Source organism: Biomphalaria glabrata, chromosome 5 (genome assembly GCF_947242115.1).
Source record: "Biomphalaria glabrata chromosome 5, xgBioGlab47.1, whole genome shotgun sequence".
Taxonomy (NCBI): Eukaryota; Metazoa; Mollusca; class Gastropoda; family Planorbidae; genus Biomphalaria; species Biomphalaria glabrata.
In genome coordinates, this window is record NC_074715.1 from 30041463 (window position 1) to 30102410 (window position 60948).

The following is a 60948-nucleotide window of genomic DNA, read 5'->3' on the forward strand; positions in this document are numbered from 1 at the left end:
CACTTTCTCAGATGTATGAACACACTAAGTGTGCTAGCTATTCACCACTTTCTCAGATGTATGAACACACTAAATGTGCTAGTTATTCACCACTTTCTCAGATGTATGAACACACTAAGTGTGCTAGTTATTCACCACTTTCTTAGATGTATGAACACACTAAATGTGCTAGTTATTCACCACTTTCTCAGATGTATGAACACACTAAGTGTGCTAGTTATTCACCACTTTCTCAGATGTATGAACACACTAAGTGTGCTAGTTATTCACCAAACGTATTGTTTACTTGTTTCCTAATCAGACCTTGTGGTATACAAGGCAGATGATGTAAAGGTCGTCTGTTTCTGTGGCTTACGAGGGTTTCATGTCCACACCACAACGACCAACCGCCTTTACGTTTTCCTCAACTAATGTCAGGTACCCATTAGAGCTGGGTGGACTCAGAGGTACCCATTAGAGCTGGCTGGACTCAGAGGTACCCATTAGAGCTGGCTGGACTCAGAGGTACCCATTAGAGCTGGCTGGACTCAGAGGTACCGATTAGAGCTGGCTGGACTCAGAGGCGCCCAAGGATCCCGAAATTAAAAATCCCAGTCTTCACCCCCTGTTTGGAAAGCCAAGCGCCTTACCGCTCTGCCATTGCGCCTCCCATATCTGGATTAGTTGTTTTTTTTTTAATTGATAGTATTTTAGTTCATTTCATCTTCAGTAGCCCTTATGTTGCATATTCTGATGAATCCTCTAAAAATATAATCATTTGGAGTCATTATGAACTAGGTCATTTTCGTGCGATGACACTGTATGAAAAAAAAAGCGTATATATTAACTCACTTTGTCTTTACAAAGCCTATATCAACTGTGTGTCTATTTGTCTGTCTGTCTGGTCAAACGTTTGTACACGTTATTTCTCCCACAATTATCTCGGATCAAGTTGAAATAATTTTGCACAATCGTTTCTTTTCCACGCTAACCTAAGAATCTATAAAACGAAATAAACCAATAAGTTAGTTTAAAAAAAAAAGTAAAGTTCCCCTTTTAGACCTTGTAAAGATCATCTGTTTCTGTGGCCTACGGTTAACGAGGGTATCATGTGACCAGCACAACGACAAACCCCCTCTACTTTTCCTCAACTAATGTCAGGTACCCATTAGAGGTGGGTGGACTCAAATGCGCCCAAGGATCCCGAAATTAAAATTCCCAGTCTTCACCAGGATTCGAATCCGCAACCCCCTTGTCGGAAATTCAAGCTTTTTATTATTTTGTTTGGTATCTTGAACAAGGGAAAGAAATTTTATTTGACTGATAAGGTGATATAAGTTGAATTAGTTCCCTTTATTGTTTGTAGACAGAAAGCTTGTAACTAACTATAAAACATTTTTTCACAAGCAGCTTCCTGGCACAGTGGTTACCGTATTGGCTGGAGGAGTCTGTGTAACCTTTAGCTCTCGAGTTCGAATTCAGGTCGCTCACTTTTTAAATATATAATACATATTAAAAAAGCGATCACCTAGATACCCCTTTTCAACTTGTTCAGACAAGTGATAGGATCATAGAGTATTGAGAAAGCTAAAAGCGTGAAATGGCGTCCCCCCAAAAAAATGCTAAAAATATTTCTAATCGCACAGATTTATTATTATTTGTCTAGATCTATTACAAATTTAATGACATGACTGATCCAAACTAATTGATGCACTAAATATAAGCTTTGTTTTTTTTAAAGTTATTGTTGTATTTTGCTTGTTTCTCCCTACGGAGTGTTTTTTTGTCAAGAAGAGACACTAAAGAGGACAAACTATACAAGTTTCTTAAGAGTATAGCCAACCTCAAGGAACGGTTTATTAATGGTGATTTAAACGGAAGCAATCGATGTAATTGAGTCACTCAAATGTATTTAGACTAAATCAAACTTTCAATGATTCCATTTGGTAACTCAGAAGTCAATTGAAGAGAACCTGTTTAGAGACTAAAGGACACGTCCAAATAGTGATTGAAATCTAAAAGAACTGATTCTGTGTGGTGATAAAACGAAACAAATCCTTTTACTCACGATGATCTAAGGCGAATTCTTCTGTTGTTTTCGGTTTGACATGGAGGGGTGCGTGAGTGGTCATTGCTTTAGGTCTACCAAAAGTTTAGCTCTGATAGTCTCTTCTGTGTTGGTGGGTGGCTTCGTCTGAGAAAATCTCTGAACATTGTTGAACCTTTGATTCAAGACATCAGAAAAGTTTCAGAAATAAGTCCTGCGAATATCTATCCTAAATAACAAAAGTTTCAATTTGGTTGGACCAGTCATGTCATTAAATTTTTAATAGATCTAGACTAAGAATAATAAATCTATACAATTAGAAACATTTTACCAAATTTTTAGCGGTCCCCAAAAGGGGAAACGACGCTATTAGTTTTGTGTGGCCTGTCTGTCCGTCCGTCCGTCCCGTTTAGATTTCAGAAACTAGAAGAGAAAATGAAAATCGGACATCATGATATTTTAGATCATTCAAAGTTCTAATGCAACGGCTACTTTTTTCTTTTCTGAAAGAGAAAAATCTAATTTTTAAAATCATTTATGCAAGCAGTTTTTTCATAAAAATACACCATTTTTATAACTATTCACTATTATTAGTAACAAACACTGGAGGCGTTTTAATAAGGGAACAGCATTCGGCCATGTCATAACGCAAGTATGAAAATGGTTTTAGATTTTTCGTCAAAAAATATTTTGTTTACAATTGTATTGCTAAGTTATGTAAGTTCTGTCATACTTAACACTACATTTACACAAAAAATGTTAACTTTATTTTAAAGAGAAAAAAATATTTACTATTCAAATAAGTTGGACATAATTTAAAACAACAATTAATAAGTCGTTTTGTCATATTATCACTTGAGCTTGAATGAACATCAGATAGCGCAGAACACAAAACTAAAAGAATTTTTTTTTACGGAAATGTGTCTTTCTTGAGGCTTTGAATAAGAGATTGACTCTTTACGAAACAATTAGATCAGGTTCAATTCTAAGTTCACATTCATTTTCACCTATCCTTTGGTCTGCTGGACCTTTGGGGCACCACACAGGATCTGTCAATCTTCTTTCTTAATTTTTCTCTGTCATTTGTCTTTGATAGAATTTCATTATGATATTCTTTCTGAAAATATTGAAACCTGCCTTTTTTTCCTGCCTGAGTGGACCACTTCGGGGGTCGATTTTGAGTTTGTGTTTCCACACAAACTGTTTTTGTAACCTTGTTTGTTTAGTGCTAATTCACGGGGGGGGGGGGGGGGGGGGGATATATATTTTTTTTCCTTTTGGTCTAATCGTATCCTCTAACGACCGATTCCAACCGAGTGCCACGTTGAGGCTGAGTAGCCGGAGCGACATCATCCCAACCACAGCTAATTCCACAGCTAATTCCACAGCTAATTCCACAGCTAATTCCACAGTTAATACCACAGCTAGATTAATTCCCAGACATTGAACTGAACTGGATTAGAGACTAGACTAGACTAGATCCCATTTATGATTTAAGAAAACCTTTATAAAATTTACGCAAAGTGTCCCTTCTGTAAAAATCAGACCGCGATGTTAAGAAACCCTGATAAGAGTGTCCAACATATGTTTTCCCACGACATTACCTTGCAGCGTTTAAAATCTATGTAGATCTTTCAATTGATTTTATCCACATTTAGTTAAAACCTTTAATCTACCATCAAACTCAAGTTTGTGATTTGTTAGTTTCATGTGTGCACTACCATCATCTCAGAGTGCGCATTTTGAAATGGAAAAAGATGCGAATTGCTACGCACGCATTTTCTTTTTCTCTTAATTTAACTGGAGATGTTAAAAGTTTGATCACAGTGATCAGCTTTGGTTTCTTAAGATCCTGTTGTCTTTCTTTGTTTTTTTGTTTTGTCATTAAATAGAGTGAGAGAGAGACAGAAGAGAAAGCGATATAAAGAAATAGGATGGCGATATAAGAAATAAAACCTACAGAAAAACGCAAGGAAATGAAAAGATGTACCTTTCAAGAATTTTTTTAACTAATAAAAAAAAAATGTCAAGGACGCAATGGTAAAATATCGCTGTTACCAAAACAAAATACGAAAAAATAGTTTATGTTGCAGGCAAAAAAATATATTGTTGTAACTCTAGGTTAGGCACTCAACGAATAGGCATGCAACTCAACACAGTTTAACAGGAAATAATAGTTGTGTTTATTCACTAGGGTAAACACATAACATGATGATTCATCCTTCAGCTTCCTCAGAGTCTCACTACTAAGTATACCAGTCCTTTGCTACTTAAACCCGAATGTGGACCAACGACAGCCTTCCCCGCTTCGCTCCAGGTCCCTACTACAACCTTCAGGCAGCACCAAAAGCTGGCTTCTTCTTAGTTTCCCAAACATTCAGACTCTTCGCAATCCCTGATGCACTGTTATTCTCTCCGTTCTAGTCTCTTCCTGTTTACGTTCACTAGTGCGCACCTCAAGCACTGGTGCAAGGCAGGGTTACAACAATATATAATAAAATTTAATTTTACAGTACTGCAAAGTCTCTCTGTGGCATTTTACGTCTCGAGACATATTAGTAAGCACTTTAGACCAAAAGCGCGTTGTCATGTCACAGGTCAATAGCACGTGGCGACGTGCCATTGGTCTCCACTGCCCACAGATTGCGACGTCGCCGGCCAGTGTCCAGGCCTTCTCTAACGATTGGTCTCGGGTGCAGGCCGTGTTGGAGTTCTCGGAACTTGTTTTCTTGACTTTCAAACGAAAAGATCTACCCACAGCCTTTTCCAGTTTGACTATTTACATACAAGGTAATAAAGGTAATAAAAAAGGTAAAAAAAAAAAAGGTAATAAAAAACATATTTCCAGATACCTCCCTCCCTCAACAGTTTCAAATACAGATACTATAGCAACTGAGTGTGCCGAGTAGTGAGTGTGCCGAGTGTTCAGTGTGCCGAGTGGTTAGTGTGCCGAGTAGTAAGTGTGCCGAGTAGTGGGTGTGCCGAGTAGTGAGTGTGCCGAGTAGTGAGTATGCCGAGTAGTGACTGGGCCGAGTAGTGAGTGTGCCGAGTAGTGAGTGTGCTGAGTACTGAGTGTGCCGAGTAGTGGGTGTGCCGAGTGGTGAGTGTGCCGAGTATTGAGTGTGCTGAGTACTGAGTGTGCCGAGTAGTGGGTGTGCCGAGTGGTGAGTGGGCTGATTACTGAGTGTGCCGAGTAGTGAGTGTGCCGAGTATTGAGTGTGCTGAGTACTGAGTGTGCCGAGTATTAAGTGTGTCGAGTATTGAGTGTGCCGAGTACTGAGTGTGCTGAATACTGAGTGTGCTGAGTACTTAGTGTGCCGAGTATTAAGTGTGTCGAGTACCGAGTGTGCCGAGTACTCAGTGTGCTGAATACTGAGTGTGCCGAGTACTGAGTGTGCTCTAATATAACAGATACGTTTCATTAAAGCAATTAAAATGATCTAAATAAAATGCTTTTTAAAGATTAAGACTTAAACTTTTAAATGACTTTTAAAAGATGATTTTAAGTATGTAAACTAGTCAAGTACTTACTATTAGAAGGGCTTTTCTGTCTCTTCCCTAGAAACAATCATAAATATAAATGTATATAATCAATAATATTAAGTAGAATGTAAGATTCTCAAGAAGTCTTTAGCATTGCCCCAGCCACCTCCCTGAGAGACGGAAGCACATTATAGAGCGTCATGGGAGGCAGGGTATACATGTATTTATACATAAATACATACATTCATACATACATACATACAGACACAGACAGTCAAACAGGCCAGATAGATAGATAGATAGATAGATAGATAGATAGATAGATAGATAGATAGATAGATAGATAGATAGATCACATTAAGATATTATTGATTAATTTAAGTTGACTCACTGATGCAGACACAAAGAATGCCACCTATAAGAATGACTAAAGAAACAATCCCCGCCATGGTCAAGAAAACTGTATAGGTTGAAAGAAATACAGAGTAGGCTACTATCAGTCAACCATGTCAAAGGTATTTTGGACACAAACTTTGAGATCGACTTCGTGTAACTCATGTGTGTGTCTATGAACTTGTGTGTGCTGTGCGGCCTCTACAAAGCATGCATTATGATCAGAAAAGGTTAGTCTATACATTTTAGAAAACTAGATAGTGGACAGAAATGTACTATACCATAGTTGATATTAGAGTACAATACACAGCTTGAGAAATAATTCTTGACAAGTTCCATAAGGATTATTACTCGTTTCATGAAATTATATTTTCAAAAAATCACTCTGTGGTTAAACATGTAAAACGCATGTGCCTGTGTGGTTAATCGTGTAAAACTTACGTGTCTGTGTGGTTAATCATGTAAAACTTACGTGTCTGTGTGGTTAAACATGTAAATCTTACTTGTCTGTGTGTTTAAACATGTAAAAAATTATGTGGCTGTGTGGTTAAACATGTAAAACGTGTGTGTCTGTGTGGTTAAACATGTAAAACGTATGTGTCTGTGTGGTTGTACAGTTTAAACTTACGTGCCTGTGTGGTTTGTCTCGGTTATAGTTTTGCTAGGTGGACCTGTTGGAGAAATAAATAAAATGTACGTTTGATTGTGGCAATAAAACACGCGATGAAATGGACATTAAGATATGTTACAGGCCTATTAAGGAGCTAATATCAGGTGACCGAGCCTCGCTCGGATGAATAATTTGTGAAGGAAGGATATATACCCGAAGTAATTTTGGGAATATTGTTGTAATTACGAAAATGAACGATCGGGTAAAGACTCAATCAGAGGTGCTTTTTCGTTCTGTCAGTTCTCAATGTAATTGTACATGGCGATTTGAATAGAAAGTCCCCCCAACAGTAGGCCTATAGAAAACCACAGCTCACGTCTTTACGTTTTACATTGCTTCTTTCGCGTAAAACTATTGGGCTATTGTTGTAATTACGAAAATGAACGATCAGATAAAGACTACTAATCTGAAGAGTTGCTTTAGTGTTCTGTTAGTTCTAAATGTAATTGCACATGGCGATTAAATATAAAGTCTCTTAAGTCCTCCTATAGTCTAGACCAACCACATCTCACATCCGTCTTATAGTTTTACAATCCATCTTTTGCGTAAAACTATTGTAGGCCTACTATTATTGGCTTGGAAGAAAGTCTTTGCAGTGTTACTTCTCAGATGGTAACGTTCAGACATTTAATTATGGAATTAGTATATATTCATTATGGCTTTAGTACGAAACATCAAGTGACGCAAATCTCTACGTTATAGGGTAAAACAGGCACTTTGTGACAAAGTAAAATGGCAAATCCTATACTCTTAAGCGAGCAATTCTTGTATGTATGTATGTATATATATTTATATTTATATATATATATAAATTTTATTTCGAAAACGGCTCTAACGATTTTCTTTAAAAGTTCACGGTATGTGCATAATAGTGAGAAAAAAATTCTCAACTCATTGGCCACATCAGGAAAACTCGAGGTCGACCGTTATATCGGTTTGAAAATGGCTCATTATCGAAAAATTTATTTTGGCTAGAATGTTTTATGAATGAAATTTTCTATATGACGTCAATGGGAAAAAAAACTTGACACCGCTTACGTCACTAGGCTCACAGCAGTACACTAAGACATTTCTTCGCAAACAAGAAAAAGTTTTAATGATTCAATTGGCGTAATTAAACATTTGCGCACCATCTTAATTTACATTGATCCATTATGAAACTATGGAAGAAAAATAATGAAATATCTTTATGTATAATTAGTTATTGTGTTTTAAAGGCTTTATAAATTGTTTACACTTGAATTGCGTACACCCGTAGGTAGCTTTTACTTTGTTATTATTTTGCTGGTGAATTATTTCAATGTGTTTAAGCTTCGAAGTCTGCCGTCCAATACCAAAACGTAGGAAATGGTCATAACACAGCTTATCTATGCCTTACTTGCACAATCAGGGCCGGCCCTAACATTTGCGGGGCCCTATGTGAAAAAAATGAGGATTGCGCGTGGACCAGTAAGGGTATTGATAAGGATAATAAGTGAAAATAAAGATTTTGTATTAGAAAATAAATTCGTATTTGCATTACATTTTTATTAAATGAAAGCTGACGATGCCGTTTTTTTATATCACGCGTAGGACTGGCGTTTACCATATTGATTGACACCCCAAAATGACAATTTTGTCTTTTTAAGGACATTTTTATGTGTTTCAGGAGGAGATTTCCAGGAGCTCCTTGAAAACAAGGAGACCACGGGAACCCTATTATAAATTATAATGGTTTAATTTAATAATTTACACCTAGAATTAGCGCGGAGCTTTTGAACCTTCGGGGTCCACCACTGTGACAACATAGGCCTAGGGCTGGCCCTGATGATATCCAGCTCGCGGTCAACGAATTTTCATCACGCTGCTGCCCTTTTTTTTATATTTGTTAACCTATAAACCTCGGTAAAACAGAAGTCATGTTCCAAAAGTCACTCAATAAAACCTACTCAGCCCAAAGATCACTGCCATAGACATCCCTTAAAGTGGTAGATAACTTCACATTATCTGGGAAGCATTGTATCAATTGACGCATTGTTTTAAAGAGAGTTTGATATGTGATTATGGATAGTCGTGCTTTTGGACGCCTTCAAGCGAGAGTGTGGCGAAATAAATCGCTCGCCTGTCTACAAAAATCAGTTTCAACCAGTATTCTCTTAACCCATCTATGTGGATCTGAGACATGAGTACTTTATAGAAAGCAACTAAGACTTCTTGAACGACTTCACCAAAGACCACAATACAAACAGCGATATTCTTGCAAAATGGTATGAAATTCGAGTCCGAAGATAAGTGAGGAATGCACTATTTCCCTTTGCTGTGCAGCCCCAACTGTGATCTACATATTTTGCCACATCCAGAGCAAGCATAACCATTGTCCGCAGGTGGCCGATTTAGATTTTCTTTTCGCCGTCTGCGTTTGTTCTCGGCTGCAGATTTTCTTTTTGTCTCAAATGTGTATCCCGCGGCCTTCGTGAGAGACCTCCAGCTGTCTCGTTCGGAGGCCGCATGCAACCAGGTGCTCTCTTCTATGTTAGCCAAGGAAAGTTGACGACTAAGCTGGTCTTTGAAGAATTTCCGTGGAGCGCTTCTGTCACGTCGACCACCTTTTAGCTCACAAAAAAAGACTGCCTTGGCATTCGTTCGTCTCCCATACGGGATACGTGCCCTACCCAGTGCAACTGTTGGACCATAAGAAGTCCTTCTATACTGTCCATACCGGCGTTGGCAAGGACATCGCTGTTTGTAGTGCGGTCCTGCCACCGTATGTCCATGATGGAGCGCAAGCATCTTTGGTGAAAGCACTCAAGAAGTCTTAGTTTTTTCTGTAAAGTGTCCATGTCTCAGAGCCATAATGAATATATTAATTGCAATATTAAATGTCAGAAAGTAACAATTTTAGAAGTTACACTTCAAAGACTTTCTTACAAGCCTATAATAGCCCAATAGTTCTACATGAAAGAAGCAATGTAAAACGTTAAGACGTGAGCTGTGGTTTTCTATAGGCCTACTGTTGGGGTGACTTTCTATTCTAATCGCCATGTACACTTACATTGAGAACTGAAAGAACTAAAAAGCAACTCTTCGGATTGATAGTCTTTACCCGATAGTTCATTTTCGTAATTACAACAATATTCCCAAAATAACTTCGGGTAAATATCCTTCCTTAACAAATTATTCATCCGAGCGAGGCTCGGTCACCTGATATTTTTTTCTTAATAGACTTAAATCATTGCATTAGTTTTCTAAAGAAACGTTTCCGTGGGGCACCTCTGTTACGCCGAAAAATATGTTCGTCCCCCATACGGGATACGTACCCTGCCCAGCCTGACTGTCGGACTATAAGAAGTTCATACCGGCTTTTGTCATCCATCCATCCATCCCAGTGGTGCTACAGCCCGTGGAGAGATATGGCCTGCTTTTACAGATCTCTCCATTCAGATCTCTCCTGGGCCTTCCGTCAACACGCCCTAACTCCAAGCTTTTTACCGAGGTTTATAATTAAATCAAAAGAGGCTGCAGCGTACGCAAACTCGTTGACCGCTAGATGGATATCATGTTTAGTGTGAGCAAGTAAGGCGCAGAGAAGCTGTGTTATGACCATTTCCTTTGTTTTGGTACAGGACAGTAGACACCGAAGCATGAACACATGGTAATAACTCACCAGCAAAATAATAATAAGGGTTGTCTTCGAGTCCGAAAATCAATGAGGATTGCAGCTGTGACCTACATATTTTGCCACAGACAGGGCAAGCATAACCATTGTCCGCGGTGATCGATTAAGATTTTCTTTTAGCGTCTGCGTCTGTCATCGGCAGCAGATTTTAGTTTGGTCTCAAATGTGTATCCGCGTCCTTTGTATAGATGGAATTCTTTAAGTCCGACAGTTACGCAGGACAGAGCAGTATCCTGTATGGGAGACGAATCTCAGACGAACGTATGCCAAAGGCAGTCTTTTTTGGTGAGCTAAAAAGTGGTCGACGTAACACCGTAACGCTTAAAAGACCAGTTTAGGCGCCAACTTGCCTTAGCTGACATAGAAGATAGCACAGAACGAGACAGCTGGAGGTCACCAGCAAAATAAACAACAATGTAAAAGGTATCTACACCACTCTACGCAATTAAAGAGTAAACAATTTATTAAGCAGTTAAAACACAATAACTAATCATACATCGGCACATTTAATTTCATTACTTTTCTTTCATAGTTCTATAATAAATCAATCCACAATAAGATGGTGCGCAAATGTTATATTAGGTCTAATGGTTCTTTAAAACTCGTTCTTGTTTGCAAAGAAATATTTTAGTGTACTGCGATAAGCCTAGTGACGTAAGCAGCGTTTTTCCCGTTTACGTCATGGAAAATTTTCATTCATAAAACATTCTAGCCAAAATTAATTTTTCGATAATGAGGCATTTTCAAACCGATATAACGGTCGACCTCGAGTTTTCCCGATGTGGCCAATGAGTTGAGAATTTTTTTCTCACTAATATGCACATACCTTGAAATTTTAAAGAAAATCGTTAGAGCCGTTTTTGAAATAAAATTTATATATATATAAATATATATACATACATACATACATACAAGAATTGCTCGCTTAAGAGTATAGGAAGTACTTGTTACAAAGATGCTTGTTTAAATCCTATACTCTTAAGCGAGCAATTCTTGTATGTATGTATATATATTTATATATATATATATATATATATATATATATAAATTTTATTTCGAAAACGGCTCTAACGATTTTCTTTAAAATTTCACAGTATGTGCATAATAGTGAGAAAAAAATTCTCAACTCATTGGCCACATCGGGAAAACTCGAGGTCGACCGTTATATCGGTTTGAAAATGGCTCATTATCGAAAAATTAATTTTGGCTAGAATGTTTTATGAATGAAATTTTCTGTATGACGTCAAAGGGAAAAAAAACTTGACACCGCTTACGTCACTAGGCTCACAGCAGTACACTAAGACATTTCTTCGCAAACAAGAAAAAGTTTTAATGATTCAATTGGCGTAATTAAACATTTGCGCACCATCTTATTGTACATTGATCCATTAGGAATTTATGGAAGAAAAATAATGAAATTAAATATCTTAATGTAAGATTAGTTATTGTGTTTTAAAGGCTTTATAAATTGTTTACACTTTAATTGCTTACACCCGTAGGTAGCTTTTACTTTGTTATTATTTTGCTGGTGAATTATTGCAATGTGTTTAAGCTTCGAAGTCTGCTGTCCAATACATAGGAAATGGTCATAACACAGCATATCTATGCCTTACTTGCACAATCAGGGCCGGCCCTAACATTTGCGGGGCCCTATGTGAAATGTGAGGATTGCGCGCGGACCAGTAAGGGTAGAGATAAAGATAATAAGTGAAAATAAAGATTTTGTATTAGAAAATAAATTCGTATTTGCATTACATTTTTATTAAATGAAAGCTGACGATGCCGTTTTTTTATATCACGCGTAGGACTGGCGTTTACCATATTGATTGACACCCCAAAGTGACAATTTTGTCTTTTTAAGGACATTTTTATGAGTTTCAGGAGATTTCCAGGAGCTCCTTGAAAACAAAGAGACCACGGGAACCCTATTATAAATTATAATGGTTTAATTTAATAATTTACACCTAGAATTAGCGCGGGGCTTTTGAACCTTCGGAGTCCACCACTGTGACAGCATAGGCCTAGGGCTGGCCCTGATGATATCCAGCTGGCGGTCAACGAATTTTCATCACGCTGCTGCCTTTTTTTTTATTTGTTAACCTATAAACCTCGGTAAAACAGAAGTCATGTTCCAAAAGCCACCCAATAAAACCTACTCAGCCCAAAGATCACTGCGCATAGACATCCATTAAAGTGGTAGATAACTTCATATTATCTGGGAAGCATTTTATCAATTGACGCATTGCTTTAAAGAGAGGTTGATATGTGATCATGGATAGTCGTGCTTTTGGACGCCTCCAAGCGAGAGTGTGGCGAAATAAATCGCTCCGCCTGTCTACAAAAATCAGTGTCAACCAGTATTCTCTCAACCCCTCTATGTGGATCTGAGACATGAGTACTTTATAGAAAGCAACTAAGACTTCTTGAACGACTTCACCAAAGACCACAATACAAACAGCGATATTCTTGCAAAATGGTATGAAATTCGAGTCCGAAGATAAGTGAAGAATGCAGTATTTCCCTTTGCTGTGCAGCCCCAACTGTGACCTACATATTTTGCCACATCCAGGGCAAGCATAACCATTGTCAGCTGGTGGCCGATTTAGATTTTCTTTTCGCCATCTGCGTTTGTTCTCGGCAGGAGATTTTCTTTTGGTCTCAAATGTGTATCTCGCGGCCTTCGTGAGAGACCTCCAGCTGTCTCGTTCTGAGGCCGCATGCAACCAGGTGCTCTCTTCTATGTCAGCCAAGGAAAGTTGACGACTAGGCTGGTCTTTGAAGAATTTCCGTGGAGCGCCTCTGTTACGTCGACCACCTTTTAGCTCACAAAAAAAGACTGCCTTTGGCATTCGTTCGTCTCCCATACGGGATACGTGCCCTACCCAGTGCAACTGTCGGACCATAAGAAGTCCCACTATACTGTCCATACCGGCGTTGGCAAGGACATCGCTTTATGTAGTGCTGTCCTGCCACCGTATGTCTATGATGGAGTGCAAGCATCTTTGGTGAAAGCACTCAAGAAGTCTTAGTTTTTTCTGTAAAGTGTCCATGTCTCAGAGCCATAATAAATATACTAATTGCAGTATTAAATGTCATGAAGTAACCATTTTAGAAGTTAATATCAGGTGACCGAGCCTCGCTCGGATGAATAATTTGTTAAGGAAGGATATATACCCGAAGTCATTTTGGGAATATTCTTGTAATTACGAAAATGAACGATCGGATAAAGACTACTAATCTGAAGAGTTGTTTTAGTGTTCTGTTAGTTCTAATTGTAGGCCTAATTGAACATGTCGATTAAATTTAAAGTCTTTTAAGTCCTCCTACAGTCTAGAAAAACTATAGCTCAAGTCCGTCTAAAAGTTTTGCAATCCATCTTTTGCGTAAAACTATTGTAGGCTTACTATTATTGGCTTGGAAGAAAGTCTTTGCAGTGTAACTTCTCTACGTTATAGGGTAAAACATGCACTTAGTGACAAAGTAAAATGGCTCATTTTTTCTTATTAGTCTTAAATCATTGCATTAGTTTTTTAAAGAAACGTTTCCGTAGGGCACCTCTGTTACGCCGAATAATATGCTCGTTACCCATACGGGATACGTGCCCTGCACAGCCTGACTGTCGGACTATAAGAAGTTCATACCGGCTTTTGCCATCCATCCATCCCAGTGGTGCTATGACCTGCTTTTACACATCCCTCCATTTAGATCTCTCCTGGGCTTTCCGTCAACACGCCCTAACTCCAAGCTTTTTACCGAGGTTTATAATTAAATCAAAAGAGGCTGCAGCGTAAGTAAACTCGTTGACCGCTCGCTAGATATCATGTTCAGTGTGAGCTAGTAAGGCGTAGAGAAGCTGTGTTATGACCATTTCCTTTGTTTTGGTACAGGACAGTAGACACCGAAGCATGAACACATGGTAATAATTCACCAGCAAAATAATAATAATAATAAGGCTTGTCTTAGAGTCCGAAAATTAATGAGGATTGCAGCTGTGACCTACATATCTTGCCATATCCAAGGCAAGCATAACCATTGTCCGCGGTGCTCTGCGTCTGTCCACGGCAGCAAATTTTCTTTTGGTCTCAAATGTGTATCCGCGGCCTTTGTATAGAGGGAATTCTTTAAGTCCGAAAGTTAGGCTGGACAGAGCAGTATCCTGTATGGGAGACGAATCTCAGACGAACGCATGCCAAAGGCAGTCTTTTTTGGTGAGCTAAAAAGTGGGCGACGTAACACCGAAACGCTTAAAACACCAGCTTATGGCGCAAACTTGACTTAGCTGACATAGAAGAGAGCACATGGTTGCATGCAACCTCAGAACGAGACAGCTGAAGGTCAGCAGCAAAATAAACAACAAAGTAAAAGATATCTACACCGCTCTACACAATGAAAGTGTAAACAACTTATTAAGCACTTAAAACACAATAACTAATCATATATCGGCACATTTAATTTCATTACTTTTCTTTCATAGTTCTATAATAAATCAATCTACAGTAAGATGGTGTGCAAATGTTTAATTAGGTCTATTGATTCTTTAAAACTTGTTCTTGTTTGCAAAGAAATATTTTAGTGTACTGCGTTAAGCCTAGTGACGTAAGCAGCGTTTTTCCCGTTTACGTCATGGAAAATTTTCATTCATAAAACATTCTAGCCAAACTTAATTTTTCGATAATGAGGCATTTTTAAACCGATATAACGGTCGATCTCGAGTTTTCCCAATGTGGCCAATGAGTTGAGAATTTTTTTCTCACTATTATGCACATACCGTGAAATTTTAAAGAAAATCGTTAGAGCCGTTTTCGAAATAAAATTTATATATATATATATATATATATATATATAAACATATAATATCAGGTGACCGAGCCTCGCTCGGATGAATAATTTGTTAAGGAAGGATATTTACCCGAAGTTATTTTGGGAATATTGTTGTAATTACGAAAATGAACTATCGGGTAAAGACTATCAATCCGAAGAGTTGCTTTTTAGTTCTTTCAGTTCTCAATGTAAGTGTACATGGCGATTAGAATAGAAAGTCACCCCAACAGTAGGCCTATAGAAAACCACAGCTCACGTCTTAACGTTTTACATTGCTTCTTTCATGTAGAACTATTGGGCTATTATAGGCTTGTAAGAAAGTCTTTGAAGTGTAACTTCTAAAATTGTTACTTTCTGACATTTAATATTGCAATTAATATATTCATTATGGCTCTGAGACATGGACACTTTACAGAAAAAACTAAGACTTCTTGAGTGCTTTCACCAAAGATGCTTGCGCTCCATCATGGACATACGGTGGCAGGACCGCACTACAAACAGCGATGTCCTTGCCAACGCCGGTATGGACAGTATAGAAGGACTTCTTATGGTCCAACAGTTGCACTGGGTAGGGCACGTATCCCGTATGGGAGACGAACGAATGCCAAGGCAGTCTTTTTTTGTGAGCTAAAAGGTGGTCGACGTGACAGAAGCGCTCCACGGAAATTCTTCAAAGACCAGCTTAGTCGTCAACTTTCCTTGGCTAACATAGAAGAGAGCACCTGGTTGCATGCGGCCTCCGAACGAGACAGCTGGAGGTCTCTCACGAAGGCCGCGGGATACACATTTGAGACAAAAAGAAAATCTGCAGCCGAGAACAAACGCAGACGGCGAAAAGAAAATCTAAATCGGCCACCTGCGGACAATGGTTATGCTTGCTCTGGATGTGGCAAAATATGTAGATCACAGTTGGGGCTGCACAGCAAAGGGAAATAGTGCATTCCTCACTTATCTTCGGACTCGAATTTCATACCATTTTGCAAGAATATCGCTGTTTGTATTGTGGTCTTTGGTGAAGTCGTTCAAGAAGTCTTAGTTGCTTTCTATAAAGTACTCATGTCTCAGATCCACATAGATGGGTTAAGAGAATACTGGTTGAAACTGATTTTTGTAGACAGGCGAGCGATTTATTTCGCCACACTCTCGCTTGAAGGCGTCCAAAAGCACGACTATCCATAATCACATATCAAACTCTCTTTAAAACAATGCGTCAATTGATACAATGCTTCCCAGATAATGTGAAGTTATCTACCACTTTAAGGGATGTCTATGGCAGTGATCTTTGGGCTGAGTAGGTTTTATTGAGTGACTTTTGGAACATGACTTCTGTTTTACCGAGGTTTATAGGTTAACAAATATAAAAAAAAGGGCAGCAGCGTGATGAAAATTCGTTGACCGCGAGCTGGATATCATCAGGGCCAGCCCTAGGCCTATGTTGTCACAGTGGTGGACCCCGAAGGTTCAAAAGCTCCGCGCTAATTCTAGGTGTAAATTATTAAATTAAACCATTATAATTTATAATAGGGTTCCCGTGGTCTCCTTGTTTTCAAGGAGCTCCTGGAAATCTCCTCCTGAAACACATAAAAATGTCCTTAAAAAGACAAAATTGTCATTTTGGGGTGTCAATCAATATGGTAAACGCCAGTCCTACGCGTGATATAAAAAAACGGCATCGTCAGCTTTCATTTAATAAAAATGTAATGCAAATACGAATTTATTTTCTAATACAAAATCTTTATTTTCACTTATTATCCTTATCAATACCCTTACTGGTCCACGCGCAATCCTCATTTTTTTCACATAGGGCCCCGCAAATGTTAGGGCCGGCCCTGATTGTGCAAGTAAGGCATAGATAAGCTGTGTTATGACCATTTCCTACGTTTTGGTATTGGACGGCAGACTTCGAAGCTTAAACACATTGAAATAATTCACCAGCAAAATAATAACAAAGTAAAAGCTACCTACGGGTGTACGCAATTCAAGTGTAAACAATTTATAAAGCCTTTAAAACACAATAACTAATTATACATAAAGATATTTCATTATTTTTCTTCCATAGTTTCATAATGGATCAATGTAAATTAAGATGGTGCGCAAATGTTTAATTACGCCAATTGAATCATTAAAACTTTTTCTTGTTTGCGAAGAAATGTCTTAGTGTACTGCTGTGAGCCTAGTGACGTAAGCGGTGTCAAGTTTTTTTTCCCATTGACGTCATATAGAAAATTTCATTCATAAAACATTCTAGCCAAAATAAATTTTTCGATAATGAGCCATTTTCAAACCGATATAACGGTCGACCTCGAGTTTTCCTGATGTGGCCAATGAGTTGAGAATTTTTTTCTCACTATTATGCACATACCGTGAACTTTTAAAGAAAATCGTTAGAGCCGTTTTCGAAATAAAATTTATATATATATATAAATATAAATATATATACATACATACATACAAGAATTGCTCGCTTAAGAGTATAGGATACATACATACAAGAATTGCTCGCTTAAGAGTATAGGATACTGCAAAGACTTTCTTACAAGCCTATAATAGCCCAATAGTTCTACATGAAAGAAGCAATGTAAAACGTTAAGACGTGAGCTGTGGTTTTCTATAGGCCTACTATTGGAGGGACTTTCTATTCTAATCGCCATGTACAATTACATTGAGAACTGAAAGAACTAAAAAGCAACTCTTCGGATTGATAGTCTTTACCCGATAGTTCATTTTCGTAATTACAACAATATTCCCAAAATAACTTCGGGTAAATATCCTTCCTTAACAAATTATTCATCCGAGCGAGGCTCGGTCACCTGATATTTACTAAAAAAAACAGCTAATTCATTCTCGACATACTACAAATTTGAAGTTTGTTTACAGTGTGTTGTTTTTATTCATTTTTCTTGGCTTACAATAAGAATGGAAAAACATTGATATTATGTGCTTATGATTGATTTAATAGAGAACAAGGTTAAAAAGATAGTTCGTGTGAAGTGGTCCACTCACGTAGGTAAAATGGCGGGTTTCAATAATTTCCGCTTAAATAAGTCTTAAATGAAAATATGGTTAAGTGCCTGGCCTAATGGAGTTTTTGAATGATTATCTAATTAATGATTTTATCAAAGGTCAATCTCTCATTCAAGGATTCAAGGGACAGGTCTTTCTCGTTGGTCAAATGTCTGAAGTGACTTTATTTTTGAAAATCTTATATTAACTATTAATTGGTCAAAGGTTTTTACACGTTATTTCTCCCACACCCAATTTCGGATCAAGCTGAAATTGTGCACAATTATTTCTTTTACCTGACAAAACAAGAATCAATTTAAAATTAAACGATTAATTGATTAACAGTAAGGTTTCCCTTTCAGATCTTGCGATCTATAGGGCAGATAATGTAAAGATCATCTGTTTCTGTGGCCAACGGTTAACGAGGGTGTCATGTGACCAGCACAACGACCAACCACCTTGACTTTTCCCCAACTATCGTCACGTACCCAATTTTTAGCAACTTCTATGACAGAAAATATTTATTTTAGTCTCCAAATGAATTTTTGAACATTATTTTATAAAAAAACACATTACTATAAATAGTGGTTTGTTGTAAAATGGTTATTTCAATGGATAAATGTAATGCTTTCATTTTTAATTAATTTTTTACATTTTATTTCAGAAGACAAGATGGCAGCCGTTGCACCAAACTTTGCAAGATGTAAGATTTTATTATATCGAATTTTCAACATCTTTTGTAGTTTTTGAGATCTTAACGGACAAACAGACTGTCATACAGGCTACAAAAAAAGGAGGCTTTCTCCCACAAAAAAAAACATGATAGAAACAGAAAGGGAGATGATTTAAATATCCATCTTTTTTATTTCTTCCATTTAAGTATACAGGTTTTATACATGCTTTCAAGGCCATGTCCAATATGATTTTGGCTACCTAGAGCTTTAATTGACATACAATTAATAACTATATAGATAGTGAAAAAAAGACTTACATATTGAGGGCACATGGATTTTTTTTTTGGGGGGGGGGGGGTAAATAATTATGGAGACCCTAAGCTATACCTTTTGTATCGTATACATAAATCATGCACCATCAAAGCCAAGGTCTGTACCTTAGACCAATAATGCTTAATCTTATTCTACTGGCGTGCTATTTTAATTTTCGACACTCGCGCTGCGGGCTACATCAACAAAAAGGTAAATATAACAAGGTTACAAAGACAGTTTCAAACTCCAAATCGGCCCCCGAAGTGGTTCACCCAGGCAGGTAAAAAGACAGGTTTCAATATTTTCAGAAAGAATATCAGAATGAAATTCTATCAAAGACAAATGACAGAGAAGAATGGAGAAAGAAGGTTGACAGATCTCGTGTGGTGCCCCAGCGTTCCAGCAGACGAAAGGATAGATGAAAGTGAATGTGAAGTTAGATGTGAACCTGGCCTAACTGATGTCTTATAATAAGTATCTGATCTAATTGTTTTGTCAAGGGTCAATCTCCTATTCAAAGCCTCAAGAAAATAACATTTCCGTAAAAAAAAAAAACCTTTAGTTTAGTTTTGTGTACAATGTATTGTGCAGCATGCTGCAGTTTACGCGATAATTTGAAAAACTACTTATTAATTGTTGTTTTAAATTATGTCCAACTTATTTGCATAGTAAATAGATTTTTTCTCTTTAAAAAAAAGTTAACATTTTTTTTGTAACTAAGTAACGTCTTAATTATATAAGATAAGATAAGACAGAACTTACATAACTTAACAATAAAATTGTAAAAAAATAATATTTTTTGATAAAAAATTTAAAACTATTTGATGGTATATAGATATTGCTCTTACTAAAAAGCCTGCAGTGCTTGTTACTAATAATAGTGAATAGTTGTAAAAATGGTGTATTTTTATAAAAAAAAAACTGCTTGCATAATTGAATGTGAAGTTAGATGTGAAACTGGCCTAACTGATGTCTTAAAATGAATATCTAATTGATATAATTGTTTTGCATGGACGTAGCTAGGGATTTGGGAGCCCGGGGGGATTGACCTCTTTGGGGGCCCCTTGCATTTTGACATTCGACATATGACATGCGATAATGTACGCAAAAATATATAAGCCCAAAATCAGTATATCAATAAGCTTAACAAAAAATAATAATTAAGACTCTTTCAATGAATACTACCGTTGTTTATTAGCTAAATAATGCACAAGCTATAGATAAATAAAAGATAAATCAAGCTAGAGAGGTTATGACAGAGCAGTTCAAAGAAAGTACAAGAGGTGCAGAGATAGAAGGAGTAAGAGGGAGAGGGAAAGAGAGTTAGAGAGTGGTAAAGAGAGGGATAGAGAGTGTGTTTGAAAAAGAGTGTGATAAAGAGGGACAGAAGGAGAAAAAAAGAGTGGGAGAGAGATTGAAAGAAAGTTGATGAGAGAGAGAGAGAAATAGAAAAAAAAAAGTTGGAGATAAAATGGAAAGAAACAGAGAGGGGGATTTTGAGAAAAAGTGTGGAGAAAGAAACTGGGGGAGAGAGAGACGGAGAGAGGAAGATGTACTGGGGGATAGAGAGACGGAGAGAGGGATATTGGGGAAAGAGGGAGAATTGGAGGAAGAGAAATGGGAATAATAGATTATGAGACAGGTGAGAGAGATAGAGACAGAGATATAGTAGTGAAAGAGAGAGAGAAAGAGTGATGAGGTTTGAAATGAATTTATTTATGCATACTTTATTTGTTATTCCCATTTGACTTTAAAGTTGACCTAAATCTGAGAACGTCCGTGGAGTACATGGTAGGCCTGCTCATCTCTTGTGTATACAGAGAAACATGCAAAGCGTCCGTGGAGTACATGGTAGGCCTGCTCATCTCTTGTGTATACAGAGAAACATGCAAAGCGTCCGTGGAGTACATGGTAGGCCTGCTCATCTCTTGTGTATACAGAGAAACATGCAAAGCGTCCGTGGAGTACATGGTAGGCCTGCTCATCTCTTGTGTATACAGAGAAACATGCAAAGCGTCCGTGGAGTACATGGTAGGCCTGCTCATCTCTTGTGTATACAGAGAAACATGCAAAGCGTCCGTGGAGTACATGGTAGGCCTGCTCATCTCTTGTGTATACAGAGAAACATGCAAAGCGTCCGTGGAGTACATGGTGTATACAGAGAAACATGCAAAGCGTCCGTGGAGTACATGGTAGGCCTGCTCATCTCTTGTGTATACAGAGAAACATGCAAAGCGTCCGTGGAGTACATGGTGTATACAGAGAAACATGCAAAGCGTCCGTGGAGTACATGGTAGGCCTGCTCATCTCTTGTGTATACAGAGAAACATGCAAAGCGTCCGTGGAGTACATGGAAGGCCTGCTCATCTCTTGTGTATACAGAGAAACATGCAAAGCGTCCGTGGAGTACATGGTAGGCCTGCTCATCTCTTGTGTATACAGAGAAACATGCAAAGCGTCCGTGGAGTACATGGTAGGCCTGCTCATCTCTTGTGTATACAGAGAAACATGCAAAGCGTCCGTGGAGTACATGGTAGGCCTGCTCATCTCTTGTGTATACAGAGAAACATGCAAAGCGTCCGTGGAGTACATGGTAGGCCTGCTCATCTCTTGTGTATACAGAGAAACATGCAAAGCGTTGTTCAATTCGTGGCATTGGATTTGTTGTTTTTCTAGTTCTACAATTAGCTCACACTTTGGAAGTGAAAAACTGAATCATTTATTTCATGCTACCATTTCACAAACTGATTATATCATTTGTTTTAGTTCTTATCCATTTATTGGCAACATTTTTCAGGCTCAGATACAACAGCAATACATAGTACAAAATGTTTTAGTTTACTAGTTATGACTTGATTGTACATTTATACCCGGGCTGGGAAATCTTTTTGCTATTGATGGCTGCATTATAAATAAAAAATGTGGGAATAGGCTCCATAAGTTGTTACACTTGCCATCTTGTTCTAAGTCAGCCCGCAGGTCATGATTTGCCTACCCCTAATCTATACGTAACAAGTGTTGTAGTTGATGAGGAACTTAAAAATCAGTCCTTAAACAAATCTTTTAGTTTGCGCCTATTCGAAGCATATCCAATATCCAACTCTGCGAAAACACTTTTAAAAATATTTCTTCTTTCACATTTTATGGGTAATCAATTTATCATTAAACAAGATTACAAAGAGAGTTTGTGTTACACAAACTTAGAGGCGGCCCCCGTCGAAGTCGGATCCCTGTCGGATCTGCATATTCGCAAAAAATATTCAAGAGGTGATTTAATTTGATGGTCAAAAGTAATAATGTTTCAAAGATTCATTTGCCGTAAATTTAAATTAAATAAAAAATAGTAGATTAGTTTTAGTATATTATAACATTGCAATATTGATCAAAACGTTTGGAAATGAAAATCTACACTTTTTTTTTACATTTTAAGTTTAGAAATTGAAATTCTACATCTTAATCTAGTCTATTTTAGTCTAAACTAGATCTAGGAATTCTAGATCTAGACTGTAAAATAATTTTAATTAGAATATAAATCCAGATCTAGATATACTGTAATAAAAATCTAGATCTAGTTTAAAAAATCTAGATTATATCTAAATCAAGATATCATTCCTTTTTTTAACGCGAGTCACATAACGAGGCTTAATAAACATTACTATACCGAGTTCTTTTAGCATTTCATTTGAAGAATTAATTCCATATAACGTCAGAGGGAAAAAAAAACACTACGTCACACGGCCTAGCTAGACTAAAAATAGACTTCATCATTACGAGCCATTTATCGAGTGTTCATAGACATTGGTGCACCGAGTGCGTTCTTTTAGCATTTCATTTAAAGAATTCATTCCATATGACGTCAAAGGAAAAAAAAAACACTACGTCACATGGCTTAGTTAGACTAAAATATGTTTTCATCAATAAGAGCAATTTTTCGAGGGTTAATAGACATTGGTGCACAGAGTGCGTTCTTTTAGCATTACATTTAAAGAGTCCATTCATATGACCGGTACCATAAAAAAATGTCTTTATTTACACGAGATATTTAACGAGGGTTCATAGACATTGGTGCACTGAGTTCTAATAGAATTTATTTAAAGAGGATCAAAGCCGCATTGTTTTTGCGTTTTGTCTGTCAGTTGGTCTGTCCGTCATCTTGATATAAAAAAAAACAACAACTAAAAGTTATTAAAAATTGATTAACCTTTATTTTACGTTTGAAAACATCGCAATAATTTTTGGTATGAACACAATTGAAAAGTTTATATAATAGATTGTTCCGGATGTTTGTATAAATAGTAAAAGAAAAAGAGAATTTCAGATAAATGTAATACCGTAAATTAATTTTTTTGGATGGTCTCGTATAAAAATTAGATGTACTACAGCCATGTGGAGAGATTTTCATACCTTACTTTGGTGTTTGGATTCTGTTTTCCTTAAAAATCGGAACATAATATTAACGATAATTAGATTTTTTAAATGTTTTAGGTAGAAAGTTAAATGTACTGTAAGAGAGTAGTGAGTTAAAATATTTTTCATAAAAATCCGTAAAAACATTATTTCGTAAATGAGAAGATTATTTGTTTATTAATAAGAAGAGGAAGTTCAAACAATTATTTGGCGTTAGTAGATTTTTAAATAAATTCGGAAATTTCTGGCGACGATTTGTAAGAAACAAAATCCGGAACATTCTTTATCGATTACAAAACTTCTATGTTATGTTTCAGCAAGAAAATTAAATGTCTAAAAAGTAATTTTCAGTAATCAATTCTAGTAAATTACTTTTTTTTAAAGCCTTGAACAACCTATTGTCGATATTTTTAAAATTTGTTTAAAGATGAAAATACAGAACAATTTGATATTGATAACCAAATTAAAGTGACGCAATGTCAAATAATATAAGTGTAATATTAGTAAATTATGCGATTTCAAACAATCATTAGGCATAATTCATGTTTTATAAAACAATATCCGGAACATTTTAACACTTAATGAAATATAAGTCAGTATAGAGATTTTGATTTAGCATTAATATGCTATTTACATAACAAACGGAACAACATATTATTGATAATGTGTTTTTGCAACGTTTAAGCATGGAAATTGAATGTAATATAAGTTAGAAGAGCAAACAAACATTTGTTGGCGTTGATTAGTTTTGCACAAAAAAATCCGGAACAATCAATTTTAGATACTTAAAACTATTGAGATGTTACGGGAGGAACATTAAAGGGTAAATCAGATTTTCAATAGCTTTTAGAGTTCTAGTTTTTTAAATCTAATCGTGACGGACAGACCGACCAACAGACAAAACGCACAAAAATAATCTTCTTTTATTCGGATGGGGGCACTAAACAAAAAATAAATAAAATCAGATTTTTAAAAAAAGTTTAAGGAATTGGTTTAGCACCTGATCATGTTGCGAGGTTACGCTACTGCACGAAAATCGCTGCATAAAAAGTCCATTTAAAAAAAAATGTGCGTGATATTTACATACAAAATGCATTATTAGCCTTTATAAACAAATAGAAATGTTTTCTTTTAATTTTAGCAGCTAGTTGACCAGAAAAAACATCTTTAACTATTATTTATATTTGTTGTAAACATTTCCTGTACATTTCTAAAATATATTTGAAAATACACACGGATCGTTCTTCTTGTTAGCATATTGTAACATTACCTCCCTTACATTTACGTAATTGTTTTAGAATTGGTGTATTTTTATGAAAAAATCGCTTGCATAATTAATTTTATAAATTAAACGGTTTGCTTTTAGAAAACCAAAAGTAGCCGTTGCACCTAAACTTTTCAAGCCGCATTTAATGGTGAAATAATATTTTTCATATCTCTTCTAGTTTTCGAGTGTGACAGACGGACAGACAGACGGACAGACGGACGGACGGACATTTTGCACAAACCTAATAGCGGCTTGTTCCCCTGACGGGGGCCGCTAAAAACTGATAAGATTGAACAATTTATCATAAAATAAAACTGACAATACTGAACAATTTATCATAAAATAAAACTGACAATACTGAACAATTTATCGTTTAAAAAAAACTGACAAGATTGATAGTTTTCTGTCATTAAAAAAAAAGAAGATCTATGTGCGAAATAAGGCCAAGGGATGAGAGCTGGTGTTTGTTTGTTTTTTAAATCACGAAATATCTGTGTATTTGTATTTGTGGTGCATTAATAGTGTTAAAAAATCTTGTTATTGATGTCCTAAGTAGAGCATCTCATTCTGACTGCGTCTAGAATAAGGTCGGCTCAAAAGTATTTTGCGACATTTCATTACGTCTTTGATAATGTGATTATTCATCATCATTCTGTGGAAGCCTTTGTTTGACCTGCGCTGTTTTTATATGAGAAATAGAGCGTTGTAGACGTTAGAAGAATGAATTTCTGAAACTCAGAATATAGGAAAGCGCTTGGCACACAGGACTCAAGCCAGAATCCCATTGAGAACGCTTTCAACTCTTCCCAAGGCAAGTCTGTCTATGGCTGAGCCGCGAATATAAATGTGGTGTGAAATGGTGTGTATCATTAGTAAACAGTATGAAACACCGCATGTAAGCTTAGCGGTCAACACAAAAGTTGTGCTAGCATTACTTGGTAGTTTGAACATAAAGTCTTAATAACAGCAAGAGGCCATTTCTGTCTAACATCCTCAGTTAAGGTTCGATAGTCCAAATGCCAATTGTTGAAAATAATAATTTAAAACATCATCGATTTTAAATGTGTGAAAATGAATTCACAAGATGACTTAGACATAAACTGATATATTGAGCCTGGGAGACTTAAACTGATATATTGAGCCTGGGTGACTTAAACTGATATATTGAGCCTGGGTGACTTAAACTGATATATTGAGCCTGAGTGACGTAAACTGATATATTGAGCCTGGGTGACTTAAACTGATATATTGAGCCTGGGTGACTTAAACTGATATATTAAGCCTGGGTGACTGAAACTGATATATTGAGCCTGGGTGACTTAAACTGATATATTGAGCCTGGCAGACTTAAACTGATATATTGAGCCTGGCAGACTTAAACTGATATATTAAGCCTGGGTGACTTAAACTGATATATTGAGCCTGGGTGACTTAAACTGATATATTAAGCCTGGGTGACTTAAACTGATATATTAAGCCTGGGTGACTTAAACTGATATATTGAGCCTGGGTGACTTAAACTGATATATTAAGCCTGGGTGACTTAAACTGATATATTGAGCCTGGGTGACTTAAACTGATATATTGAGCCTGGCAGACTTAAACTGATATATTGAGCCTGGGTGACTTAAACTGATATATTAAGCCTGGGTGACTTAAACTGATATATTGAGCCTGGGTGACTTAAACTGATATATTGAGCCTGGCAGACTTAAACTGATATATTGAGCCTGGCAGACGTAAACTGATATATTAAGCCTGGGTGACTTAAACTGATATATTAAGCCTGGGTGATTTAAACTGATATATTGAGCCTGGGTGATTTAAACTGATATATTGAGCCTGGGTGCAAATGTGTTAGCATTACATGTACTCTTCTTTTTTTTCATTAAAAACAACAAATCCATTCTCCAAATCAGAACAGACACAATACACAGAGGAGTGTGAGAACATACAGAAGTCTTGGTCTTTTTAAAGTCCTTAGTCAACAAACAAACAAACAAAAAAAAACAAAAAAACATGACAAAAGTGTGACATCTATTTATTGTTTTAATAATTGACTAATTAATGAATATGTCACCTTCTCCAAGTCAACAAGACATTGCGCTACTTTGTGTGCGGCACAACACAGCCACGAATAGAAACGTCTGTGGCAAGGATTCTATTAAACTTGTGTACTACTCCGCGACACAGCTTGGTTAATGGTCGAATGCTTTGGTGAGTGAGACATGAGACTCTTTATTGAAAACCTGGCGGTAAGTTTTCTTAGAGACGAGGAGGATTGCCTGGGGACTGGGTCTGTAGGGGAGGACACTCTCCTGGTGGTGGAAGAAAATGACTTTCTCTCATCTGATGATAAATTTCAAGAATAAAAAAAAACTGAATTAATTGAAAATATAACTGACAAATTACTCAGTTGTTAATTAAGTTGGTATTTAATTATCTAAATTAAATTACTCAGTTGTTAATTAAGTTGGTATTTAATTATCTAAAAGAATCGCTCCAGCTCTAACAGTAATAAGATTGCCTGTGTCAGTCAGTTCACATATCTGACCGATGGGGTCGACTATCAATGGAGATAAGAAATGAGCATACTCTTGTGGAAAAAATTCGGGACATTGGAACCAGACGGCTGGACAAAAATGTATCAATGGAACAGCTAACAAAAGCGGAGGGGTGGGCGGAGTGTCTCATGTTTGAACAAGGTGAGCTCGTTTCTGCACGTACGGATGGATGGTGACTGATATGTAAATAAGTTTGTCCTCGATCTGTAGACGGGTTTATTTAAAGATCACTTCTTTGATGTACACTAGTGCCTGGGAGCTCACCCAATAAACAAGCTACGTAGTGAAGTATTCAATACATTAGAGTCATGCTTAGTTGTAGGATACGTCTCTAAAGTGTTACTGGAGTCAGGTTTTTAATGGCATGCAAGCGATTACAATGTAAATGTTAGGACACTTTGATGTTATTATCAGTAAACAAATGTTACAATAAGCCGTTGATCTTCCGTTGATCTTCAGGGTCTTTCTATGACAAGTCAAGGTATGTTTGACAGGCTTGTGAAAGCAGGTCTGACAGTCTCTAATATGTTCAAGTGCCGAGTTCATAAAGTTGGGATAAACTTTTGTGTTACTAATAAATCTTGTCATTTGTTTCTCGTTTCAATACCGCTTTGGGGGGGGGGGGGGAGAGGACCTTGGGAGTGTGTTCGTCGATCAGAACAAAGCTTTGCTTATTTTTAGAACAAATATTCTTGACCTCTAATATGTTACGACCGTAGGTTAATATCAATTATGGCCTATCGTTGTTACGGGATACATACTATTATTCTTTTTAAACGAATTCCCTTTTGAGTTGTTCCTTTTCTCACTCGGGACAAAGATTGATCTGAGACAACTTAAAGGTAACCACGACACAAGAAGTCCATGATTTTAGTGGCTTTTCTGGGAAGTCATTATCATCCTGAGTCTACTGATGTACACAGTTGTGAAAAGGGAGGAGAGTTCTTGCTAAGTAGTGAATGAGTTGATGACTACGGTAGTAGATCACTATGTCTATCAGAGTCTCTAGAATAACTAGATGATCTTAGATGAATAGTTAATTCGGTCTATCTTGTTGTCTTAAAACCTCACTGTAGGAAGAGAGACACAGCACACACAAGCGGACGCTGCTCATGAATTCAAATTTAATCAATTCCCCTTCTAAGAGGCAATGCCGATTCCGTCATGAAAGCATCGTTTATGAAATTCTGGAATTTGACTCATGCAAGATTTATATATGTTAAGTTCTGATTAGATATGTTTAAACCAAAAAACAACAACATTTGTTCACCAATACATACCAACCGAAGCACGCGTAAAACTTTCTGTTGAGAGAAATAAAACATGTAACAATCAGACAGGTTGGCAAGTAGGCAGTCAAACTTTCGTGTATGCTAATTGTTTTTAAATTAAAGTATTTAAAACAACAACAACGTTACTTACTGCTAAATGTTAGACCTACTGAAACCAAGGCCATTATAAGCAATGCTATTAGAGAGATTGTCTTCCATGGAGAACTTGCTGTCAGAAATATATAAAATAAAATATATTGGAAAATAATAAATTAAACTTCAAATAGGCAACATATGCATTTTAGGTGAACAGGATTATCTCTCTTGCTTTTATAGTTTGACAAAGCTTCTATCAACTTTGTTGGTATGGAACACTATTTTGTACACGTTATTCCTCCCACACCCAATCTCGGATCAAGTTAATATGTTTCCACAATTATTTCTTGTATCAATGGAATCATTTTAAAAAATTAACCAATTAATTCATTAGTTATTGTCCATACATTATTTTGTTTGGTAGGGAGCAGGGGAAAGAATTTGTACTTGACAGATGTGGAGGTATAAGTTGAATTAGTTCCCTTTATACTTTGTGTAGAGAATTATGTCGTCGCTTAGAAATTTGAAACTAACAATAGATAACTGTGAAACCTATTTTCATAAGCACTTCGCTGGCACAGTGGTTAGTGAGGAGGCTTGAGCCCTCGAGCTCGAATTAAAGTCATAGAACGTTTTTTTTTAATTGATAAAATTCATTTAAAAAGCTATGATTGTAACTTTCACAAATAGCCCCTTCTATGTCCATTTTTTTTTACAAATAAACACCTACCTTGATCATTTACGAAAATTGCCGGTCGTAATGCAATATGTTTTAATGTTCTAAAACTTACAACAAACATTTATGTTGAAGACAGATCTGATTGTATACTAAACATTAAACGCAGTATTTATGTAGTGGAAGACTGTTGTTAAGTTCCCCTTTCAGACCTTGTGGTCTATATGGCAGATGATGTAAAGGTCATCTGTTTCTGTCGCCTACGGTTAACGAGGTTATCATGTGGTCAGCACAACAACCAACCGTCTCCTCCTTTACTTTTCCCCAACTAATGCCATTTGACATTAGAGCCGGGTGGACTCAGATAAACCAAAAATAAAAATCCCAGTCTTCACAAGGATTTGAACCGGGGACCCAGGTTCGGAAGCCAAGCGCCTGCTAGTGGAAGACAGACTTTAAAACCAATATTTATGTAGAAAACATACCTGGTTTTATTCTAAACATTAAAACCAAGACTTATGTATTAAAGACAGATTCGGTTTTATTATAACATTTTAGACGATATCCAATAGAAGACAGACTTGGTTTTATTCTAAGCATTAGACTAAACACTAAAATCTATATTCATGTATAAAAAAACTGACAGTTTAATTCTAAAAAAACTAAGGCGATATTTATAAGACGGATTTTTGGTTTTACTTACAACCATAACTCTCCATGTCATCATCACTTGACCTTGGTGTACGCTTACTTTTTGTACTGGTGATGTAATCTGAAGTAAGATTCATTCAATGAGTCCCAAGTTAAACATTAGACTTAATTATTTTTGATGGCTGTTTTAAAGTTAGCAGAAACTAGGTTTAAAGATAGAAGAATGTCTTTACCATTTTTCGCGATATCAGTAGTTTCTCCTGTGTTTCCACTTGGCCCGTCTGAATTCAAAAGAATAAATAAAATTAGCGTTAGGTGGCCATTAAACGTCCAATAGCTAAAAAAAAAAGAGAAACGGAAACAATTGTCCGCCGACTTTGGCAAACTGAAATAACGCACTATGTACAAAATGACACAAATCTACTTTAACAAAATCAAACTAAATAACAGGGAAAAAATAGATCAGATCAAAATAATTTGTCTACTAATAGATACAAATATTTAATAGTTTGGTAGACGTAAATCCAATTTCTATTAAAATAACTATGTCGGATTGAATACATAAAGATGACTCATGCCTGAATAGACGTATTAGGATTTGTAGAGTTCACAATAGCTTCCCTTTTGAACTGGGCAGCTTAATTTATCAGATACACTTTAGAACCTAGCATCTATAATTATCAAATATACTTAAGACCCTGGCATCTAGAACTCTCAAAAACACTTTAGACCCTGGCATCTAGAACTCTCAAAAACACTTTAGAACCTGGCATCTAGAACTCTCGAAAACACTATAGACCAGGCATGTCAAACTGGGTGTTCGAGGGCCGCATGCGGCCCGCGACTACCTCGCATGCGGTCCCCTTGGCCACCTAAAAAATTATAAAAATAATGTTAAACTATTACGCTGGAAAACAAGAGATGACAAGCTACTTGAATTGAACTAGTGACACTGGCAGATAGAATAAATGACATGTCAGTCAGGTTGCGTGAACTATTAAAGAACAAAATAGTTGATTTTGAATTATTTTCATTGTCTCTCTATGAGTCGATGTAAAGGGTGTAGCACAGTTGGTTATATTCATAAGGACCTGTGACAGGAATTTTGACATACACGAGGAACTATTTGAGATCTGTTCTATGCATAACACCACAACAAGTGAGGATGTTTTTGAGAAATGACAGGAGGTGATAATGCAGTACAATTTATCTTTGATAAAGCTATCTAGTCTAACAAGGTATGGCGCACCAACCAAGAAATGAAATGATTTTGGTGCAAAGCTGCTTGCAAAAATAAGAGAGACTGATGATAATTTTAAATTTTCTCATATTCAGTGCATCATTCACCAAGAAACATTCTGTGCACAGTAATTACAGTTTCAACATGTCATAAGACCGGTTTCAGTCGCTTCTCAATTTTGTTCGTGCCCGTGGTTTTAATGCTCGCCAATTTTTAATGTTTCTGGATGACACTGGACATAAATTTGATTGTGTTCCCTACTACACAAAAGTCCGCTGGCTCTCATGACATATAATATTGAAGAGATTGTTTGCACTGCATGAGGATATCGCATTGTTTGTGAACATGAAAGTTGAACCTGTTAAACATTTCCAAACTGACGAATGTGTTCAGGATTTGGCATTAGCAGTTGATCCCACTGGTCACCTGCAAGACTTGAATTTGAAACTTCAAAGTAAAGACAAAATTGTCACAACTGCGTGTAATCATGTGAAATGCTTTCAAGCAAAATTTGGTCTGTGGATAAACCAAATATGAAGAGTCAATCTTGTTCACTTTTCAACGTGTCAGCAACTAAAAAGATTAAATACGGCTGCGACATTTGGTAAATAAGTCCTACACCTGGAATCGTTAGTAGATGCTTTCAATGACCGTTTTTGTGACTTCGTTACATAAGAGCAAGAGTTTTCGTGTTTTGTATCTCCGTTCTCATTTGATTCTGAAAAGGCTGCTGGAAATGTGCAACTAGAGCTGATAGAATAGCAGTCAGATTCTTAGTTGAAATCGAAGTATATTGAAATGGCTGTGCCAAAATTGTACAGTTATTTACCCTGGACGGTATGTTGAATTGCGCAAATTTGCAGCCAGAATTCCAGCTATGTTTGCATGCACTGGTCTCTGTGAGCAGTTCGCAGTTCTTTTCCCTAAGCTACAAAACACCTCACCGTTCGAGATTATCTGATCAAAATTTTGTCATCTGTGATGAAAGCGTCAGTGGCAAACAAATTTCAACTTGACATTAATAAAATGGTATCCCAGAAAAGATGTCAAGCATCAGGACAAAGAAAATAATGCGTAATCAAAGTATTTTTTTATTAGCCAATAGTACTACAAATGTAGCTAAGGGACAGGTATGCCATTAATTATTGTATTGCATTATTTCTAATTTATAAAAAAAACTAGTAGGCTGTTTTGCAAATGATTTTTTTTTCTGCGGCCCCTCAGGTCATAGTAAGTGGCCCATACACCTTAATGAGTTTGACATGCCTGCTATAGACCATGGCATTTAGAACTCTCAAAAACACTTTAGACCCTGGCATCTAGAACTATCACATGTAAATTAGAACCTGGCATCTAGAACACTTAAGTTACACTATATAACTTGTAATCTGAAGTATCTGGCGCACTATAAAATAATGAAAAAATAATGATTAATACATATTAAGATAACCATGTTCATCCTTAATTGAAAAATTCATAGTTGAAGATTAAGCATATTACTTCTGTGACACTACTAGATCTAGAGTCTAGTCCAGTCTAGACTCAATCATCCAATGTATGTATAGACAATGCCTTAGGGGCCAAAGATTAAAGATGTACCACTACTAGATCTATATAGGCAATACCATCGAGTCCGAAGAGTTAAGTTGCAATATGATTACGTCCTACGCGTCATGCATCTAGTCATGCATATTAACCAATGACTTAAATTCTGCCAAGTCACTGGTTTTCCTGGCTAGCTCAGGCAACCCTTTACATGCCCTAATAGCGCTAGGGAAGAAGGAGTATTTGTAAGAATTAGTCCTAGCAGTAGCATATGGAACGAAGAATGTGCCTTTATCTTTGTGTCTTTCTGAGTATTTTATTGGATTTTGTTTTTTGTATTTGGAGATTATGGCTCGGTGTTTTTTTATGTATAATTGCTACTTTACTTTTGAGTCTTCTCTCTTAAAGGCTTTCTAAATTCCAACTCCTACTAGATGACACATTACCTACCAATTAGTTCTGTGTTCACACATTACCTACCAATTAGTTCTGTGTTCACACATTACCTACCAGTTAGTTCTGTGTTCCCTAAGAATGAAGTTAAATTTAAAGAAACTAGGAATACATAAAAAGTGGCATCCATTATTTAGTATAGTTCCATGCGCAGCTGAAATGAATTGTTTGTTCACAAGTTTTCTGTTTTTTCTGAGAGTGTGCACAATTTGAGGGAAAGATGGTGTGCAACATCAAATTTAATGTGCACATTGTCTCTGAAACTGTATGATCCACAAACGTTTTAGCGGCTCTCTAAGAGAAAAGCGTTGTGTTTGTGGTGTCTGTCTCTCCGTCTAGCCAGAGTTCAAAAACTAAAAATGCTGTTGAAAACCTTAATTTGCCATCGCCTGCAATTTGCTAGGTTCAACGCAGGGCTGGCCCTAACTATTGCGGGGCCCAATACGAAACCAATTGCGCCGGGCCCAGTCTGGGTAGGGATAAGGATAATAAGTGAAAATTAAGATTTTGTACTAGAAAATACATTCTTCGTTATATTTTATTCCTTCCTTACTAAGTAGAAAATCACGATCAAATTAACTTATCCAGCCTTGTGTGTAGCGAAGTCATACAGTAAGTATATTAACGAAATTCTGTTTCCTACATAGATCACGCTCAATAGCAAGAACTACAAAATTGTTTCATCTATTTTCGAGATTTTTTAACATCAAGTAATTCTTGTTTTGGCTTCTTTCGCCAAATGCCAGTGTTACGGGTATTTAATAATGTCGTGTCGTAGGATTGTCGTTTTCCAAAAACGAAAATTCTGTATATATTTCAGGTGATATTTGAGTTTTCGGGATATTTTAATTATTTCAGGAGATTTCCAGAATTTGTTCCTATATATTGTAATTTTAAATGATTTCCAGGATCTCCTGGTAAACCAGGAGGCCTCAAGAACACTGTAATATAAATTATTATGTTTTAAATAATTTACACCTAGAATTAGCGCGGTGCCTATGAAAGTGTGGGTTCACTACGGTCGCATAATTTGTAGTGATCTAAGACGGCCCTGGTGAAACGGGTAAATCTTTTGAAAGAAAGCTATTGCCATTTTCTTGTTTAATTAAATATGCAGTTTTTTTTAAATCATTTTTAAAACTAAATTTTCAAAAAGTCTTATATAGTATGTACTTTTGTAAAGAAAACAGCCCAGGGCTGGCAATCAATGTTGTTGTTTGTTTGTGACAATATACAAAATGTTCAACAATGGACGTGCAGGTGCCACTCTTAAAGGTGGTCTTCTCAAAGTGTGGTCTTCTCAAAGTGTGGTCTTCTCAAAGTGTTGTCTTCTCAAACTCAAAGTGTAGTCTTCTCAAAGTGTGGTCTTCTCAAAGTGTAGTCTTCTCAAAGTGTGGTCTTCTCAAAGTGTGGTCTTCTCAAAGTGTAGTCTTCTCAAAGTGTGGTCTTCTCAAAGTGTGGTCTTCTAAAAGTGTGGTCTTCTCAAAATGTGGTCTTCTCAAAGTGTGGTCTTCTCAAAGTGTGGTCTTCTCAAAGTGTTGTCTTCTCAAAGTGTGGTCTTCTCAAAGTGTGGTCTTCTCAAAGTGTTGTCTTCTCAAAGTGTGGTCTTCTCAAAGTGTGGTCTTCTAAAAGTGTGGTCTTCTCAAAGTGTGGTCTTCTAAAAGTGTGGTCTTCTCAAAATGTGGTCTTCTCAAAGTGTGGTCTTCTCAAATAATGTTTTCTTGTAAATAAAAACGCATAATGCATGAGAAAACCTTAAAAAAAAAACCTATTTAAAGTCAACTTGTGTTAATCCTCAACTAGGTCTGTGATAAAGAAACTAGTCTGTCTATTACTTATCGTGTGGGTGCGACGGACTTGCAGGGGCGGCTTTCGAGCCTTTGTGTAATACAAACTCCTTTTTGTTTTACCTAGTTGTTTACATTTTGTAAGGACACATTTGATTGGCTCTAAGTTTAGAGCTACGAAATAAATTCTAGCATTTCAGGTCTCCCCGCGACGGTCTCCATTGGATAAAAATAAAGGAAATGCTTAAAATGAATTTGCTGTGCTATGAATTACTACAGATCCTCATACCTTGACAATCCATGACACAGACTGTGTGCTATGAATTACTACGGATCCTCATACCTTGACAATCCATGACACAGACTGTGTGCTATGAATTACTACAGATCCTCATACTTTGACAATCCATGACACAGTGTGCTATGAATTACTACAGATCCTCATACTTTGACAATCTATGACTACAGACTGTGTGCTATGAATTACTACAGATCCTCATACCTTGACAATCCATGACACAGACTGTGTGCTATGAATTACTACAGATCCTCATACTTTGACAATCCATGACACAGACTGTGTGCTATTAATTACTACAGATCCTCATACTTTGACAATCCATGACACAGACTGTGTGCTATGAATTACTACAGATCCTCATACTTTGACAATCCATGACACAGACTGTGTGCTATGAATTACTACAGATCCTCATACTTTGACAATCCATGACACAGACTGTGTGCTATGAATTACTACAGATCCTCATACTTTGACAATACATGACTCAGACTGTGTGCTATGAATTACTACAGATCCTCATACCTTGACAATCCATGACACAGACTGTGTGCTATGAATTACTACAGATCCTCATACTTTGACAATCTATGGCTACAGATTATGAAAATTACGAAAAAAAAAAAAAATTACAAATCAGTTCCCCCCCCCCTTCCACTCTGCTAGTGAGGTAATTATGACTAGAGAAGATTGTATTATTATATATTGTTGTTTTTTATGTTCAATTTGAGCTGCGACCTATAAAGAGACTAATTCAGTTTATACAACCATCAGTCGAGATACCAAACAAAATAATAAATAGGAAATAGCCAACTGATTGGTTAATTCTCTGTATCTATTCTTGTTTCATCAGGGCACAGAAATTATTGTGCACAATTTCAGCCAAAGAAATAAAACGCCAACAAACGTTTTTACCAGACTGACAAACGGAGTGAGTTCGTAAGTTGATGAAAGCTTTGTTTTACAAAAGGTAACCAGTGTGAAGTAAATCCACTTTTACAAGCATATATGTCACTATTGTATTATTTATTTCTCTTTTTCGGTATCCAACAAAATGAATACTATTCTCACTATTTGGTTCAATGTGTCCATGTGTTGCCTTCAACAAATGATTGAGCCACGTTTCAACTTCTGATAATACGAAGTTGAAGAAATATAGTGTTCAAAATTTGAATCAGTTAGACAGACAGATAGACAGACTTGATATAAACTTTGTTAAAACATAGAAACATTTTGTTGATGCCTTTGTTTTTATTTACCGTAAGGGAAGTAACTTTGTCGATGTCAACAATAATGAAACAACGAAATTTGACAATTATTCAAAAGCACCTTTTTTTTGGTGCGACACAACACAACCATGAAAAGTCTGTGCTAAGGATTCCTTAGATTACAATTCAGTACTATCTCGTCTAGACCTTTGAATAGCGGCTGAATACGTCGAGGTGTGCGACAGGGAGCTTTAAGCTTTAATTTCGCAGCAACTCTTTTTAACAATGAGTTTTATTGAATTGCTATGGGGTCTACAGGTGAGACCATAAGACACTGTCAAATGTTTATTAGGCCAATTGATTCATTCAAGTTCTTCATGTTTGCAAAGAAATGTTTTAGTGTACTGCTGTAAGCCAATGACGTAAGCGGTGTCAAGTTTTTTTTTCCTTTTGACGTCTTGTTAAAAAGACGTCCTGTTAAAAATTTTCATTCACAAAATAATTCTAGCCAAAACAAATTTTTCGATAATGAAAAATTTTCAAACCGATTTAATGGTCAACTTCGATTGTTTCCCTTGTAGAAGTCGAGAAGTTTTAGCTCATATATATGCATAGACCTTGACATTTTAAAGAAAATCGTTAGAGCCATTTTCGAACTAAAATACCAGGTAGATATGTATATAGGCTACAAGAATTGCTCTTTTAAGAGTATATGATAGTGGAAAATAAATTAATTTTGCTTTTATATACAAAAAGGTAGATAGCTATTGCAGTATTGAGAGTTATCGAGAGATGTGTCAAAGCTTGTGCGTTTTATTCCCTTATATAAGCTTCGTTTTTCAAAAGTATTTTTGAAATATAATTTGTTTTGTTTTAAACTGTTGATAACAGTCCCATATATTTTAATAATTTGATCTACACAGGACACATTTGTTTCTCTTCTAGAAGTTTATTGTGTCTAGTTTTGTCTTCAACATACAAAGTATTAGATCCGAGTTCTGCTGTTACATTAGAGTAAGACGCTCTACAGGACGATTGGATTCATCTTGTCTCGCGTCGAGGTACTTTCTGTGGTGATATACGACGTGCTCAATTCATCTGACAAAAAAAAAAGAGAATTTGTCCTATAGAGTCAGCTTGGTTGAGCATGTGTCATGTCCTATAGAGTCAGCTTGGTTGAGCATGTGTCATGTCCTATAGAGTCAGCTGGGTTGAGAATGTGTCATGTCCTATAGAGTCAGCTTGGTTGAGCATGTGTCATGTCCTATAGAGTCAGCTTGGTTGAGCATGTGTCATGTCCTATAGAGTCAGCTGGGTTGAGAATGTGTCATGTCCTATAGAGTCAGCTTGGTTGAGCATGTGTCATGTCCTATAGAGTCAGCTGGGTTGAGCATGTGTCATGTCCTATAGAGTCAGCTTGGTTGAGCATGTGTCATGTCCTATAGAGTCAGCTTGGTTGAGCATGTGTCATGTCCTATAGAGTCAGCTGGGTTGAGAATGTGTCATGTCCTATAGAGTCAGCTTGGTTGAGCATGTGTCATGTCCTATAGAGTCAGCTTGGTTGAGCATGTGTCATGTCCTATAGAGTCAGCTGGGTTGAGAATGTGTCATGTCCTATAGATTCAGCTTGGTTGAGCACGTGTCATGTCCTATAGAGTCAGCTGGGTTGAGCATGTGTCATGTCCTATAGAGTCAGCTTGGTTGAGCATGTGTCATGTCCTATAGAGTCAGCTTGGTTGAGCATGTGTCATGTCCTATAGAGTCAGCTGGGTTGAGAATGTGTCATGTCCTATAGAGTCAGCTTGGTTGAGCATGTGTTTTATTTCAATGCTGAAATGGAACAATGTTCTACTTTAAAAACAAACAGTTTCTATTTCAAAGCGAAATGCGCCACCAGTCCAATCCTAATCATTGAAATGTTTCTGAATGTTTAATCAATCCGTAGTATAGAATACACTTCTGAAAAACACTAGCGAGATCCTTTAAAAAAACAAAACAAAGCTTATCTAAGGAAAAGAACTCCCACACTTACAACTATACTCTCTCAATAATGTAGAAGTTATTTTCCTTATTCAACACCAAACAAAATAATTAATATCAATAAATAATTGACTGATTCGTTTATTTTTTTTTACTTTTGTTTGGTAAAATAAATAATTGTTGAAATTTCAACTTGATCTCGAGAGTGGGTGTGGGAGAACTAACGTGTGCGTAACCGTGCACATTTAGCCGTATCTGTGTATACTGAAGGATTAATTTCTCTTGTTGGTATCAAACAAAATAATTAATTGCCAGTAATTAATTGACTAATAATCAATTTTTTTTTGATTGGCTATGTGTTCTGTCTATACCAATGAATAATCGTGCGAAGTTTGAACTTGATACAAGAATGGACGTGGGAGACAATTCACGTGTACAAAGTTTTTGACCTGACAGACAGAGAAAGTGGATAGAAGCTTTTGTTATTTTAAAAAAATCCAAATATTTCCTCTGATTTTTTAGGCCTGGCAAGTATTTTGAGATTTTTTAACGGAACTTTACAAATGAAGTGTCTGATATTTCGTCGCGAAAATGCGCCACCTGCACAATTCCAATAATTTAAATGTTTCGGAATGTTTAAATTTAGATAGAACTGACCGCGATACTTGAAACTGACCGCTATATTTAGAACTGACCACAGTGTGTAGAACTGACCGCAGGGTATAGAACTGACCGCAGGGTTTAGAACTGACCGCAGTGTGTAGAACTGACTTGGATATTTAGAACTGACCGTAATGTAAAGAACTGACTTCGATATTTAGAACTGATCGTAATGTAAAGAACTGACTTCGATATTTAGAACTGAGCGCAATGTATAGAACTGACAGGGTGTTTAAAACTAGCCACTAAATGTGACTTAATAAATGTATATGTATATATGTATATATCTTACAATTGTAAGTCTTTATTGATTTATTCTAGTACTTATTCTAGTATTCATTCTAGTATCGAAATGCAAAGCAATTCATTATGGTTGTAATATAGATGTCAATTACAATTATCTATCTCATATCCAGATCGTTTGTACTCTATCGTGAATTAAACTCGATATTAATTTGGTGAGGATCAGCACTAACATTTATAATTTGACGAGACGTTCTTATTACTTAGTACTTCTAAAGTGTGAAAGTAACAACAAAAATAAATTAATTCTAAAAAGAATACATTGAACTTTTTTTTTAACAATATGCATTTTAAGTATAAGAAAATGCCTACAGACGAAAGTATTGCCGACAGATCAAAGTCTTACCTACAGATCAAAGTCTTACCTTCAGATCAAAGTATTGCTTACCTTTAAAAATGTACATTTTGTTACTATCTGTGAAAAAATTTACAATTGAATGTGATATTTCAATAATGAGAAAAGTGGATTAGTCCTGGTACTTTCAGGAGATAAATATGGTGAGCCAGTATTCAATTGTATTCTGGGGATCCTGTTTTGGGGAAATGCGGAATTCTTTTTCACGAAAATAAAATGAAATCTTTAAAAAAGAATTAAAAAACAAAACACGATTATCGTGCAAAGTGACCTACTTTTAATAATAGAATCACAAAAGAAGTCTTAACATAAAGCTTGAAACCTATTGATTGTCCCTGTTTATTGTCTTCACGTAAAGACACATATATTGATATCCTCTCTAAAAGAGCTTCTCCACTCAAAGAAAAGTACCAGAATCTTCGACTGATAAGGTCCATGCTTATTTTTTAACTCTCTTGGCAATATTCGGTTATTAGAAGCTCACTGTTAGTTTCTCGAAACGTTAACGCATTGATATTCTAAATTAAAATAAGCCTGAAATCTCATCTTTTTCTTATAGACTGCAGAAATTACTTCAGAAAAATAGGCCAATTACGTCCTATGCTTTTCATGGGTCAATCTAGTCATGCATGTAGTGAATCTTATTTTAAATAGGTCTAAGATTATATACATACAATATAAGATTATTTATATACACTATAAAATTATATACATTCAATATAAGATTATAGACATACAATATAAGATTATAGACATACAATATATAGCATTAGATTTTTACCAAATAAACGAGTTTGTTCAACAGTAACCATTCATAAATAAGTTGATACATGTGTGTGCCTTAAGTTGATATATATATACATGTGTGCCTTAAGTTGATATATGTGTGCCTTAAGTTGATATATGTGTGTGCCTTAAGTTGATATCTATCTATCTTTCTATCTATCTATCTATCTATCTATCTATCTATCTATCTATCTATATATATATATATATATATATATATATATATATATATATATATATATATATATATATATATATATATATATATATATATATATGCCTTAAGTTGATATATGTGTGTGCCTTAAGTTGATATATGTGTGCCTTAAGTTGATATATATGTGTGTGCCTTAAGTTGATATATGTGTGTGCCTTAAGTTGATATATGTGTGTGCCTTAAGTTGATATATGTGTGTGCCTTAAGTTGATATATGTGTGTGCCTTAAGATGATATATATATATATATATATATATATATATATATATATATATATATATATATATATATATATATATATGTGCCTTAAGTTGATATATGTGTGCCTTAAGTTGATACGTGTGTGTCTTAAGTTGATATATGTGTGCCTTAAGTTGATATATATGTGTGTGTGTGTGTTTGTGTGCCTTAAGATGATATATGTGTGTATCTTAAGTTGATATATGTGTGCCTTAAGTTGATATATGTGTGTGCCTTAAACTGATATATGTGTGCCTTAAGTTGATATATGTGTGCCTTAAGTTGATATATGTGTGTGCCTTAAGTTGATATATGTGTGCCTTAAGTTGATATATATATGTGCCTTAAGTTGATATATGTGTGTGCCTTAAGTTGATATATGTGTGCCTTAAGTTGATACATGTGTGCCTTTAGTTGATATATGTGTGTCTTTAAAGTTGATATACATGTGTGCCTTAAGTTGATATATGTGTTCCTTACGTCAAAATCTTCATAATATATCAATATACATTTTTAAACAAATATCTAATTCCCCTTTTAGACCTTGCGATCTGAGGAGCAGATAATGTAAAGGCCATCTGTTTCTGTAGCCCACGGTATACAAGGGTGTCATGTGGAAAGCACAGCCCATCGCCTTTACTTTTCCCCAACTAATGGCAGGTACTCATTAGAGCTGGGTGGACCCTAAAGATCCTGAAAGTAAAAATCCTCGTCTTCACCAGGATTCGAACCCGGACCCCGGTTAGGAAGCCAATCGCTTAACCACTCAGCCACCGCGCCTCCGATATCAATATCATTTTGAAGAATTCCCTCCCCTATTATGGACACTATACTTACATGTAAAATATATCACTTTGTTTTAAAGACTGTATTTTGTTATGAAGAACGGCTCACAGTGTTTAGTTCTAGAAAACAAAACTGTTCTCTTGCAGAACACAAAGAAACAAATTGGCTTGGAACACCCAAGTTTTTATAAGCAGCTCAATACCATTACAGAGAGTTTTCAATATCTTTTTCTAGTTTTTTTGGTGATCTAATCTTCATGGATGGGTGGATAGGCATACCACACACAACTTTATTTTTAATAAAACTTCCACACAGATAAAAACTTACAACAGTAAAGGAAGCCGAATATAATAGCCAAGAGAATTAGCAAGGAAACTATGATTGGTATTAGCATTGGCACTGCAGCTTTGGGGATCTCATCAGGAGGAGCTGGCTCTGAATCTAAATAAATTCATAATATTCAGACTTATTAGATTAAAAAAAACAACAATTCTGTGTTTTAATAGTTTTAATACAACTAATAATAATTATCATTATTGTATGTCAAAATATCTCTAAATAAAATTCTCTTCATGGCTTCAGTTTGGACACCAAGAAGTAAAGGACTAGAGTTACCCCACGTAACTTTAGCAGCGAAAAAAAAGGAGGGAGAACAAGTAGTATTCACCCGTGACTAAATAGCAGAGCCGGACTTAACCATTGTGACCAAGAAGTCATGGAAAGATCACTCTTTATCACCCGTCCGTAAATAGCAGGTCAGGACTTAACCATGATGGGGCCCTATGCGAAACGGATTTAGCGGGGCCAAGTTATGGTAGGGATAAGGATAATAGGTGAAAATTAAGAGTTTGTATTAGAAAATAAATTCGTCTTTGCAATTTATTCATTTTTTTTTTACTACGTACAGAATTACTTTACGAGCCTTGCGTGTAGCGAAGTCATACTGTACCATAGACCACGCTCAATAGCAAGAATTACCAAATGTTTCAGTCTACCTACGAGAATTGTTGACCTCAAGTAATTCTTCGTTAGTTTAAGGCGCGAAAAGCTTCTTTCACTAGATTCCACAATTACGGGTATTGCATAATGCCGTTTTTTTTTATCGCGCGTTGGATTGGCGTTTCCTATATTGAATGACACCTCAAAATGACAATTTTGGTTTATATATTTCAGGAGATTTGTATGTTTTCAAAAGATTTCCAGGACTTTTTCGTATATTTTGCAATTTCTGGAGGCCGCGGGAAATCTGTTATAAGTTATAAAATGGTTTAATTTAATAATTTATACCTAGAATTAGAGCGGGTCCTATGAAAGTGCGGAGCCAACTGCGTTCGCATAGGTTGCAGTGGTCTAAAGGCGGCCCTGCAAAATAGCGGCGTATGCTACGTCGTGGGTCGACTAGTAATATTATAATAAAAGTAACTACATTACTACAATGTTTTGACGAGATCGAACGAAATGTTTTGCAATAGTGCGTTAGACATAACAAAAATTTACACCCAAAAAAAATGCAAAGTGTCGCAAATAAACATTCGACTCGGACTTGATTCAAATATCAACACTCTAAATAGAAAAGAGTTTGTGACTATTTTTAGCGGCCCCCGAAAGGGGAAAAGACGCTATTAGTTTTGTGCGAAATGTTTGTCCGTCTGTCTGTCTGTCCGTCCGTCCCGTTTAGATCTCGTAAACTAGAAAAGATATTGAAAATCCGACATCACAATATTTTAGACCATTCAAAGTTCTGATGCAACGGCTACTTTTTTTTTCCTGAAAGCGAAAAATCTAATTTTTAAAATCAGTTATGCAAGCAGTTTTTTTTAAAGAGAAGAAGCTAATTAGTATGCATTATAAGTAAGACATAATTTAAAACGAATAGTAATCTGATAAACTTCATTTTCTTGAATATTTTTTTTTGATATAGGCCACTTTTAAAAATTCAAATAAAAGATTTAGCTTATTCAAAACAATTACATTTTGTAAAGACCAGGAGAGGCTCGGTAAAGCGCTTAGCTTCCGAACCGAGGGTCCCGGGTTCAAATCCTGGTGAAGACTGGGAGATCTTGTAAACTAGAAAGGAAATTGAAAATTCGACATCACAATATTTTAGACCATTCAAAGTTCTGATGCAACGGCTACTTTTTCTTCCTGAAAGCGAAAAATCTAATTTTGAAAATCAGTTATGCAAGCAGTTTTTTTAAAGAGAAAAAGCTAATTAGTATGCATTATAAATTAGACCTAATTTAAAACGAATAGTAATCTTATAAACTTCATTTTCTTGAACATTTTTTTTTTTATTAATTGTATAGTTTCTGAGAATTCAAAACAATGACTTTTTGTAAAGACAAGGAGAGGCTCGGTAAAGCTTAGCTTCCGAACCGAGGGTCCCGGGTTCGAATCCTGGTGAAGATTGGGATTTTCAACTTCGGAATCCTTGGGCGCCTCTGAGTCTACCCAGCTCTAATGGGTACCCGACATTAGTTGGGGAAAAGTAAAGGCGGTTGGTCGTTGTGCTGGCTACATGACACCCTCTTTAACCGTAGGCCACAAAAAAACAGATGAACTTTACCTCATCTGCCCTATAGACCACAAGGTCTGAAAGGGGAACCAATTAGGCCAGGTTCACATCTACCTTTGCATTCACTTGCACCTATCCTTTGATCTGCAGCACCATTTATCTGTCAATCTTCTTTCTCCATTCTTATCTCTCATTTGTCTTTGATATAATTTCATTTGGATGTTCTTTCTGAAAATATTGAAGCCTGCCTGTGTGGACCACTTCGGGGGCCGATTTTAAGTTTGTGTTTCCACACAAACTGTCTTTGTAACCCTGTTTTTATTTGTGATCATCTTTGGTAAAATGTTAAAATCGTGACTCAAGGTTTTGTTTTCATACTTAATTTTTATTGTTAATTTTCATAGGAATGCTTTTCTCTACTAGGTAGTCACAACGGACGTTGCTTCAGCGGCAGTGTATTAGAACTACTGCATTTACTATTTATTTCCTTTATTTTTGTTCAGGTTGAAGAGCCCTGCAGAGATGGCAGTCTCAAGACTTTAGTTAATACTCAAATAATGATTGTCAATCTATAAGAAATGATCCTAGCTCTGTGCCAGCTTTTTTTTCAATTTGGAGAAACTGATAGGCAGGGCGGCACTTCATTGCACACATAGAAAACATGATTAGAAAAAGACCTAACGAATAGTATTATATTTATTACAGTTATTAGACTTATTAGCTTTTTTTCGGTATTCTATACATATGAACACCGTTTTTCCCAGGCTGCAGTATTTTAAGTTTCCCAATCTGGGTCTTTTTCTCTAGACATTACAAATAGATGTCTTTATTTTCTATTACGTTTAAATAATGCCCAAACTACCTGGGCCCCTGGGGTGGATATTTTGTCATGGATAGACAGTTTTCTTTGATAAGCCTCATTTTTAAACAAAATGTTGTGCACATCTGTAAAGGTATAAAGAGTTTTTCAAAAGTAGTCAGATGTGTATGTAATTCTGTGAATTTCTTGACTTAAATTGACCAGAAACAAACATGAACAAAAAAACAACTTTTGCTTCCTTCGAATATTCTCTAACACTTTGTGTGTGTGTGTGTGTGTGTCTGTTTGTTTACACACAGAACAATAAAAAAAAAACTGTCATGCCTAATTCATGGAAAGATAAAAAGATTAACTTTGCTGATCTCAATGATGTGACGTATGTATAAAGACGCCAGTGTCTCAAGTGGACATTGGAGAATTATTTCTTGTATAACTTCCTTCATAAAGCTCACCTGTTGTCCAGTCTGGACTATTGTGATATACTGGAAAAGAGAAAAACATTGAGTTCTATATCATCAATCAAAGTGGATTACATTTACTTCAAAGAGTAGTTTACAACTTGAACATGAGGTCAGAAGATAGGGATGCAGTTTAGTTGCTAGGTCATAGGACTAGAAGTCTTTCAGTTGCTAGGTCCCAGGACTAGAGGTCTTTCTGTTGCTAGGTCCTAGGACTAGAGGTCTTTCACTTAATATGTCTTTGGACTAGAGATGACATTTAGGACTAAATAATTTTAATTGCTACGTATTAGGACTAGAGCATTAATTTTTGTTTTTTATCACTTCCAGTCATTTATTTTCTATCAATCTCCCATTTGTTTTTTTTTTATTATTTATATCCCTTTTTTCCGTTCCTATTAAGACATTAGTAAATGATTGCAGGTATTTACTTCACCAGGTAGATCAAACACACAAAACGTGTGTGTACAGTATCGTACCAATGGATAGTAATCAAAATACTTCTACTACTGGTCCAGCGAGGATGGTCAGTCACAGTCTCTCTACACTGTTGCTCATTTACTGATATGTTTCAAAAGCTTTTTTTGCTATGAATGAACATGTAAGTTATCTTAGCATTCACGTCCTCCTAATGGAAACATACTATATAAGGTATGGGAAACAGCGACACACAAGAGTTCATTGATATTAAAGAGTTAGCTAATAACAAAGTGGTGGCCAAGCTAGAAGTGCTTCTATTTTTGTTTTCTTTATTTATCAAAAGTATGACATTTTTAAATGTGACAGCAAGGAACAAGAAGAAAATGTCAGAAGAAAATGTCTTAAGATTCGAGACTCACTACTGAAGAAAAGTAACACATGTGAATGCGTGAGTGCTTTATGCTGAGCTTCAAGAGAAACTAGGAGGTATCACTGAAGTAGTCTGTGGCATTTTACGTCTCGAGAGAGGATCTTTTCCCTTTGCAACTTCTTGTGTGACTAAAGAGGCCAATCCTTGATACACAGCTGGGCTCGTAGGTTGGGCATATGTTATACCAGGCGCCGTTGCATTATCACCCTTCTTTCTGCTTCTGTAGTGTATAGCATCTGCAATCCGAGACCCTTCCTTTATGCTCTCTCTCCATGTGGATCTATCCAGTGCTACTTTTTCCCAGCTGCTAGTATCGATTTTGAAAAGCTTCATGTCGCGTTTGCATACATCCGTATAACGTAAAAGTGGGCGACCAGCGGCTCTCCTCCCTTCTATTAGATCGCCATACAGAATGTCTTGTGGAAGTCGACCTACTGGCATTCTACGAACGTGGCCAAGCCAACCAAGGCGTCTGCCGCTGATAACAGAGCGGATGTCCTGGCATCCTGCTCTTTGTAGCACTTCCTCATTGGTTATCCTATCTTGCCACCTTATTTTAAAGATCCGCTTTAGGCATCGGAGGTGGTAGACATTCAGCTTTTTTTCCTGCCATCAGTAAGTTGACCAAGTATCACTTCCGTACAGCAAGGTGCTCAACACACAGGTCCGGTAGACTAGGGCTTTAGTATTGTTAGTCAGCAATATGTTGTCCCACACTCTTTTCTGCAACCGTGACATGGTGGCCATTGCTTTGGCTATCCCGTTGTTAATGTTTTTATCCAGAAGAGCATTGTTGGATATGATGGAGCCGAGATAGCAAAGTGATCAACAATTTCTAGTGGTTGGCTATTAATGTTTACTTGAGGTGTAGTATTTGTGTTCTGGACAAGTATCTTAGTCTTGCTTTGACTAATGTTTAACCCGAACTTCTGGCAAGCAGCATATAGTTTGTCAATCAGGAACTGAAGCTGAATATCAGAATCAGCCACAATAGCTGCATCATCAGCATACATCAGTGATACCAAACACAATTCAATCTGCGGGCCATTTTAATTTCCAACACCAGTGTCGCGGGTCACATGATGGAAAAGATACAAAAACTTAATGAAATTGACCTAAAACTATTTTATTTCAAACCCGAGGAGCCAGTACTTACATTGAATTATTGGGATATTTGAATTTTCCCTTTACACTTCAAAAAAAGGCGTCAGTTTTGTTTATATTTTGCTTTTTTTTTTAAACCGCCACCAGACTTTCTTTATAAAAACAAACATGTTGGTTAGCAATTGTACCATGTTCTACATAAAAGTAAAGACACGTTCACTTTGCCTTGTAGATTGTATAGTCCTATCTCATGAACGCACAAATGTTAAACGCCTTGGTAGTAATCCATTAGAAAAAATGCGAGGACTCTAACGTAGGTAAAGATACATTTTTGGGGGTGGGGTGGGGGGGGGGGGGGATTGGCTATATCTTGTGCCGACGTTTCGGTGGGCCGGATGGAAGCACATCGCGGGCCGGATGTGGCCCGCGGGCCGTATTTTGGGCATCACGGGCATACAGGAGTTCTCTGATAGTTTTCCAGAGGATCTTGTATGGAGAAACACACCTTCGTTGATGTCGTTGTACGCATAATGCAGTAGACAGGAGAATAATATGCCAAACAGAGTAGGTGCGAGCACACATCCCTGCTTGACATCACTGCTAACCTCAAAAGGTACTGATTGGGCTCCATTGAATTGGACAGTAAATTTCGTTTCCTCATGAAAGCACTCAATGAACTTCAGTAGTTTGGGAGGGCAACCTATTTTCCTCAGGAGTTTGAAAAGGTCATTTCTGCTGACCATGCCAAAGGCTTTAGTCAGATCAACAAAAACGATGTAAAGGGGTCTGTCTCTCTCTCTGAATTTCTCCTGCAGTAATCGTAGAGAGGATATCATGTCTATAGTGGACCTACCACTCCTGAATCCACACTGAGACACTGGGTAGACTCTAGAAGCTATCACTTGCAGACTGAATAGCGCCACTGTACCAAAGATTTTGCCAACTATAACCCTAACCCTAACCCTAACCCCTATAATTGTTGCAGTCACTCCGATCCCTTTTGTTCTTGTATATTGTCACTATAGTTGCGTCACGCATGTCCTTTGGGACATGACCTGTTTCTCAGCAGCGGCAGAGGAGAATATAGAGTTCAGGGAGCAGGAGTGATTCGTTGACTTTAACTACTTCCAGTGGATACCATCACTCCCTGGAGATTTTCTATTTTTCATGCAGTTAATTGCTTTTTTGAGATCACCAAGGCTCGGAAGCTCATCTAGGCATTCCAATACTGGAAGATCTGGTAGAGAAGCCAGGGTGACATCGTCTACTGTATTCTGTGTGGCATAGACACTGAATAGGTAGAAACATTTGAACCTAGTTAACCTGTGAACCTGCAGCAACTCTGCTGATTTAATCAAGTTTGACATTTAAATAGAAATACCAAGACTGAGAAGACATCTCAGCAAAAGTGAATCTTTAAGAAACTAAAAAAACTGGAGAGCATGACCAATCTAAGACATTGGGGGGGGGGGGGGGGGGGCTGCGGGGGAGAGGTGCCAACTTGAGCTGACCGCACCGGGTGACACGCACCCTAGTGACGCCACTGGAGTAGGTATATAGGTTTGAATAATTCACGCATTTGTTATGACACAAAAAACTAGGTCTAGAATAGATTCACCGATAGAAATTGTATTAACAAACTAAAAGATTAACATGTTTTAAAAGTCGCTGTAAAACCTATTTTAAAAAAATCTAAAGTAATACAAATGTATTGATAGATGTATACATGTATATTTCTTACTTAAAACACGACACCAGATAGAGTCCATGTGGTTACAATTATCCGAGTACCTGTAGATCAAGGTCAGATTCGTAGTACTGAAGTTGATCTTTATGATCAATGCCACGCTATCACTGTTTTCTGTCACCTCCAAAAGACAGCCGCTGAATAATAAGGTGCTTTGAGCAATGTTCAGGCCTGTGGTGATGAATTTAAACAGTATTAGGGCGCCGGCGCTGGTGTTCAGTGCCAGATCGCAAGTTTTGTTTGTAGCCTGTAGTAGGGCGAGATCATTGTTGATTCTTAGAGAGGTCTCAACAATTTCTGAAACCCAAACAAAAAATATTTAACTCAATAACAAGGTACTGCTGTTAAAACAAAAGTCTGTTTAGTCATTAACCGACATCAATCACGTCATCAACTTGTCTTTAAGCGAATAAATGACGTGGTACAGTTTATCTGACGTGCGGCAAAAAGAAGACATATCCTACTATTTTGGGTCCGGTCCTACATCCGCAAGGCTTAGCCTAAAATGTGAAAATATCAGGCTTTTATCCGTGTCTAAGACACTGTCCCGTCTTGCCAGAAACCGGTGTTACTGTTTCTGTGTTACTAGCATTTTATTCTTTAATTGGGACACTGAATTTTGTTACAATGCCACCTGGCCTTGACATTGCCTTAATTATTCAAACTCATCATATCGGGCCAGCGTCCATAAAAGACTGCCATTAGGTCTAACTGTCATCATGTCTAATTGTAAAGTTCCCCTTTCAGACCCTGCGATTTATGAGGCAGTTAATGTTGATGTCTTCTGTTTCTTTGGCGAACGGTTAACGAGCAAGGTGTCATGTGGCCAGCACTCAATTAACCGCCTTTACTGTCACCAACTAAAGCCAGGTTCCCATTAGAGCTACTGGCTTTTTTGTGTACTTACTTGTACATGCTGGGAGGCGCGGTGGCTGAGCGGTAAAGCGCTTGGCTTCCGAACCGGTGACCGGGGTTCAAATCCTGGTGAAGACTGGGATTTTTAATTTCGGGATCTTCGGGCGCCTCTGAGTCCACCCAGCTCTAATGGGTACCTGACATTAGTTAGGGAAAAGTAAAGGCGGTTGGTCGTTGTGCTGGCCACATGACACCCTTGTTAACCGTAGGCCACAGAAACAGATGACCTTTACATCATCTGCCCTATAGACCACAAGGTCTGAAAGGGGAACTTTACTTTTTTTACTTGTACATGCTACTAACCTTTTGTGTACTAACTTGTACATGCTACTGGCTTTTTTGTGTACTTACTTGTACATGCTACTGGCTTTTTTGTGTACTTACTTGTACATGCTACCGGCTTTTTGTGTACTTACTTGTACATGCTACTGGCGTTTTGTGTACTTACTAGTACATGCTGCAGGCTTTTTTGTACTTACTTGTACATGCTACTGGCGTTTTGTGTACTTACTTGTACATGCTACTGGCTTTATTGTGTACTTGTACATGCTACTGGCTTTTTGTGTACTTACTTGTACATGCTACTGGCGTTTTGTGTACTTACTTGTACATGCTACTGGCTTTTTGTGTACTTACTTGTACATGCTACAGGCTTTTTTGTGTACTTACTTGTACATGCTACTGGCATTTTGTGTACTTACTTGTACATGCTACTGGCGTTTTGTGTACTTACTTGTACATGCTACTGGCGTTTTGTGTACTTACTAGTACATGCTACTGGCGTTATGTGTACTTACTTGTACATGCTACTGGCATTTTGTGACTTACTTGTACATGCTACTGGCGTTTTGTGTACTTACTTGTACATGCTACTGGCTTTATTGTGTACTTGTACATGCTACTGGCTTTTTGTGTACTTACTTCTACATGCTACTGGCGTTTTGTGTACTTACTTGTACATGCTACTGGCTTTATTGTGTACTTGTACATGCTACTGGCTTTTTGTGTACTTACTTCTACATGCTACTGGCGTTTTGTGTACTTACTTGTACATGCTACTGGCTTTTTGTGTACTTACTTGTACATGCTACAGGCTTTTTTGTGTACTTACTTGTACATGCTACTGGCGTTATGTGTACTTACTTGTACATGCTACTGGCATTTTGTGACTTACTTGTACATGCTACTGGCGTTTTGTGTACTTACTTGTACATGCTACTGGCGTTTTGTGTACTTACTTGTACATGCTACTGGCGTTATGTGTACTTACTTGTACATGCTACTGGCAGTTTGTGTACTTACTTGTACATGCTACTGGCGTTTTGTGTACTTACTAGTACATGGTACTGGCGTTATGTGTACTTACTTGTACATGCTATTGGCGTTTCGTGTACTTACTTGTACATGCTACTGGCATTTTGTGTACTTACTTGTACATGCTACTGGCGTTTTGTGTACTTACTAGTACATGGTACTGGCGTTTCGTGTACTTACTTGTACATGCTACTGGCATTTTGTGTACTTACTTGTACATGCTATTGGCGTTTTGTGTACTTACTTGTACATGCTACTGGCGTTTTGTATACTTACTTGTACATGCTACTGGCGTTTCGTGTACTTACTTGTACATGCTACTTACGCACAGTGTGTGTACTCACCTTGTTTACATGGGACTTGAGACTTATGGTGTGTACTTACTTGTACATGCTACTTACGCACAGTGTGTGTACTCACCTTGTTTACATGGGACTTGAGACTTACGGTGTGTACTTACCTGTACATGCTACTTACGGAGGTACACCTAAAAAAATTATTTTCTTTAATATTGATCAGAAACTTATCAAAACTGGTTGGTTGGTACAGTAACTCACCCTGATAAAAAAACCTTAGAAAATTGTGTGTCACTTTTGTGGTTGCCATGGTAACGGCCGCCATCTTGTTTTTTGTATATGATTTTTAAAATGCTTTTCCTTTCTTAATAATCAATAAAAAAGACTCAAACTTTTTTATTTTGAAGAAGCAAACATGACTCTATAATGTGACATCTCAATTTTTATTACAATTCTATTTGTTTTCACAAGATTTAGAAGTAAAATAAGTGGTATAGTTTTTTACAAAAAAAACTTTTTTTTAGAGATGTCAAAGACAATAAAATGAACATCATGAATTTAAAAAAAAAACGCTGGATGTCACGTTAAAGTACTAACATATATCTTTAAGTGTTTCAAATTTTATGCAAATATCTTAAATGGTTGCAAAGTAATAGCAATTTTAGTTTTGGTATTTTTGGAAAAATAAGAATCTAAGAAAAATTGATTTAAAACTAAAATTTATTTGTCAAACTATGTAAAATCACTATATTTGAATAAATAACACTGCACACTTTGATAACTAAATATAGTCTTATAATGTAAAAAATTTGACATCATTTCATCAATAAGTTTTTAAGTTATAGTACTTTTAAGATGATCATATAAGTCGATAGCAATATGAGAAAAATAGCTAAAAATTCAAAATGTAAACAATGGATTTAAAACTTTCCAGAATATTAACAAACTCCTTTTGCTTCTATCAACTGAAATTCTATGTGTGCTTTAGCATCTTTTCTCAACAACAGTAATCTTTTTATAACTTTTTAAAATTGCATTTCTTAAGATTTTCTGAAAGCTTGATAATCTAAGTGGATGGTTTTTCTTGCTGGCCTAATAATTGAAAAAAAGTTTTAATTACACTGACAAAAGAAAAATTTACATTAAGTTGTCCCACAGCCGCTAAAATAGAACAGTTTTCTTTTTCTGGATTAGTAAATCTAGATTTTGGTCCAAAAGTTTCTAGTTCATGAGCGAATCGACGTAATCGTATTTTGAGTTTCCCCAAATTTACATCGTTGTATAATTTGCTTGTTCTGATAGCCTTTGGTAAATTGAGTAGCACTGTTCTTAGGTTACTTTTATATCTTCAAAAGGTTAAATCCCACACACTCTGTTAAAAGATTTGGATAACACTGTGGTGTATCGCAGTTAAACTCGTTGATGAATATCTTCCAGAATATTTCAGCGGAATGCGTCGCCACCATTGCTTGAATCCTAAAAAATAGAGAACAAAAAAGTATAAGAAAAATAATTAAGTAAACATCAAGTGGCAACAACATAATTATTCTAAATAAATAAGGTTTTAAAACAAGAAACAAAAAAACTAACCTTTATAGAATAGATCTAGTTGATATCACAATTAACTTGGTGAGATTCAAACCAATCTTTGTATTATGTTGGAGGCAGGGATTTCATTCTGCTACCAGTAGTACTTCAAACCTGACAAAAGATTGATATATGGTGATAATCAATTGTATAGAATATGTAGGGCACAGGTAACAAATATTGTCATTAATTAGTAGCTTCTGATGTCTAGATCTAGGTTCCATGTTAATAAAAAAGCAAAATGTCATGTCTACTTACAGTCAGTTGGATTATCATTAATATAGATTTGAATCTTATAATAGTATAAAGTCCATGTCAAAACTAGGTTGCACACTCAGACACTATCTATTCAATACATACATCTACATCTAACATTGAAAGCTGTTTAAAATTGAAGTGTTTGAGTAGGAGGAGTCTATTTACTATTACTATTTACATTGACATGATTTGAATTATATCTTCTAGACGTCTAGATCTACTAATCTAGAATTAGATCTAGTGTTTATATGAGCTTCAATACGCTGTTCCTTTCTTTTATCTTCATCTTGGCACAGAATAATCTATGCCTCTATGCATCTAGTAGATCTAGTCCTAGATAATGATCTAGATCTATATTTAGTAGTGGATCTAGATCTAGACCTGGCTGGATTCAATATATGACCACTAGTTAGTGTAGATCTAGAGTAATGTAGACAAGACTCGTAGATCTAGAATCACGAAATCCTATTTATTATACTCACATGATGAAGATTTCCGAATAGCAAGAATAAAACATACAAAAACGTTTATTTTATGATACTGAAACTGTTTTGTTTGCAACGAGAAAACGGCAGCATGTTTGTTTTTCTATTTTCGATAAGCTGACGTATACACAGTCACTAGGGGTATTCCGGTAAGCAACCAATCAGCGTTCAGTATTTATGAGTGGGCTATAATTATACGAAAAACTTACCAAATAGAGTACGCAAGTTTCTAAATTTAGCTAAAAACTTCTTATAATAGATTAGGAAGTGTTGCCAAATTTTAAAAGTGCTTTTGAAGCCGAACAATTTGATACCAAATATGACCAGAGTATTTGCTATGCAAAAGAGTTATTATAGGCGTAACTATGGGGGATTTTTACGTTTTTCAATCAAATCTTGATTAATAAGCACCCTAAAAATGAAAAAAAGTATAATTTAAAGCAATATTTCAGAAAATTGAACATTCTATTCTAGTAAATAAATGGATAAGCTATCTAAATACGTTTAAATCTAAAAATCCATTTTTGGGTCCAAAATGACTATTTTCAAAGGTAATCCTCCCCTTACGCAGTGTGTGTACTTACCTTGTTTACACGGGACTTGAGACTTATGGTGTGTACTTATTTGTACATGCTACTTAAGCACAGTGTGTGTACTCACCTTTTTTACATGGGACTTGAGCCTCAACTATAAGAAATTAGAAAAACAAAATACAAAATTGACATTATTTTTATAGCTATGAAATGTGTCTAATTGTTATAAGTAACACCTTAAGAAAGTTTCTGAGAGAAGTGTATGGGTGTTTAGACATGTCTAGTGGGATACTGGGCTGGAACGTCCGCAGTTTATAGTTGCTATTTATGCCATTTATTTGATTTTACTCTTAATAACTTATGAATTTGAAAGAATGAAACATTTTTTTCTCCCCGCATCTTTCCCTTCGGGAGGCGCGGTGGCTGAGCGGTAAGGCGCTTGGCTTCCGAACCGGAGGTATGTATAAATCTACTAGACTTTATTATATTCTAGTGATAGGCCTTAGATATAGATATATATTAATTTATTAAGCTCTCCTATGAATAGAAACTTCATGCGAAAATATCCAAACTCGAATATTCTGCTGAAGAAAAATATTTTCTTGTTCTCTAACCAAATTTAAATTTCTCTTTATATTCTGAAAACTTATAATGGTCCAACGAGAGTTTCCCAATAAGATTTCTCCCCAACGATATACAACAGCTGTCCAATTTCTAGTACAAATCGTTATCGACGTTTTCGAGATCCGTGTCCAGGTTTTCCCCAGAAGGTTTTTACACGAAGATACGTGTTGAATAGAGGAATTGTAATTTTATTACACAAGCGATTTTCATAATTTCAATGCTTGGTCAAACATATACAATAGACACAATAATGTAAAAACAATAATACATTGTTTTTGGTCAATCCCTGGTTCTACCAAGATTTAGGATTCGCTAAAGGCATACAAAATGAAATGTAAACTTCTTAAGTGAACCGTGTCAGCTGTATGCAATTTGGAATTTTAAAAAAATAGATTAATTTCTTGACACAGCATTGTACATTGTAAAAGTCCAGTAGGAAATCGGCGCAGAATGTGTCTTTAATAGTCTTTATCCAGATGACCGTTGGAAAGAATTGTATTTAGTGGATAAGGAACAATTTATTCCAAGTCTTGTGTGAAGGTTCCCCAAAGCAAGCGCCCATTACTAAGATTGGGTGGTTCCATATACGTGGCGCACAGTTCCCGTTCCTTGAGCCCCAATCGCTAGAAGATGCGGGGAACCACGCTGACCATGGAGAATTTCTTCATGCTCAAATCTTGTAACCACCACAGTAAGGGCCCCTCACTCTAGCCACGGATCTCTGATAACGACCCTTCTTTGGAAAGGCGTGACGGACTTGTTGGACTGGGTTGTCAGCTTTTTTTTAAAACTGAGCCAAAAACTTTTTTTTGTAGCCGATGTGTCCTAACGTTTTTCTTGTTTGTTTTTTTTCTTTTGTTCTAGTTGGGTTGAACATTCTTCCATCCATGGTGTTGCCTCTCCTTCAAAGTTGGGTTGAACATTCTTCCATCCATGGTGTTGCCTATCCTTCAAAGTTGGGTTGAACATTCTTCCATCCAGGTTGTTGCCTATCCTTCAAAGTTGGGTTGAACATTCTTCCATCCATGGTGTTGCCTATCCTTCAAAATTGGGTTGAACATTCTTCCATCCATGGTGTTGCCTCTCCTTCAAAGTTGGGTTGAACATTCTTCCATCCATGGTGTTGCCTCTCCTTCAAAGTTGGGTTGAACATTCTTCCATCCATGGTGTTGCCTCTCCTTCAAAGTTGGGTTGAACATTCTTCCATCCATGGTGTTGCCTATCCTTCAAAGTTAGGTTGAACATTCTTCCATCCATGGTGTTGCCTATCCTTCAAAGTTGGGTTGAACATTCTTCCATCCATGGTGTTGCCTATCCTTCAAAGTTAGGTTGAACATTCTTCCATCCATGGTGTTGCCTATCCTTCAAAGTTGGGTTGAACATTCTTCCATCCATGGTGTTGCCTCTCCTTCAAAGTTGGGTTGAACATTCTTCCATCCATGGTGTTGCCTATCCTTCAAAGTTGGGTTGAACATTCTTCCATCCATGGTGTTGCCTATCCTTCAAAGTTGGGTTGAACATTCTTCCATCCATGGTGTTGCCTATCCTTCAAAGTTGGGTTGAACATTCTTCCATCCATGGTGTTGCCTCTCCTTCAAAGTTAGGTTGAACATTCTTCCATCCATGGTGTTGCCTATCCTTCAAAGTTGGGTTGAACATTCTTCCATCCATGGTGTTGCCTATCCTTCAAAGTTGGGTTGAACATTCTTCCATCCATGGTGTTGCCTCTCCTTCAAAGTTGAGTTGAACATTCTTCCATCCATGGTGTTGCCTATCCTTCAAAGTTGGGTTGAACATTCTTCCATCCATGGTGTTGCCTATCCTTCAAAGTTGGGTTGAACATTCTTCCATCCATGGTGTTGCCTCTCCTTCAAAGTTGGGTTGAACATTCTTCCATCCAATGTGTTGCCTATCCTTCAAAGTTGGGTTGAACATTCTTCCATCCATGGTGTTGCCTATCCTTCAAAGTTGGGTTGAACATTCTTCCATCCAGGTTGTTGCCTATCCTTCAAAGTTGGGTTGAACATTCTTCCATCCAGGTTGTTGCCTATCCTTCAAAGTTGGGTTGAACATTCTTCCATCCATGGTGTTGCCTATCCTTCAAAGTTGGGTTGAACATTCTTCCATCCATGGTGTTGCCTCTCCTTCAAAGTTGGGTTGAACATTCTTCCATCCAGGTTGTTGCCTATCCTTCAAAGTTGGGTTGAACATTCTTCCATCCAGGTTGTTGCCTATCCTTCAAAGTTGGGTTGAACATTCTTCCATCCATGGTGTTGCCTATCCTTCAAAGTTGGGTTGAACATTCTTCCATCCATGGTGTTGCCTCTCCTTCAAAGTTGGGTTGAACATTCTTCCATCCATGGTGTTGCCTATCCTTCAAAGTTGGGTTGAACATTCTTCCATCCAGGTTGTTGCCTCTCCTTCAAAGCAGATTTTCTCTGTTTTATTCCCCTGCATACTAATATATGCTCTATGATTGTTCTTCAAATCAAGAAAGTCAAGATTCTCAAATTAGTCCATGCCTAATATTACAATAGATCTAGAATCTTGTTCTAGTCTAGATTTAGTCTAGTCTAGATGATAATACTAATTGATAAGAGAAATAATTGTAGCTCTAGATAACATTGTATACAGCGACAATGTCAACAGAACCAATAGAAACCACTATTTGCTCATTGCTTGCCTACCTAAAAAGAGTGTTACTAGAACAAATTCCGACGCAAGAAAACAAAGCTTCAACATTAAATGACTTAGAAGATCTTGAAAGAAATAGAAATAATACATTGAAAACAAGAAAACATCTAGAGTCTAGTTCTAGTCTACATCTAATTTAAAAACAAAAGATCTAGAGCAATAGACCTAGATCTATATAAATATATATGTCTATGTCTAAAATGTGTTTTCCCAGTGCGATAATCGGATATTTCCTTTGGAATGTTGGACAAAAGTACATGTCTACTATGGTAAACAGGGTGGGGGAGGACAATACCTCCACCTGGAACATGGACACCAATAAAACAATCAATATCCTGAATGCAATGCATCTATGTTCTTGAGTGGACTATTTAAAGCGTTCCTAACAATAATATTTGCAATGTAAGCTTCACCATGAAAGGGAAAAGATCGTCTCTCGAGACATATAATGCCACAGAGATGCCACAGAGATGCTTCACTAGGACATTTGACTCATCTCTCATCGAAGATATTACTATTAGTAGTAGGTTGACTAATTTACTTAGACTTAGATCCTCGGCGCATTGGGCAGAAAGCTATCTCCACAAAGATGTCTGTACATCTTGTGTCCACTGTTCTGAGGTCTTCCATGAAGGTGTGGCGCCAAGTTGTACGATGACGTCCATGTTTGCACTTTCCTCGTATTGGCCTCCATGTCATCGCAAGTCTTGTTATGCGTAGTTCATTTCGTCGGAGAACATGTCCCGCAAACCTCATGCGACGCTCTGTCACAGTCTCCCTAAGTGTTCGACTCCCAATTCGGCATAGGATTTCTTTCTTTGTTCTGCCTTAGGCCATCTTTGTGGAGCCACATTTAGGATGCTGCATAAGTGAACTTGGCCCACTCCTCAAACTCTAAGGTTGACTGTTTAAAAATTTAAAAATCATAAACTGTCGTTTAAAATCATTTTGAGTCCGTAGGATTATTTTTGAGTCCGTAGGATTATTTTTGAGTCCGTAGGATTATTTTTGAGTCCGTAGGATTATTTTTCTATTTTGTAACTGATCTTATTTATTATTTTTTTAGATGAAAAAAGTTTTTCTAATACTTTTCTATGTCAAGATTTTCGTATACACCTTGACCCTACTTCCTCGAGATCTTAAGAGTTTGACTTCATCTTCTTTTCCTTTGTAATACTCTTGGAAAAGTCAACACCTCAGCTACACTTCAGGACAGAGGACGTAAAGTAGCCATGGCTACCTTAACTTACAATTACTAAACCACAATCTGTTCAAATAGCCTTCCCAGACTCACACAAAGATAAAGGTAGGCCTCTACATTTCTTTGATTTAGTGCTCCTAGTGCCAGTAGAGCATAAAGGTAGGCCTCTACATTTCTTTGATTTAGTGCTCCTGGTGCCAGTAGAGCATAAAGGTAGGCCTCTACATTTCTTTGATTTAGTGCTCCTAGTGCCAGTAGAGCATAAAGGTAGGCCTCTACATTTCTTTGATTTAGTGCTCCTAGTGCCAGTAGAGCATAAAGGTAGGCCTACATTTCTTTGATTTAGTGCTTCTAGTGCCAGTAGAGCATAAAGGTAGGCCTACATTTCTTGGATTTAGTGCTCCTAGTGCCAGTAGAGCATAAAGGTAGGCCTCTACATTTCTTTGATTTAGTGCTCCTAGTGCCAGTAGAGCATAAAGGTAGCCCTCTACATTTCTTTGATTTAGTGCTCCTAGTGCCAGTAGAGCATAAAGGTAGGCCTCTACATTTCTTTGATTTAGTGCTCCTAGTGCCAGTAGAGCATAAAGGTAGGCCTACATTTCTTTGATTTAAGCTCCTTCGTCCCTAGTGCCAGTAGAGCATAAAGGTAGGCCTCTACATTTCTTTGATTTAGTGCTCCTAGTGCCAGTAGAGCATAAAGTTAGGCCTCTACATTTCTTGGATTTAGTGCTCCTTCGTCCCTAGTGCCAGTAGAGCATAAAGGTAGGCCTCTACATTTCTTGGATTTAGTGCTCCTAGTGCCAGTAGAGCATAAAGGTAGGCCTCTACATTTCTTTGATTTAGTGCTCCTAGTGCCAGTAGAGCATAAAGGTAGGCCTCTACATTTCTTTGATTTAGTGCTCCTAGTGCCAGTAGAGCATAAAGGTAGGCCTACATTTCTTTAAGCTCCTTCGTCCCTAGTGCCAGTAGAGCATAAAGGTAGGCCTCTACATTTCTTTGATTTAGTGCTCCTTCGTCCCTAGTGCCAGTAGAGCATAAAGGTAGGCCTCTACATTTCTTTGATTTAGTGCTCCTTCGTCCCTAGTGCCAGTAGAGCATAAAGGTAGGCCTCTACATTTCTTGGATTTAGTGCTCCTAGTGCCAGTAGAGCATAAAGGTAGGCCTCTACATTTCTTGGATTTAGTGCTCCTAGTGCCAGTAGAGCATAAAGGTAGGCCTACATTTCTTTGATTTAGTGCTCCTTCGTCCCTAGTGCCAGTAGAGCATAAAGGTAGGCCTCTACATTTCTTGGATTTAGTGCTCCTAGTGCCAGTAGAGCATAAAGGTAGGCCTACATTTCTTTGATTTAGTGCTCCTTATTCCCTAGTGCCAGTAGAGCATAAAGGTAGGCCTCTACATTTCTTTGATTTAGTGCTCCTTCGTCCCTAGTGCCAGTAGAGCATAAAGGTAGGCCTCTACATTTCTTGGATTTAGTGCTCCTAGTGCCAGTAGAGCATAAAGGTAGGCCTACATTTCTTGGATTTAGTGCTCCTTCGTCCCTAGTGCCAGTAGAGCATAAAGGTAGGCCTCTACATTTCTTTGATTTAGTGCTCCTAGTGCCAGTAGAGCATAAAGGTAGGCCTCTACATTTCTTTGATTTAGTGCTCCTAGTGCCAGTAGAGCATAAAGGTAGGCCTCTACATTTCTTTGATTTAGTGCTCCTAGTGCCAGTAGAGCA

At 36.8% G+C, this 60948-nt stretch overlaps 3 protein-coding genes and 1 long non-coding RNA gene across 7 annotated transcripts in view; all 4 read right to left on the reverse strand.

Annotated features, from left to right (window-relative positions):
* The window catches only part of LOC106053651 (uncharacterized), an 8163-nt gene extending 4405 nt beyond the window's left edge, over nucleotides 1–3758 (reverse strand). Inside the window, exons 1-3 of one of the 2 annotated variants that reach the window (XR_008777821.1) lie at nucleotides 3631–3758; nucleotides 2358–2449; nucleotides 2048–2201 (exon numbers count right to left, since the gene is read on the reverse strand). Coding sequence is in view for 1 of the 2 variants with exons in the window: in XM_013209238.2 (XP_013064692.1) it covers nucleotides 2048–2111 (64 nt within the window). In the remaining variant the exon portion in view is untranslated. The remainder of the gene's footprint in view (nucleotides 1–2047; nucleotides 2202–2357; nucleotides 2450–3630) is intronic. The other variant, XM_013209238.2, reaches the window with a different exon arrangement.
* Nucleotides 3759–26736: 22978 nt separating this feature from the next.
* On the reverse strand, nucleotides 26737–33393 carry LOC106058545 (uncharacterized). The gene is made up of 6 exons (XM_056030167.1): nucleotides 33265–33393; nucleotides 30203–30250; nucleotides 30022–30090; nucleotides 28698–28775; nucleotides 28556–28579; nucleotides 26737–27060 (listed from the first exon to the last, which is right to left on the reverse strand). Exons 1-6 carry the CDS (start codon nucleotides 33335–33337, stop codon nucleotides 26876–26878), a joined length of 477 nt encoding a protein of 158 aa, XP_055886142.1. The 5' UTR covers nucleotides 33338–33393; the 3' UTR covers nucleotides 26737–26875.
* Nucleotides 33394–37438: 4045 nt separating this feature from the next.
* Nucleotides 37439–58214, reverse strand: LOC106058531 (uncharacterized). 3 transcript variants are annotated; one of them, XM_056030724.1, is made up of 8 exons: nucleotides 58024–58214; nucleotides 54840–54866; nucleotides 49319–49495; nucleotides 45618–45647; nucleotides 43802–43897; nucleotides 42158–42271; nucleotides 39835–39861; nucleotides 37439–37601 (listed from the first exon to the last, which is right to left on the reverse strand). In XM_056030724.1, exons 1-8 carry the CDS (start codon nucleotides 58118–58120, stop codon nucleotides 37528–37530), a joined length of 642 nt encoding a protein of 213 aa, XP_055886699.1. In that variant the 5' UTR covers nucleotides 58121–58214; the 3' UTR covers nucleotides 37439–37527. The 3 variants fall into 3 exon arrangements, with proteins under 3 accessions (XP_055886699.1, XP_055886698.1, XP_013071442.2); XM_056030723.1 differs by having other exon boundaries at nucleotides 49319–49621; nucleotides 58024–58211; XM_013215988.2 differs by lacking the exon at nucleotides 43802–43897 and having other exon boundaries at nucleotides 49319–49621; nucleotides 58024–58209.
* LOC129926478 (uncharacterized) lies at nucleotides 52552–54723 on the reverse strand. The gene is made up of 3 exons (XR_008778153.1): nucleotides 54177–54723; nucleotides 53440–53550; nucleotides 52552–53325 (listed from the first exon to the last, which is right to left on the reverse strand). It is a non-coding gene; the product is annotated as an uncharacterized LOC129926478 (long non-coding RNA).
* Nucleotides 58215–60948: the final 2734 nt, after the last annotated feature.

Excerpts from the sequence above, each read along its gene's own strand:
- LOC106058545 (XM_056030167.1), bottom strand. The coding sequence starts at position 33,337 with ATGGATGCCACTTTTTATGTATTCCTAGTTTCTTTAAATTTAACTTCA. Across the intron at positions 30,091-30,202 it reads TACTGATATCGCGAAAAATG|ATTACATCACCAGTACAAAA; the intron begins GTAAAGACATTC and ends ATCTTACTTCAG. Across the intron at positions 28,776-30,021 it reads TGACATGGAGAGTTATGGTT|CAAGTTCTCCATGGAAGACA; the intron begins GTAAGTAAAACC and ends TATTTCTGACAG.
- LOC106058531 (XM_056030723.1), bottom strand. The coding sequence starts at position 58,120 with ATGTATTATTTCTATTTCTTTCAAGATCTTCTAAGTCATTTAATGTTG. Across the intron at positions 54,867-58,023 it reads TCTAGTAACACTCTTTTTAG|TTGAGGCTCAAGTCCCATGT; the intron begins GTAGGCAAGCAA and ends AATTTCTTATAG. Across the intron at positions 37,602-39,834 it reads CAAAATGTACATTTTTAAAG|ATGAATTGAGCACGTCGTAT; the intron begins GTAAGCAATACT and ends TTTTTTTGTCAG.